Source organism: Pinus tabuliformis, chromosome 9 (assembly GCF_031772625.1).
Source record: "Pinus tabuliformis cultivar Carrire ecotype Pingquan chromosome 9, CPIR1, whole genome shotgun sequence".
Taxonomy (NCBI): domain Eukaryota; kingdom Viridiplantae; phylum Streptophyta; class Pinopsida; order Pinales; family Pinaceae; genus Pinus; species Pinus tabuliformis.
Window position 1 is genome coordinate 1,239,162,152 of NC_142307.1, and position 72,089 is coordinate 1,239,234,240.

At 35.0% G+C, this 72,089-nt stretch overlaps 2 protein-coding genes across 2 annotated transcripts; both read left to right on the top strand.

Moving 5' to 3' along the window:
* Nucleotides 1-33,031: 33,031 nt before the first annotated feature.
* Nucleotides 33,032-34,510, top strand: LOC149153047 (uncharacterized). Its single transcript, XM_089445515.1, has 4 exons — nucleotides 33,032-33,193; nucleotides 33,381-33,505; nucleotides 33,625-33,829; nucleotides 33,918-34,510. The coding sequence occupies exons 1-4, from the start codon at nucleotides 33,097-33,099 to the stop codon at nucleotides 34,118-34,120; spliced, it is 630 nt and encodes a 209-aa protein (XP_089301641.1). The 5' UTR covers nucleotides 33,032-33,096; the 3' UTR covers nucleotides 34,121-34,510.
* An 8,445-nt stretch (nucleotides 34,511-42,955) lies between these two features.
* LOC149153048 (uncharacterized) lies at nucleotides 42,956-43,887 on the top strand. Its single transcript, XM_089441116.1, has 4 exons — nucleotides 42,956-42,983; nucleotides 43,190-43,314; nucleotides 43,434-43,635; nucleotides 43,724-43,887. Exons 1-4 carry the CDS (start codon nucleotides 42,956-42,958, stop codon nucleotides 43,885-43,887), a joined length of 519 nt encoding a protein of 172 aa, XP_089297242.1.
* Nucleotides 43,888-72,089: the final 28,202 nt, after the last annotated feature.

A 72,089-nucleotide genomic window follows, 5' to 3' on the forward strand; every position in this document is an offset into this window, starting at 1 on the left:
CTGGAGGAGAATTTGCAGCAGTAGAGCCATCCATACACCCAGTTCGAATTGCAGGCTAGAGGGACTGCATCATCCCCACTCTGGACTATCTAGTCACTAGAGAATGACATCTTGGTTGGAGGTTTAGCAGGTGGATTTGGGAGCTAGGTTGTGGAGAGATTATTAAGAGTCTGATTTGGGATGGTTTGTAGTCTTATAGTAGCAAGTTACAGTAGTTTCAGTCGCAGGCAGTGAGCACTAGCGTTGGAGGAGGGCCAATTTCCAAGGGGTCAAAATTGGCAAGTCAAAAGTAGGCAAAACTCTTTCTGGGCTTTTCTAGGCTTTTGGAGAGGAGTACATCCCCAAAGTTAAAAAAAAATTATGGGTTGGTTTGAGGGGGTAAATCCAATGTTGGAGGAGGGCCAATACCCAAGGGGTCGAAATTGGCAAGTCAAAACCAAAACACTTTCTAGGTTTTTCTGGGTTTTTGAAGTGGAGTACATGCCAAAGTTATAGATATTTTTGGGTTGTTTTGATGGGTTAAATCAAATCCAGAAGTCAGCTAGAAGAGTAGTTTTCAGGGGACAACACAATATTTTGGAGGCAACAAAGATTACAGTATATATGCATTATTTTATCATCCACCTGAGACCTATAGATTTCCTCTTGCAAGCCCAGATGCACTCCTTCCACCTTATATTGTAATCCAACATTTATAATTAATAAAAATTGGCCAATTTGGTGTTTCGAGAAAATTTCTATTTACATGTGTGTTTACTGAGTAAATTTTTGTGTTGTAATTGTTTCATGTATTTGTTATCTTTGTAAATTTCTACTTTGGAACATTACACTTGGGAATACTAACCTACACATCAAAGGGAAAAGTTCACATCAAAGGGAAAAGTTGCCCCTTCCCCAAGGCATCATAATCTGTTGGTTGCCCCCTTTCTTTAGCTTTAGCATTTTTTATTAATAAAAAAAAATTACATGATATAATAGAGTTTGACATCATAACTTCAATTCTAGAACCCCAGTATTATATGTTCTTAATGACACTACAAAATTTGGGGTAATTAAAGGGGTGTCAAAAAATAAAATCTTATTGCAAGTTTTCCTCTATTGGTTCGTATGTTTCAATAGGGGCTTCCTTTTCTCCTTCCTCCATCCTTTCTAGTTCTTGTGGTCTAAATTTTTAATTTACCCCTCTTTATTTTGTTGTAGCAAGGGTTTCTTCTTCATCAACCTGTGTTGCAACAAATACCTCCTCTTCCATTGGTGATGTAGTAGGTACCTCTTCTACCCCTACTAGTTGAATCTTGCAGCAAGGGTTGCCACCTCCTCTAAATCTATCTTTTTTACAAAAAATATCTCTTATTTTTCTTCCATCCTTACTATTTCTTCCATTATAGTAGGGTTTATTGCTTCCTCTGTAGAAACGAATCATGACTCCTACTTCTTCTAGTACTTGTTCTCTTCTTTTTTGAAATGACCACATGTGTAGGTGTTTTGGTCCTTTGCCTCAATATCCTCATTGTAGTTCAAATTCTAGTGATCTCTAGATCACTGTTGTGGTCTCCCCTAACTTCTTCTTCTTGTTTCTTAAACTCAATAATTGGTCTTTCTTTGTGGATTATAGCAGTTTCCTCCTCAAGGGTTGGAGTAGCTATAGATTTGGTGGATTTGTAGCAACTACTAATTTGTTTCTACTTCTGATCTTGGTCCATTGATAGCCTCTTTCCAAGTGAAGACTTATATTTGGAGTGCATTTTCCACTAGTAGTTTGACTAGGGAGTGATGTGAAAGGGCTTCCTTTGGAAAACTAGACTTTTGAATATTGGTGATCATTTGTTGGAGTGTCTTCTAGAGCAAGAAAGGTATGTTGACCAATTTTTAATACCTTAGGTGGTCCAACAACCTGAAATGGTACCAATTCAATCTTGTGGCCTCCCTTACATGTCAAGTAATTTTGAATGATGAGAGCCACATCTACCCAAGGTGTTGATAGAGACTTCCTATTAAATCCACTTCAATCCTTCAACAAAAGCTCTCCTAGTTTGAGAAACTACTTCGCAAGTTTTTGCTTTGGATATTTTTTGAAATACTATTGTTCTTCAATTTGCAATAGCCTAAACACCATAAATACAGTCTCTTGATCAATTGGGACCATTACCCACTACCATAAACCTCTCATGGTACAAAATGATTAAAAATTCCAAGGAATTAGCATCATCATAACCCTATAATTGCTCGACATAATAAATTCATCGTGAAGCCTAAAACATTGTTTAAATATTATCATAAGCCTACAATAAGAGGGTCTCTATGGGATTTCTTCAATTCAATAATCCTCCCACCATTCTTACTCAAACTTTTAAAAATCGACTAGCTACAAGTTTGAATGAATAGTTCCTTGGGGACAACTTCTAATTAAGGTATGGTAATCATGGTTTCATGGTGCATATCAAATCATAGGCTTACGGTAGTGGTGGAGTGTTATGGAAAGTGATGCATGCAGTCTTATCGAGGTAAGTGGAAATTATGTCCATTAATGTCATTCATTATTCAAAACAAAGACTCACCTTGCACTACTTGCCATGAGTTATCATCCTTCTCTAAGTTTGCGGTAGTAGGTTGTTACATCCCATATCTCTTTATGATTTCATATTGTCTACAAAGTAGTTGTAGTCCTTGTTGGAAGGGGTGTAGCAACACTAATTCACACGAATGTCACAAAAACTACTCCAAGTTATATTATAGTAGCAATCATTCTGTCAGTATGGTTAAAAAGTTGGGAGTAGTGTTGCGACACAAAAGTGGGGTCCATTAATTTAGAAGGCGTTGCAACAAGCATGTTGTGGCAATCATGCTAGCTCTATCCTGCGGAAAATGTTTCAACAACCGTGTTGTAGCAACAAGGTTGTACCCTTCTTTGCATCTCAATAAATCTTGGAGAATAATTTATTAGTAGCTCAAAAAAAGAGTACAAGGATATTGCAAATAATGAGTGTGGGAGGGTATTGACATAACCATCATGAAATTGTGACGTTCCCTTTCCATTTCCATTCAAAAAAAGAAAAAGTAGAGTGTTGTTTCTCCTAAAAAGCTTTCTCTTATGATATTTTATGTTATTATGGTTTTGAGTGATTTTATTTTTCTATTTTCTCTATTTTCCGCATTCTACATATTGCATGCCTCAAAATAGTATCTTAATAAATCCAAAAATATAGAGAAAATAACCTTCATATAATAGATTTCAGATTTTAAACATAATATTATTAGATTTGTTATAACAAAATATCCAATAAAATATTCACTATATATATATATATATATATTAATTAATTAATTAATTTTATGAGCCATTACAAACAAAAAAAAATGAAAAATAACCCGATGTAATATCAATCCTTATTCTTAATCAACCTATAATATAATTGTGAATTGCATAATATATATAATATATAAAATAAGTGTACCATAAACATAGATATATTTTAAAACAATAATATTATAAACATAAAAAAATTTACAAGATTATTTTTATATCTTCGTCACATTTTTTTTATATTCATCACATAATATCTACAAGTTGATCTTTTTATATTCATCATATTTATGGTTAAAATACATGTTTACTAATATTCAATTTTAAAATATCATCTTATATTATAATAGAATTTTATTTATAAATAAAATGAATAAAACAATAAATATCAATAAATAAAAAAATATACAAACAAAATGGCTCATATTAAATGAAATGAATACATTATCACCGATTTTGACTAGTAGAGAAGGAATGTATTATCACCAATTTTGCTTTGAAAGTAGAGAAAGGGAATCGTGGATGAGAACTGGGAACGTATCATTCAAGAAACGAATGGAACTCCAAACGTGTTCGCGCATGAAGCCGTTGAGCCTGTCGCAGACGTGAGAACCATAGACCAACTAACTTCGCCATGATTTGTGATCCAAAGGGGATTCCTAAAACGAGTGCTTTCTTCTACACTTTGGACAAAAGGTTGCCAAAGCTAATTTTGATTTTCCCTTATTTTTGTTCATGTGTAGGGTGTCAAATGGAGAACTCAATCTATGATAATTCCATTAACAATAGTGTTGAAAAACTGTGTTGACATGTCCATCAATCTTTTTCCAATATTTGAAGTACGTGTAGAATATTTTTGACCTAACTCAATGATGTCATTAACATAACTCAATGATGTCATTATAGGAATGCTTTAAGACATTTCCTACACCCAGCATGTATATGAGCTAAATATAGTCATCCCATATTCCTTATAGTGCCAGAAACATAGTGTATGAGGAGCTAAGCTTTCTTATCTTGACATTGTAAATTATAGTTGAGTATTTCAATGTAGTGTTCAAGGCCTCTTCCTTCATATCGTGTCATCTTGAAGATTTCCTTTATCCTTTCCTCATCTTTAAAATAGTCTTGACACTTTGTCGAGAATTGATCTTTCATCTATGCCCAAGTGTGGATGTTATCTTTGCCAAGGCTCATGAACCAACATAGTGCAACATTCTTGAGTGTAGTAGGGAAAATTTTCAATTTGTAACCATTTGACAAATAGTCATAACTTCTACAAAGAACATCAAATTCAAAGTGGAAGGTGCTAGGATAGTATTTTAATAAACCATGGAAATTATGAAAGGCTAAGTGTAAAATATTCTTCATGTTGATCTCTTCATATGAATCTAGAATGGGGAATTTGGAGGTGGAGGTTTTATTCTTGACAATCTCGTATGCCATGTTTTCTGAAGAAATTTTCTCTTATTTTGTAGGTGATTTTGGAGAGTCAAGAAAAATTATCTCTCTAGAATGAGACTTCTCATTTACCATACCTTCAAGGAGAATGATTTATATTCATGTAGAAGATGGAGCTTGTACAATTTTAGGTTCTTGAATAAATGATTCCAGTTTCTTCTTGTCAAGGTAGCTTGTTGTGGGAGTTAAATAGTTCAACGAATTGTGCCATTTTTTCTCTTGAAAATGTATCACATTATTAGTATTATGGGGATTCTTAGTGAAGGAAATGAATCTATCTTGTTGGTCTCTAACTTTGTACATGGAGAATTAAAAAGGAATTATTTTTTAAGAAACTATTGTAAAGGAAAATTTGAATGAAACACATCACACCAATTACTTAAAGGAAATATATTGACTAATTTAAACAACAAAAACACAATTGCACCATTGGTAGGTCATCTGCAACAATGCCAAAAATAATGGGTTCTTCAATTACCTTCTAATTATTTAGACAATAAATGAGAAGTTGTGGAGAGGAAAAATGACTTTGAGGTCATGTGAGAGAGCGCAAGTAAGTGTGTTGTTAGGGTTCGGTTGGGGTTTAGTTTGTTTAAGAAACAGTCGAAGTTGCAAGTAGTGGCAGTGGATGGACCGAGGTAGATCTGTAGTTAAGAGGTGAAGGGAAAGCACGATACTTGAGAGGAGGCTTAGCCATTAGAAGATTCGATGTTGGAATATCAGCAGGCTTCATTTGCTTATATGCATGAAGAACTAGTATATTTTTCATCTCGCTCCCAAGATTTTGTGCCGACCTGAACAAAATATCCACCCCAACATTCTAGCATGGAGTTACTGGTGATCATTGGTCAACTGTAGCATCAGGTCGATTCCACTAGGAGTGTCCAAGAAGGATTAGAAGGCTTAGATGGCACATTCAAGACTATAGGTATTGATACTGTCTTGTTGGAATCCAACAATACATCCTTAGAGTTTTAAGATGATAATCAAAATATAGATTTGTTATTAGAAGACTACTAGAAACAACCGGCTTTGTCAGTACCTTCCCCATCTGAATTGCAGTTCTTAGAATAGTATATTGGCCCTAGTGTAGTCTCAGCGTTAGGGGGCTTTCCTTCTATCCAACTAGAAATTGTCGGTACCAGTGAACATTGTGCCAAAAGGGGCTCAACATGGGATCATATTATGGAGGCAGTTGGTTGGGTTTGAAGGTCGGAGGAAAACCCTTTATTGCAAGTAGACAAATCTTCAAATCTGGTGCAGACCTCCAGATCTTTTGAAGGGGCTCCCATTAATATACCTGTATGTGCTCAAGAGGATTTTAGGATTTCTAGAGTGGAAGAAAACTCGACACTAGAGGGGGAGGGAGGTATCTTTGCAAAGGGTCATCCAAAGAAGGTAGGTAAGAAATCAAAGAGTACAAAGGTAACATAGTGGGGAAAATTACTGGTGCTCAGAAAGGGTATACAATTGGACCAAGTGATGGATAAGGCGGGAAGTGTTCTGGTAGGAAGGGTTAGAGTAAGGAATTAATCCTCGACATGTTTTAAAAAATGGGAAGTGGATATTTGTGGTCAAATTATGGATATTTTTCCTTCAGTTGTGACCATGACCAGGGGATGGTTTTGAAATATTTGTAAGGGTTGAACATGGGACATGGATTTTCTCAAAGTCTTGCCTCATAAAGATGGTTCTGGTTAGATGAAGAGGTGGTATCCTCTTTTCGACCCCGATCGTGAACAATTGGGGGCATGGCCTATATGGGTTCAGATGGTGGGACTACCCTTACAATTTTGGACAGACGATGTTTTTGAATGAATTGGAGAAGACTTGAGAGTTTACTTGGATCACGATAAGTCCTATTTAGAAATAGGGAAGATGGAATATGCGCACATTCCGGTTCACCTAGATACCACAGAAGGTCTAGTAGAAAGCCTCAAAATCCAATGCAGAGGACAAACTCGATTGGAAATATTAGATTATGAAGGGGTTCTATTCAGGTGCAGGAGATTCCATGAGGTCGGCCATCTCTTTAAAGAATGCCCCTTGATTGAAAAACAAAAATTGGTTGGTGAATTGAAGAATGGGAAGGTCAGAGAGGATGTAAAGGAAGTGGATGGACCGGGGTCAGTGCAGAAATCACATAAGCCTATGAACATGTATAAGCTTTAGATGGACATGGACAAAGGCTTGCATCCTTAGCCGAATCGTCCTCCATCCACAAGGGTCACACACTCTCAAACATCAGGGTCCGATGCTCAATCCAATACTGATTTTTCTATCCTTTCTTTGGAACCTTTCCTTTCTCGAGTTCCTTCTACATGTTTCTTGTCATTATGTTCATTATCAACTACTGGAATGGAATTTTATCTGTGTGATTTGAATACTATTACATGTCCCTTGGTCTTGGCCCTGACATGTTTCCCTACTCCCTCTCTGTCTACACTAGCCAGAACCCTTCTTCCCGTAACTAATAATGTGGATGAATCTAATAGTAGTTCCAGCCACAAATAGAACCTAATATCCCTTGCTAAATAGGCCTCCTTGTCGGGATGTGGCTTGGGCTCATTATGACCCCCAAAGGGTCCCAAGTTGGGACAGGGGAGGCAATCATATATATACAAATCCAAACACATTTTTTCCCAGCATATATCATAGAATACATCAAATTCAATTTTGATCTTTCAAAAGCATATGATAGATCTAGTTCATTATACATTAGAATGTTGTTGACCATTTAGGATTCCCTCATTCTTTCATCAATTGGATTATGTGGTGCATCACATCAGTTTCATATAGTATTATGATTAATGGTTCGACATCAAATTTATTTCATGCTCAGAGGGGTCTCCAACAGGGCTGTCCTTTATCACCTTTATTATTCTTGTTGATCATGGAAGGTTTTAGCAGGCTTATTACTCATGATAAGAAATCTAGCAAACTCAAAGGTATCAAATTGGAAGACAATATTACCTTGTCACATCTCCTTTTTGTAGATGATGTGCTTATCTTCTTAAATGGATCCTTTATTGATTCAACTATATTTCATAACATATTATTCTTATTTTGCAAGGAAACTAGGATGGAAACTAATCAAAGAAAATCCACCTTATCTTCCTCAAGTTGTACACAACATGAGCTTGTATATGCTCATAAAAAATTATCATGTAGGCATATGACACTAGAAGAAGGCCTCAAGTACCTGGGTTTTTTACTTAAACCCAAAAAATATTTTATTGCAGATTGGTTGTGGCTGGTGGCGAAGAATGAAGCTAGGATTAACATATGGCATCACCGTTGGTTATCTATAGTTAAACGACTAGTTCTCAACAAATCAATTTTGGAGGCTATTCCTATATACTAGATGTCTTTCTCATGGATTCCCAAAGGTATCATCAGCAAAATCTGGAGGGGAGGGAAGGGAGGGAGGGTATTTGCATGGGTAAGATGGGACTTGATTACTATACCAAAAAAATTGGGCGGTTGGGGTCTGAAATATTTGGGATGTTTTTCTAAGGCCCTTGCTACCAAATAAGGATGGCAGCTTCTCACTTCCAACAGTTTATGGACTGATGTAGTTTATTTTGAATATATTTCCCCGATATTGATTCTTGTATGGATGTAGAGACCTATTAGAAGCGGGATGAGTGTATCTACCATTTGGATGGAGGTACTTAGTTCTATTGGTATAATTAGATTTGGATTGGCCTAAAGAAATGGGGCTGGTACACATGTTCGAATTGATATGGATGCTTGATTAGGGTGTGGAAATGCTCATATTCTGCTTCACGGTCTTATTCAATATTTCAAGGAGGGAGGTATGAGTCACCTTCAACAGGTTTTAGATCCTGATAACTCGACCATCTATGGCAAAAAGTGGAGAACTGCTCAGGAATTCTTAATCATTGCGCATTGGGGACAGGAATGGACCAATTACATCAATGCCATGTTGGAATCACATGTTAGGATAAGCGATCAGGATGATGTACTTATATGGGCCATAGAATCTCAACGTAAATATACTCCAAAGGAAGGCTACCTATACATCTATGAAAACAATGAACCTAAACAAAAAGAATTGTGGTGGTGATCGCTATGTAAGTTAAAAGGCCCTACAAACGCAAAACTTTTTATGTGATGTGTCTTGCGCAATAAGGTTTTGGATGAGGACCTTCAACATAGATGCTTCCAGAGCCCTACTTGGTGCATTTTATGTAAAAATAGCACTGAATCTATTGACAATATTTTCTTGTGGTGTCTGTCGGCTGAACTAATCTAGAACCAGATTTATCACTCTTTATTAGTCAACATTAGGTGGCAAGTGGAATCTTTTCAATCCACATGGGTATCTTGGTGGAATAATGCCCAACCAGTTATGCTTCACAATATTCCCATATTGGTGTGCTGGGGCATTTGGATATCTAGGAATTTGTACATATTTGATGATAAGAGGTTTGATTAGACATCTACATGTTCTCATATTGAGGCTTTATTCTCCTTGATCCCGTAAGAAGAATAAAACCTTCATCATCATATCATCCAACCCGAAACTATTGAGAAATCAAAGTCATGGCAATATTTTGACGGATCTTCTCAAGACAAAGGATGTGGAGGAGTCGTTATCCTGTAGTTAGTAGAAGAACATTTTTTCAAAATGAAAATGGGCTTAGGTAGAGGCACCAACAATTACTCAGAATTAAATTCCCTCAAGCTTCTTCTCATATACTCCCTTGAGAAAGGATGTCGGCAACTTCAGATATTTGTAGATTCCAAATGTTTTATTAATTAGTTCAATGTACAGGCTCAATGTCACATGCACACACTCATAAGTTGTTTGGATGAAATTATGAATCTTAAAGCACATTTTGACTTTATTTCATGTCCTGATATATATAGGGAAGGAAACCATATTTCTGATAGCCTGTCCAAGGAGGTAGCACAGAAACCTCGTGGTCATTGGATAATTTAGGAACAACAGGGATAGACATATTATCTGTGCCACATTTTCATGTATAGAACAAGAATAGTTAGCGGATGAAGCTACATGATTTATATGCTTTCCATTGACTGAATTTATTTTTCCTTAGTCTTTGGATAGGTGATCTATTTATGTATATATTTATGTTATAGTGCTTTAAAGCACTCCTCTATGTGACATGATATATCTGTATTTTTTTTGTATAGTGGCCTATAGGCCACAATTTTGGCATATGATATATATGCAGAAACTACAACATGTAATTTTCATTATTTCTATATAATAAAAATTACAATTTTTTCCTGGGAAAAATAAATAAATGAGAAGTTGTGCATTTAATTATCAATTTGGATTTTGTATGGAACTTGTGAATTGCCATGCACTGTATATGATGATACAACTATATTAAGTGCCAATGAGGTTATTGTATTTAGTTTAATGTTTTAGAAATATATGACTATTCTTTATGAGTCATCAAGCAAAAAAAATCACACTTGAATGAATTTAAAGGTCACACTTGTAGAATTGAAATAACACCCTTCTACCTAGTGGGCTCGGGAAGCTTAATATTGTAATAATTAGCATAGGTAGAATAAGTAATCTACTTTTTTAGTATGTAAGTGGAACACTTCTACCTAGTGTGGTTAAGAAGCTTAATGCTATGACCCCCAACATAGGTAGAATAATCCACAAAGGAAGGAAATAGATCACATTAATATAAATAAACCACATAAATAGTAAAGTGGTGACTTTCTTTAGGTTTTTTGATGATATTGATCCCTTGAAAACATATGTATATGGTATGGTAGATTGATGATAATCTACAATACATAGAATCCAATCCCGTAGGGTATATTAAAGATAATTCTAGAAATCTAAGAAAATAGAGTGGGTGAAATATAATCTTTAGAAATAGAGTAAATTACTTTTCTAGATTTATGAGTTACAACACTATCAAGAAACTAATCTACTTTTATGTAATGAATCCATATAGGTGGGGAGAAGATTTTTGGATAAGAGAGGAATAACATATTAATGAAGTTTAATTAACCCAACATTTCAGACTTCCAAGTGAGTCCATCTTCAAGGGATACACTAATAGCGTAAGAGAAGATTAATGATGTATTGTAGAGCTAAAACTTATGTATGTATATAGATTTTGGAATGAGACAATGAGAAAATATTAAATCAGCCTTATTTATTTATTTTCTTAATAGATGATTTAATTTGGAATTAATTTGATTTTTCTATGAAAAATAGGGTTTGATTAGTTTTTAGGATGTCTTAGAGAATTATTAATGTTTAACTTATTTGGCATATTAACTTTTAATTTAATGTTTGACCTAATTAATGTATTTAATTATAATATTACCATATTTATTTAATGGATTTAAATGTATAGTTTTTAAATTATTTTAAAATTCTGAAAGTATCTATTTAGAATGTAGATTAATGAGCTTTAGTTTATGGATGAATTATGTTTATCTATTTTTTTTTATAATTATTTTATTGATATTAAATAAACACCTTGGGATTGTTTCTCTAAATTTTTTATTAAGGTTTTTCATTTAACACTAAATTAATTTATAATCTTGTTTTAATGATCTAAGATTAGGGTTTGAGAATATGAAATATGATTTATTTAATATGATGATCCTTAATTTAATTATTAATATGACTAATTTTTTATGTTAATTTTTTAAGACCCTCTTTTACTATTATTCTAATGGATTACATGTGAAATGTCTAATATGATTATTAATGTTGTTAAATGAATTTCATAAAATTTAGAATATTTTTTTTTATTATGATATTATTATGACTATTGATTAAGAGCAAATAGATTTATAGGAAATGAATGCGTTATGAAATAGTAACTCATTCATTATTAGGGTTTGATTAGTTTATTAGTTATTATGTGGAAAAGTTATAAAATTACTTATATTGTTGTTAAATGAATCTTATAATTTTTTGGAATAAAATTTTATTATTATGGTATTATTATGTATATTGATTAAGAGCGAATATTAAAGGAAATAAATGAGTTAAGAATTAGTAATTATTTAATGGCTTACAATAATGGTTTCCATGCATTTCTAAGTTTTAATACATCATCTCGATTTAGGTTGTTTTCCATTTTTCTATTTCAATGGTTTCTTTGACCGACCTTTTACTATAATGGTCTTCTTTTTTAATTAACTTGGCTTCTTCCATACAAATGTAGTGTTGGTAAGAGTGAACATGATCCACTAAGGAAGATTTTGAGGTTCTTTCTCTTCATAAGTCAGTGGTGTGCTGTTTGATTCAAATGTTAAAAGATCTTCTTGTTTCTCCTATATATTCTTTCTCGCATGAACATAGTATAATATAAACACATTTTTTATGGTTAGGGTTTATGGAGTCTTTGACAGATTCAAAAAATTGTCTGATGTTATTGGGGTGGTGAAGGATACATTAATATTATGTTTGTTCAGAATTTTAGGAATTTTTTCCACTTTGTCTTTTATATAAGTAAGGGAGATTCTGGGGTTTTCATATTTATGTTATTTATCTTTGTTGTTTTGATTATTTTTGGTTAGGGATTGGTGCATGGCCTTGTTAATGGTGTTTTTATTATAACCATTTTGTTCAAAAACTTTGTGAAGATGGTTAAGTTCGAGATTTAGATGGTCATGGTCTGATATTCTAGTGGCCCTGGTGGTTAAGGTTTTAATGATACCAATTTTTGAGTAGGTTGGTCATGGGCATTAACATGCAAATATCTCTCCATGTCAGTTTTCTTCCTAAAGACTTGGAAACCAAGTTTCCCTTATTTTTTAGATAGAAGGATATCTAGAAAGGGAAGTTTATTGTCTGTTTCCATTTCGATGGTGAATTTTATATGTTCAGAGAGACTATTTATGTGATTTAGGAATAGGTTAAGCTTCTCTTTCCCATGACTCCATTTGGCGAATATATCATCTACATACCTTTTCCATTCCTCAGGGGTGTAGGGAAAGGAGTTGAGAGCTTTCCGCTCAAAGTTTTCCATATAGATGTTAGCAATTATGGGGGATAGAGGGGAACCCATAGCTACACCATGGGTTTGCTCATATATTTTACCTTTAAAACTGAAATAGGAGGATTTTAAGCAAAGTTTTAAAAGATCCACCATTTCCTTATCAGTGATTTCCCTCATAATATTAATGGCCTCATCAATAGGGATCATTGTGTACAATGATACAATGTCAAAGCTTACCATGAGGTCATCATCCTTCATTTCAAGGTTTTTAACCCATTGGACAAAGGAAGATGAGTCTTTAATGTAAGAGGAAGTGTTTCCTGACAAGGGTCTGAGCTTTTTGGCAAGGTATTTAGCAAGAAGATAGGTAGGGGAACCTATGGTGTTTACTATAGGTCTAAGGGGAATGTTAGATTTATGAACCTTGGGAATGTCATAAATTCTTGGCATGATTAAGCTGTTAGGGGTGATTTTATTTTTAGTGATGTCATCAAGAGAGGATTCCTTAATTTTCTTGGTTACTTCTAGTAGAAATTTCTCACTGGCATCTTTATTGATAATTTTATAACAACTACTTCCATTTAGGTGTTCTTCCATCTTGTTGTCATAAACAGTCCTATTCATGATTATTGTTGTGTTTCCTTTATCAGATTTTAGTGTGACTATGCCTTTGTTTTTCCTAAGTTTGTTTAAAGCTCTTTTTTCTTCTTTAGTTATGTTTGAGTGGGGGGTTTAGAAATTTTGAGAATTTTAGCAATGTCATGTCTAATTTCTTCACTTTTAATTATATCCAGTTCTTTGATAGCAACTTCAATATTGATGATGATCTCATTCACTGGATTTTCTTGGGGGTTATGGCAAAGTTTAAACCTTTTTTCAGAATGGATTCAGTAGCATGGTCTAATTGTATGTTAGTTAAGTTACTTATCACATCAATCAACAACATAAAGAACTATTATTACTTATCAGTTTAATGAGTTGAAGTAGCATAAAGAAATATAGTGATTACTAAATTATGAAAAATATAAATAAACTAAAAGCTAATATATATGATTACTAGTAGTGTCTGAGTAAGGAGGGTGCCCAAGGCTCCTTAGCAAATTTATTGTTTATGAAAGAAGTAGAATGTACCTAATTTAAGAGGACATCGTTAACACAGAATTGTTGACGGTGCTGGATCCACCAACATTCAGGGGATCTCCCTGGTATCAAGTCCCAAATAGACCTCACATCATTGGTGTAGGAGTCCCATCTGGTACAATGGCTCAGTTACCATTTTCTTAAAGATATGTGTTAGCTCTTGCTTGTCAGCACGTGAGAGTGGTATACTTAGTATTCAAACAGTAAGGTTTGTGTGCCTAGTGAGTGCTTAGTGTCGCTTGTGTCAAAGTTCTTTCCCTACAGAGGGAGGATGAGAGTGAGTCTCAAGTCGAAATGGAATAGTCCCAACAATATTAGAGACACACAACATAGCAGGATCTACGTAGCTTCCATTGGAGTAGTCCAAATGGATGCAGCAGTCACAAACACAAAGGTGAACAGATAGCACATATAACACCAAACAAAGTCATCCAAATGAGTGAGACAGTCGTTATAACAAGTTTACAAGAATTAGTTTGTCGAGTGTCTGACAGAGTAGTCCACATGGGCGAGACTTCATTAACAATTGATACAACACATTTCCAACAACATATGCACTAAAACAATCGAAATAGTTCAACTATATTAGTATAGGTTAAAACAACATGCATTACAAGTGTTCAAAGAATAGTCTTGCAAATGAATACAATACATGTCTAAAATCATGTTGGCCTATTAACAAGCTTCTGAATTAAGCGAAATTTCCAAGACACATCCATACACCATACATCACTAACCCTGATAATGTGGTGTTGGAGCCACTGCTCGCTCCTGAAAGAAAATATTACAGGCTCTCAAGGCTATGTGGGAGGAGCCAAGGTGAAAATTTAGTTGCATGTACAAATGAGGGGTGTATATAGCCAAGGGTGAGCGTGACCCTTATGACTCTTCGACTTCCCTCATGACTTTTTGACTTACATGACTCTTCGAATGACATGACTCTTCAACTTCATATGTTGGTATATTGGACTTCCACGTTACATTACATTGATTACAATAGTATCACCCATATTAGTGATGTGGACGAAACAAATAATGACATGACTCGACATGACAATGCTAGTATGTTCATACGATGGTGGTGTCCATGTCGAGTTGCTGAGTGATGAGTGTTCTCCTGGTGTATCATAGCTTCACCTCCACATGACAAGGTGTGCGGAGTCTTCGATGGTCTTGGTGTTCACTTGGTGTTGCATGTACATGTATCCCCTTCGCTAGTACTTGGCATGCTTCATGTGTTCATCCGTTCATAAACAAGTCTCCTAGCATGTACTCCTTGTTCATCCTGTTCATCATTGCACCATGTATCATCCATGTACCTGTATCTAAAATCAATCATGACGAGATGACATCAAATTTAGAAATCTCCTAGTTTACCATGATGCATCATCTTTCGCTTTCGGGTGTAGGTGACCAGGAGAGAGGACAAGGCTCTGAAACTATGCAAAGCACATTTCAAGTTGGGATGCAAGGCTCTGAGACAATGTCAGAAAAAATTACGTAGAGGTCACTAAGAGGCTCTGTTGAGTAGTTTGACACAAAAATGACATCTACAGTATCTGGCTCAGATGGGAGGCATAACTGCGCAATTTTTCTGGGGAAGGCAATGTAGGCAGGAGGAGGTAGTGGCAGTGAAAACTATGCAGATTTCGAGAGGAGGCTGGGAGCAAATTGCAGGAGCTTGCTGGCAAAAAATGCACAGATATGGGATCTAGTCATGCTGTACATGTCTGCGTAGTTTCTAGGCTGAGTAGGGTGTTGAGAAGCTGGTGGACAGTCCAAGAAAACTACACAATTTTTAGGAGGAGCAGCGGGCCAGCTGACCGGGGGACTCACTGAAAAAGCTGTGCAATTTTCAGAGACAATGTAGTCACATGCAGTGGGTGCCTTCCCCTCTTATCTATGCAATTTCTTCAATCAGTCCAGGTATGCATGCTAACAATTTCTATGCAATTTCTCGGAGGAGTGATTCCCGGGATGATTGCCCAGTCAAATTCTGTAGTTGACCAACGAGAAGCTCGATGGACAAGTTTGCAAGAATAGAAAATTGAGATGGCTTCTTGTGAAAATTCTGCGTTGTTCTAAGTGATTGTTAGCCAAGTTGATTCTAGAATTGCATAGTGCAGACTGCCGAGGAGGCAGCCTACAACTCTACGCAATTTTGGGCAATAGTGCTTGGTCACTTAGGGCTAATACTGCGCAATGCAACTTAGTGGAGGCCCGACTAATAGAGGGTGGTCTGGTTGTAAGATATTTGAAAAAATGGTTAAGTGTGTGAGCGAATGAACTCATGTATACATGACCTTACGAACACACACTCAACATGACTCAGTGACAAGACACCTCAAACCAATAAGACAACATATGCTCAGTGTGACTGACCAAAGTGTGCGAGCGACAAGTGCGATACTTGAGATAAATCGTTGAATGACTATGATAACACTTGCATGACATTGCATACAACTTCGTGTGAGAGTGTGATTGATGTTTAATAGCGAACACAACTTGAACACATGAAGACGGAGCTTGAAAACATCCAGAACAAGACTAAAAGCATGACATTGTAACCAACATGCTAAAAGAAGGCTAGTGAACAGTCAAGCAAAGAAGGCACAAAGACTTGACACGAGCTCACGGGATGAGCTCGAGTGTTTGCAAACACCAGGGAAAAAACTAAGGAAGGCTCTGAAATTTGATGCAGGTCAAAATTTTGGAGGCTGTTGCACCCGCTACAACAAGAGAAAAATAAAAATGGAACAAAACCATGAAATTATTATTAACAAAAGCTAATACTTAAAGTTACAATTAATTTATCCTCCCAGAGATCAAGAATGGAAGGGTACTTTTATACATATTATTGTAGTCTTAATTTTATTAATATATCTAAGTACAACAATGAGAATCTTCATATTCTCAGGCTATTCCTTATAGGTTACAACAATTTCACTAAAAAGTAAAAAAATTAGGCACATGATGACTTATTCAGCAATTGTGATAGTGACAGCCAAGTCAATATAATGTTACTATTATATTTTTCTTGATGGGCATCAAACTACCTCTCAATGTCACTTATTTCATTGGGTGGTAAAAGGTTAAACCTACAAAATGTTGATGACAACTGTGTCACTAGAGGTTGGTTGATCATGCACTATACCATCTATCCTCAAGTTGCAACAACCTTCCTTAAAGGTCAACTTCTAGGGTCTTGGAGATGGGAGTTAGGTGTGTTGCTACATCATTTTTACAACATTGGCCTTGTCATGTTGTAGCAATGAAATTGTAACATTATGTTCTATCATATTGCTAAATTGTGCTTTGTCATATTGTAGTGCCATGTTGCAAAATTGTACTATATTCATGTTGCAGTGGCTAGAGTTACAACACCATATCTTTAGTCATGTTGCAGTAGCAGGAGCTGCAACACTTGGATCTTGGCAATGTTGCAACAATGAGGTACCTAGGGTGTTGCAATCATATATGGGAGTTGTTAAAACCTCAAAGTGTTGCAACAACACAAAAGGGTGTTGAAGAAACTCTCATTTAATACAGCTTCAAGTGTATCTCCCCGAACCTACGTGAAGTGATTCTCATGGATTCTCACGGGTTAGCATAAAAAAGGAAAATTCCTTCCTAAATACATAATAATGAACACAGGGTTGCAACAACAAAAAAGGGCATTGCAACAATTATCCTGTACTACTACTTCAAGAATATTTGCATGAACTTGCTTCAAGTGATTCTCATGGATTCTCATAGGTGAGCATAAAAATCAAATTTCCTTCATAAATACACAAGAATGAACACTTCATGGATATATCTTGTTCATGTTGTTACGAAAGTGAGACAATATGGTTCAGTGACATGTGCACACTTAACGAGTTCAAAGCACAAAAATGAAAAATGTGGGCTTTCTTCAAGAGAACAAATATTTTTAATCAAAATATCTCATCCACACTGAGAAACAAATGTGGTAGCAGATCCTATTTTACAACTAAAATGAGGAAATAAAACTATGAATGACACCATAATGCAACAAAAAATTGAAACCTTTCATAAATGATGAGTAACAAACAAGGAGTAAGAAAGGGATTTTTTTTTAGGAAAGAGTGGAAGGAATGAAAATTCAAGCATTAGAATGAAAAAAGTATTCATGTATCCTTTTCAGATCTAGACTCAATATATAGTAACAAATCTAAATATGATTGGAACTAGCTTGTATTAGAATTGAATTTCAATTCTAATTGCTTGAATTCTTCCAACAAAACTTAGTTTTTTTAATTCTAAGAAGCTATGGATTGAACATTTTTTCCTTTTCTTCTTCTTTTTCATATTTTCTATATTCCTACACTATCCTTAGCAGTGTGGAATCTGTGCACATTATTTGACTCTCCAGGTCCTATAAATTAATCCAAATCAAAAAAATGCTCACATTATAACTAGCTAAATCATAACATGTGGTGTCCATTGGACACTAGTACATGCACAAGAAAACCATTTTTCCAATAGAAAGACAAATATTGTGTGATATGAAAGAGAAATTTGGAAAAGCTTTGGAGAATTTCTAAGAATAAAACTAGCTTTTAAGTAAGGGAAAATATCAATGTGCACCTTAAGAATCCTATTGAGTTCAAATGGAAATAATAGAAAGCAAAGTTCATGAGAAAGTTTGAAGCAAAGAAAATTTGTACACTATAATTTCATAAGGCCTTGGAAATCCCCAAAATAAAGAGGGTTCCCATGTTATTTTTACTTCATTAGATGATGAAATTTAAAATAGTATATGGTGGTACCTCATTGTGATTACTTCCTCCATTCAAATTTTAGGGAGAGGGCTAGGGAGTAAGGCATATTTGTTCTCCACCACTATTTTCTAGCTCCCTTATCATTGATCCAATAAAAAATACAAGACTTGTTGGTTTAGTAGCCATTGATATTGTGGTTTTTATTTAATGTGGAAAAGGAATAGCCAGCATGTTAGACAAACAACTCGATTTAGAAACTATGGGATCTGCATCTTTATCTTCATCTCAATCTCCAACTATCCATGTAAATATAATATCAAGGCTTGTGGGATATTCTTACCCATTCTCAAAATAGTGTTGGATGGTTTCATTTTCATTAAGAAACCGAATATCCAATGGCCTAATGGGTAAAAGCATGTTAATGTGTATCACTTTTTCCCTTTTTGTGGCAAAGAAGTTCTATAAAAATAAATGGAGTTGGAATGTTTACTCTTAAATTTACAAAATCATCAAGAATTAGGTGGTGGTAAAATAAGACAAAACATGTCAATTTAAATTCAATTTCATGTCATATTTTTTCTAAAATTTAATATATATATTTTTATCTAATTTATTCATTTTCTTTAAAAGATATTCATTAATATTTTACATAAATTTTTTAGTGACAAAACTGCGACCCCCATTTCTCTATTGATTTATGCTTTTTAATTCCAATTTCTTTAAGAGATGTGTTGTAAACATTCTAAAGATTGCTAAACAAATTTAAAAATAAAAAGTAAGCATATTTTTTAATTATTATTAAAATACTAGTAAAAATGATAATCGTTTTGTATATATAAAACCACGACCCAAGAAACTATCCTTTCAAGTTTATAAAATCAATTTTTTTTAATAGAAATTTGAAAATAACATATAACAAAATGTTAAAATTATTTTTTGAAATTTTTTAAAATATATTTTAAATTTTTTATAATAACATATTTTATATTATTCAAAATATAATATATAAAATTATTTGTTTAGAAATTCTAATTCTATTTTTATATATATTTTTAAAGAGTTTTAGCATTTCATTTAACTTTACATATTTAAACCTGCATATTTAAAAGAGCTATTTATATTTTGTGAGTGACTAACCATAGCTTTTACCAATATTTACTATGAGTTGACTTATTTACAAATTTAGTATTTGCTTTTTATAACATTATTTATATTTTCTGAACCCATTAAATAGGTTCACTATAGCTTTTACCAAAATTTATTTTCAGTTAGCTTTGTTACAAATTTAGCATTTATTTTTTATAATTAACAAGTATGAAACTCAACTCATTTAATTAATATTTTTATATTCATTTTTTAATCTTTTTTCATTTGAATACTTTTTTTCTTTTGCCATATAATGAGACACATTAACATGCTTTTACCCTAATGCTCTAGCTACTCAAATGGACTCAAATTACTATAAGTTTTTATACTCAACAAAAGGTCAATATAGTTATAGATATTCTAGCCTTTGGCTAATGACCTCTTTGAAATATATTGACTTTTTATTTTTCTCTAATTCCTTGTAGCACCACAATTTCTCCTTAAATGTAGACGTGATAGTGTTTGTAATGGTATCAATATTGTTTAGAGTGAACTTCATTCTTCAATAATTTAGCCAAGCCTTAACATATTTTATACCATCCCCCTCTTAAGCCACAGCTGGTTTTGGCTAGAGTTTAGAGCAATATTTAAAAGTCTCAAGTCTCTTGCCTTTCATGTTAGTTTCCTTGTGCTTGTACAATATATGCCTATTCATAACCATACTCTTAATGGGGGAGGGTCTAAATATATGAAAAGGATAAGATAAGGAATATTGATTTTAATTTCAATATTATAGATTGTAAAATATTTCTAGATTTGTTCAAATTTCCCCATGATTCTCTACAGATGCTTAACCCCAAATCCAAAATCCATATAAAATAATAAGAGATAAAAATCTCATAGGATTTTTTTTCCTCCCACAACCAAAAGCTAATGACCAAAATAGAATTTCCTAATTATAAATAATAGAATTATAATTTCACTAATAGAAGCAAACAGAGTTGATGTTAGTGTATATCCACCTTAGATATGTTATATAAAATCAACAATCGTAATGAACAATATAATGTGAGTAAAATTTTAATGTTTTACTGCAGAGGCCTAGTATGAGGGAAATGTTGTAGTGGTGTAAATGTTGGTTTGTAAACATTTACATGTAGGCTCAATTAGCATAAATAAAAAAAATATTATGGAGGACATGTTGTAGTGTCATAAATGAGTGCAACCATTTTAATTTCGGCTCAATAAAAAATTAGGATAGGGAAGATGTTGTAGTGTCTATAAATGAGCGTAAACATTTTAATGTCGACTTAATAAAAATTTAGGATATGGGAGATGTTGTAGTGTTCGTAAATAAGAGTAAGCATTTAAATCTAAACTAAATACAAAATTATTTCAAGGATTGTATATAAGTCCATAATAGGTTTAAAATTCCATATGACAATTCTTTATATCACATAGATTAATATAAACAAATAAATACATATTCATGTAGATAAATATATTTACCTAGTTTTATTGCCTACCATAACTTAAACAAGTCTCTTTATATCACATAGATTAATATAAACAAATAAATATATAATTATGTAAATAAATATATTTACCTAGAGTTATTGTCTATCATAATTTAAGCAATTCTTATAGCAAAATAGGTAGCAGTTGCATATAATTAAGCATACTTACGAGGAGTTACTGCCTACAATTGTTTATCCATTTCTTAAAACAAAAATAGATAGAAGTGAAAATTTGATTGTTGCTTCACTTAACATTTATTTTAACAATAAAAATTTAATATATACTAATTTTGATTTCATAGACAAAGTTTTATTATTATTTACTAATTTATATAATTAAATACAAATAAATGATGATTCACACTTAACAATATATATATTATATTTTATTCTCGTTAAAACTAATCTATTATATACAGGAGCAAGAAAACAGTTACATCATTTCAAGACAAAAAGAACCAGAGGCCTGTTGTGGCACTTTGGAACAGCTGAGACCAAAAATGAACAACCCTCGCAGGGGCGCCAGACCAGAGATAAACAACCCTCGCAGGGGCGCCAGACCAAAAATAAACAGCCCTCGCAGGGGCACCAGACCAAAGCATTACATCCCCCGCAGGGGCGCCAGCAGAACTTCAGCATAATCCCGCGCGGGGAAGACAGACCCATCCCTGAACCAACATACCATAAACAGACTATGTGCCAACATAACATGAACAATAAGACCAAAACAAAACCTGAGCAGCGAGGGAGGCCGAGAGTCCAAACAGATGTGCAGCTATTCGTCCGGCTCCTCCTCGACCACCCGACACCATCCATAATTCTCCACCTCCGCTGCAGTGGGAGCAGTGTCCATGTTGACGTCGTCCCCTTTGCTGGTCGTCGCCTCCTGAGCCAGAGGGCGATTAGAGACATTCTCTGGAACATCCGCAGGCTTCTTCATGACATTCTCTGAGCCGCCAGCAGGATGCTTCCCCCTACTGTCTTGAGAGTCGCCACCATCCGGAGAGTCTTCGAGGAAGAGAACCGACACATGGGCACTGATTCGGGGTCTATTCAGAGAACTGCTAAAATTGAAAATGGCGGAACCGAAGGCAGGCGTGGAAGCCGAATCAGAATCAGGAGCGCTTGAGTCCAAAAATTGGCTAGACTGAAGGGGGTTAGCTTCAGAGGTTTGATGGCAATAGCAGTGGCAACAATGGGGATAAGGAGCATCTACTGGAGGGCGCGAAGACCCACCACGGGAGGAACCTCGATGGCTGAGCATTCGCTGTCGAGGCCTAACCATATTTGCAGGGTCACCAAGAATATAGTGCAGCTCGAAATTGAGTAACCGACCAGGCTTAGGACTACCCAAAACAGTCAGCGAATTGGCCCTGACGGCAAGAACCATAGACTGAGCATGAACCGGCACACTGAGAACCATAGACTGAGCATGAACCGGCACACAGAGAACCATGGACTGAGCATGAACCGGCGCATAGAGAGCCAACCCACCGCGGCTTTTAACACCCCTGCCGCCACCTCGAAACCCGTCCGCCATTACTGCACTCTCCATTCGAACCAAAGAGCCGGACAGAGCATTGAATTGCCTCTGAAAATACCAATCCATTTATTCCTTAGTGGCCGAAGACAGGTCTTCTCGCATGCGTTACCCTTGTGATAGTGCATGGCCGGCATGTGGCCTCCATTAAACGCGTGTCCCGTCCACATTATCACCCCCATTTGGGGAACAATATATATATATATATTAATGATTACATTGTATAATGATTATTTTGTAACTATTATCATGTTATAATTATTTATTAAAATACAAATAAATTATCATTCACACTTATCAATATATATTAATGATTATTTTATAACTATGATCATATTATAATTATTTATGATATTATCTTCCATGATATTAAGTTAGATATCTTACATCTTATTATGTTATTTAACTAAGATAAAATTGTTGTATGTCTTGGAGATGATGGTGATCCCTCCCTCAAGGAATTCACAAACAATTCGTTGAGAATAAAATTCAAAATGATAGAAAAAGAAGTGAAGGCTCCCATCGAGGACCTTTTTCTATCCAATTTATTCTTATTGTGACATGAGAGATCTTATTGTAACTCGAGAGATGACTACAAGTTTAGGTATTTGAATAATATAAAGAGTTTTAATATAATATTGGGTTTAATATTAATATTAAATGTAAAATATTAACATATTATTATGTTTAATATATTATAATATATACCAACCTAGATCCATCTTAACCCCAGATCTACCAAGCGCAGTGAGGGATCAAATATCTTGAGGTGCAAATATTTCATCAAGTTTTGCAATTGAAAAAAGGTTTGCACCTAGAGATATTTTATCCCTTTCAAGGCGTGATAGATCCAGGGTTAAGATGGACACACACACACACACACACATATGAATATATATGAAGAAAAAACTTATATTTTCTGGGTGAAAAGATACATTATGAAGACCTTTGTCCAAAAAAAACATATGTTCCAAGTATTCAATATCCAAAACTTTTTAGATTCTCTTTACATTGATCTAAATTTATTGGTCAAAAGTAACTTGTGTCCACCATCTGAGCTATGCATCTAATCATTCTACTTCTTTTTACCTGAAACTTTATGACTATATATTCGAGTGCTTGATCACCAAGAAATTCGATGATCTCAGGAGCTCACAATCAGACTTGTAATACCTCTTTGTAAAGTAAATCTACAATAATGTTCAATTCCATCCAAATGCATTTTACTTTGAACCACTCCATGTTGTTAGCCTCAATTTCAATTTCTCTTAAGATGTGATATAGATGGGGACCTCTTATCACAATCATCTTATTGATCCAGTGTATTGATATCTAGAAGTCACTAAAAATATGAAGTTTTAGTACATGAATATAGTTAGACACATATAGTAATACCCAAAGTGCATAAAACGTTTCCTTCGTATTTGAACCCCTTCCTGGGCAATAACGAATATTTTTAAAAGAATATGGAACTTTATATAAATAATATAACCTCAGCCACATAATGTAGGATCACGTTGGCTAGCTCCATCAAAGTATCTCCACAAAATATCTTCCTTTAGTGGAGTCATGGAAGGAGTTTAACGTTTTTTGATTTTTTTTAATCTGTGTACATTTACTTGTGACTCAATCACAAACATAACTACCTCAATTGGGATATTTTTTTCTTGGAATATTTCATGTTCCTTCCTCACCAAATTGAGTGAACCCATAATACCAACAAGGCAGGGTAATTCTGGATTGATACATCCTAAGAGAATTCCTTGAGAGAATCAACAAGTGAAGTTTTTTTCCATGATGTAGTGCATGATGATTATTTAGTTAATAACATAATATAAATTAAAATTGCATACAGGCAACTGACAAACAAGTGTGAAACTATTTATTTATTGTTTCAACACAACAAACAATGATTGGGACCTCTCCATCCCCTCTGCAATATGTTTTCCCACATTAGTAGTTTATTTGATAGAGCTAACCATAAAGATAGTTTACTCTTCAATGAGCTTTTGTGTTTCTAGAGAATTTGCACCACGAAATAGCTTCCCCTCCAGCCATTGCCTCAAACTCGACTTGATATCCTAGTTTAGTTATATATTAAACCAAGGTTGGGTTATTTGACCGTGCCAATCTATCGCATCTTCATCATTGATTCTAATCATAGTTGAGGCAAGTAAGTTGACATAATTTTTCTGCTCCTGCACTTCAATATTATTTAAAGACAAATCCTCTGCCAACTTCCAACAATGGACTCCTCATGCTTGAACATTCTTTTTCCTAGCATCAACCAATAAGAAAACACCCATTAAATGTAAAGAGGTGATTATAATGTCTAAAAGTGTATATTGGTCGCCTATGCCAATCCATGGATTTGTCTTGATACAAATATTTCTTCCATTTCCCACACACCATGCAACCCAAATACTTATAATAGTGAAGGAATCACATATAGAACAATCAAGACTCAAAACCAAATCAAATCTTTATTAATGAATCTCAATCAATGATGTACAATGTGTACATATTAATACATACAGGAAACCATTGAATTAGTTCTCAGGAGTTCTTGGAATCCAATAACTATCGAAATGGACCTAAGGTTAATCTCGAGGATTAGCTATTTAACATCCCTCCTTAATCTCAAGGGATGTACTAATGTCCAAGAGTGAGAGCTCAAAATGCAAAAATGCATCTCAGCCAAGAGCTGAATGTCTCTCAGAAAATGGTTTTTAAGGATGACCCCAAACCAATTTGGGAAAGCTCTAAGTCTCAACCAACACCAACTCTAGAACCTTCATAGTGGTTCTTAGAACAACCAAACATGTGGTTTTAAAGTGAACACAAACTCTGGAACTATCACAACAATTCCTAGAACAATTCCAGCACATGGAAGTGCTCAATCATCTCAACTTTGACTCAAGATCGCTTGACATCTTGAACTCGAACCTATAACAGACCCTCAACAATCACTCCTTCTCGGATACAACGTGAGAAGTACTCTTCATCACTGTAAGGCTAGTCATCACTCTCGAACATGTTCTTCGGTATGCCCTCTAAATCTTCTTAGATGTTTTCATCCAATCCCAAGAAGCGATCCATCCAAAATTTACCTTCTCTCTTGTAGTAGTATTCTTTTTGGAACATCTATTTGTATGATGATTTCGATTTTCACAATGTTCACATGGGTGAAGATCAAAACATTGATCTTTCACATGTCCAACTCTATTAAATTGTTGGCATCTATCAACTTCTTTTGGAACAACACTGTCCAAAAATCCAACACTTCGGAATTGTATAGGTTTAGCAAAATCTAGAATGTGAAAAGATACTTCCAGAATATCCTCATTGTAACCCAAACCAATTATGTGTTTATTGAGTGTAGTTTCTTCCCACATCCTTATACAAGTTTTGGTAATTATAGGCTCAAACAAACTGTTACTATGAACAAGAACATGTTCCGAATTATTCTTTTATAATTCATGTAGTTCATCTCACTGAAACTTGGACTCTAGCTCAAAGAAATTCAATTGTTATTTTGGAATTTTGAAAACATGATTCGATGTCAGAGAGCATGCCCTTGCTGACTTAGAAAATGTTATGAATAGTAGATGAAATTAAATTGTTTAATAATTGTAAAAAATTATTGAGTTTCATCATTTTCTCTAGCAATCAACTTTAAAAAGGGCTGTCGACTACCACTGGAAATGCACCCAATAAAAAAAATAACTTTGTGTCGTGTTCAACTGAAAATGTACCCTCATTTACAATGCAAAACTCAACAAGTGAAAAATGGATAGTCACCAATACAATGCTAATGGAAAATAAGAAAATATGAGAGACAAACATTCAAGTAAAACAAAAGAACCCTTGATGCAACACTACTTGTTTCCTCATAATTTTTTTATCAAATATTTACACTCCAAAGTATCCCTGCAAACCTTAAGGGAAAACCTCAACATCCAATTAACTCTGAGAAACATTTTCCTTTGTTTACATTCTGTCTCCTTTATAAAATAAACTTATCTCAATTATCTCTCCAATAAACGTATCTCTCCTATAATGTTCGGATAATGTCAAAATTGCTCCATGGGTTTCAAAATATTTATCATAAAAAATTAAGTTTTATAAATAAAACTTAATTAATTTACCTTCAAACTCCAAAAGCTACCACGCCTTTTAAAAATTTGTTCCAAAAATTTCAAATTATGTTCCAAATCTTTGCTTCTCATAAATGTAAAACTAACCTTTCAAAACTTATTTGGACAAGTCCAACACATTATTAAAACTGGCACTTATCTGCTGTAACTTTCTGTACAACTCAGCATGGTCTTCCAGAAACTGAAATTTGTCCAGAGTCATCTACTCTTCGACATCAAAGAGGATTCTGCGTTTGATCATGCATCTCATCGTTGTTTCCTTAATTGGATGTGGCAGTCTCCTATGCCTCCAATCTTGAAGTTATTAATTATTAAAACATGATTTTGAAAGTAATATTTGTTTTTAACAAAAATTCAACTAATGCTAGTATCCATAATGACAGAAAGTCATAGAAAATATTCGACTTTCGAGAATGGATCAGACTACCCACATCTCAGTCCCTCTCCCTACAAAGAAAAGCAACTCTCTATTTTTGCAGTTTTCTAGTATATGCTTTTACATAATTTTGTGACTAACTCAAGCTAAATGTTTCTGCACATTCTCATTACACTTACAATTCTTGTTGTAAGTCTTCCACACAAACAGAGAAAAAATTCGTCATAAGCATACATGTTCTTTGCATTCAAGGAAGAGCAGGTACTGGAGATTTTGTTGTTGCACTGTGGTGTTGTTAGAAGACTTTCGAAATTAATTCATGGAACCTGCACCCTCTCCTATAAGTCATTCTAATTTCAAAATCTCTCTTCCAACGCAGATAGCTTTGATTTATCTCTCCTTCTATTATTTAAGTGATATCTGATCATTTTGAAAGAACTTGACGAGCGAAAGGCAAATAGACAATACCCAAATCACAACCCGAGCAATGAAAAAATTAGGATTCAAAATAGCCAGGTAATTATTGGCAGGTCAAACTCTCACTAAGAGTTAGGATCCAAAATAGCCATGTAATTACTCGCAGGTCAAACTCTCACTAAGAGACACAAAGGAGGTGACTCATTTTGGCAATTATTTATAGAATTATTTTTGTATGCAGTGATGTTGTCCCTCACAATAGTAGATACAAAGGAAATTGATGAATTTTGTAGACAAGCTATAATTATAATTAAAACAATCATGAACTTAATACCAAGGCTCACACCACACTACTCATGAGAAATTTCTGCAGGACGCACAACCATTACTTTCTAGATTGATTAAGTGATGGAGTTTTCCAGTTTTGGAATGCATTGGCTATGTTTCAGAGACCTGAGTTTATGCTGAGAAGAATCCAAATTCAATCCATACTAATTTGGCTTGTGAATGATGTACAAAGGGTGTGCACAATGAAGGGAAAATATGAGTTTTTGTTTGGGAGCGGGGATATGATTCCCTTTAGCCAATTGCTATTGTAAGCCAATTATAAAATCATTTATTTGGACAACATATATTTAATCAATGTTTATTACCAGGACGAGGTCATCATACCTTCAGTATGCGCTTAGAATCCATTCGACCAATTGTAGAAACAATCCCCAAAATAGACTTAATCGAACACAATACTCACACAGAAAAACCTCCCTGAATTTCTGGCAAAAGATTCGATTTTCTAGCAGATGATGGTGGAATTGATTTTATGCCAAGATGATGGCACCACAATCTACATTAAAAATGAGTGATAACATTTTTCATCATAGATACACAAGTGCAGATGGTCATTGAACCAGATCGAGCCTCTCACTCTACTGCTGCTTCGAGACCACTATCTGCAACTGCCACAAGAACTTCTACCACTGTGCTTTCTGGGTAGATTATTGCTACAAGGCTCAACACTAAAATTGCAGTCACATTAATCTGAAGAATACATTCACAATGATGTTCAACAACAAACATCTTTTCTTTCAGGCAACACTGGTAGTCATGAAAGACCATAAAAGAAGTCACCCACGCATTCAATAGAGCAGATCAACAGTGCTTTGATACCACTGTAGAAAAATTGAGACTCGGAACCAAATCAAATGTATATTAATCAATCTCAATCAATGATGTATAATGTGTACATATTAATACATACAAGAAATAGTTGAATTAGTTACGGGGAGTTTTTGAACTCCAATAACTACCCAAACTAGACTTCAATAACTGCCCAAACTGACCCAAGGTTAATCCTTAGGATTAGTTATCTAACATCACAAAGAGATTTCCAAATGATGGAAGAGGGATGGAATTTGTTGGGTGAATGGATCCATTCTAACTCTGATTTCCCTTAGAAATATTTTCTCTTCATAGTCTGTCCCCATAGGGATCTTTTATTTAGAAGCATCCAAAGGCTCTTAGCTTCTAACAATTTGCATAAATGGTTTCTATTTTATTCGCAAACCCCATCATTTTCGGTTGTGCAATCATCTTTTAGTTAACTAGTGAGTTAACTAGCGGGATACCATTTGACTACTTTTCTTGCCCACGAAATTTTGATGCACATTTTCTTGATTCTATTTATAATCCATTTTGGAATGGATCTAATCAATTCTCAATACACAAAAATGCTTTCCAGTAATGACTTTATCAGTATCTATGTCCCTGATCTCAAGAGAAGTCAGTTTACCCATACATATATCCTGGTTTCAACCTTTCGAATCAATATAACCAATGTTCTCTTTTATAAGCATTTGGCTTAAGATATAATCCTTAGTACTTGAAACCATCTTGTAGTTTTGATATGTAAAAAGAAAAACAATCAACCAAATGTTCTTTAACAATAAGAGAGATATTATTACGAAGGATTGGCTTCTTCACGTTTAATTTCATTCTTGTGATTAGCTCAAATTTTTCTAGGATACATTTTAGAACACCAATATATGGAATCGAGCCATACATAAAAGGAAAATTATGTCAATAAAAATAAGGTAAGAGATTTGAACTTGTGATAACGTTTTCACCCCCTTTGTATCTCCAACAACTATGGCCTATTGAATTAACTTGCTGAGTGCTTCTATGACCAATAAGAATGGCAGGGGAGATAGTGGGAAACCCTACCTTAAACCACATGAAGCCTTGAAAAATGTTGATAAATGATAATTTATTAATATTGCAAAGTTGATAGTAGAGATGCAAGCCATCATCCAATTGAATAAGTGTAGATTGAACCCCAACTGAATCAGACACAAAAAAAAGTATGTCCAATTCACCCTGTCATATGCTTTGACTTGCTTAACTTCTTAGCTATTGTAAGGATCTTTTTTTTATGATGGAGTGCATGGAATATTGTGCTATAGCCACTGTGTCATTAATTTGACAGTTCTAGACGAATCTAAATTGCTCCTCTAAAATGATATCACTTAGTATTTCTTTAATTCTTAAAGAAATAACCTTTGTAATCAACTTGTAGATTACATTATAGTAGGAAATAAGTCTATAATCATTGAAAGATCAACTCCTGGCTTTTAGGAATATAAAAGTCAAATTAAGAGCCCTGTGCATACATCCTTCCTTGTGTGATACCCTTACTACTTTAAGAATGCCTTCTTGAAATTGTAAAAGCCCAAATAAAAAAACCATCCAAACTCAAATTATTACTCTTTTATATTCTGGTAAAAATACCTAAAACCCACATGAATATATATATATATATATATATATATATATATATATATATATATATAATTAAAAAAAAAATTAAAAATATCTCTACCTAAACTCAATAATTGTGAATTGCATAAACAAAAATCATTTTAATCCAATAATCCTACAAATATAAAATCATCTACAACTTCATCTAATTCCTATCAACATAGAAAAAATTACAACATTATTTTTTATTTTCACTAAATTTCTAATTAAAAAAATATTACTCATATTAAATTTTAAAATAACATCTTATATTATAAAACTTTTTTATCTATAAATAAAACGTCATACAATTAAAATAATTAATATCTCAAAAAACTAATTATATGATTAAAATAATAAGAAATCAATGACTCCATATTGCATTTTTAATTTTTATATTTCAATTTTATTTATAAATAAAACGTAATACAATTAAAATAATTAATATCATTAAAAAATTAATTATATGATTAAAATAATAAGAAATCAATGACTCCATATTGGATTTTTTAATTATTATATTTCACTCTTGATTGAGATATTTTGTAAACATTTCCTCCCCTTCTGCTTTACGCAATCCACTCTTATGCATAAGGCTTCCTTATGCGTTACGCAGTCCACTCTTGTGCATAATGCTTCCTTGTGACGTAATAAACTTAGCCCCCAACCTATTGTTATTTATGCGTAGTGTCAGAACATCTCTTCCCTGCTTTATATTAATTATTTCATAATTTATTATATTATCACTTTCAAAATGATAATTACACGACACTAATTAGTAACAGCCGACTTCCAGAGATGGCTGTCCTCACTGTTGGTTTGACAAACTGAGTTTGATAAGTTTTTCCACCTTTTGAAAAAAAAAAAAAACAGCCAACTTCAATCACTCACATTTTGAAATTTAAATGTTTCTTGTTATTAACACACGACTTAAATAATAACAGTATGTTGTGATGTCCCATCAACGTCACTTACCTACCTACCTTGGATGGACTGTCTTCTTCCATTTTGACCACACGAATGAATATGTCATCAACTATTTCAGTAGAGAAATAGAATCGTAAAGGAATATATGATGAACCATTTTGAAATTAAGAGTAGAGAAAAGGAATCGTGGATGGGAACGTGTCATGCAAGAAACAGCTAGGACTCCAAACTTGTAGGCGCATATAGTCGTTGAGCCTGTCGCAGACCTGAGAACGAACGCCAATTAAATTAGCCGTGATTTGTGGAGGAAGAGGGCATGCGTGTTCCATAAGTCAAATATACTCATAGTTATCAAGTTCGAATTCGAATTCGAATTCGTATTCGAATTCGATACGATATACATCTTTTATATATATATATACATCATTTCTATATATATATAACTTAAATACTTTTCTTTTATTTTCTTTCTATTTATTTTGAAATTTAAATAAATTTAATCAATATAATATACAAAATTAAAAAATATATCGGTATTTAGTTTCTGATTTTATTTTAAAATTCTTTTTATAGTTAAGACATTTAAAAATTAAATATTTAAAACTTATTTTTTTTTAAATTCCTTTTAACAAAAATATATATTGAAAAATCAATTCTTAACATAAATATATATAAAAAAATCAATTAGTTTTTAGTCAACTTCAAAATTTTCTTTCCTACTTATCTCAGCTTTTTAAACCATTAAAGGAAACATTAAAATTTTGAAATCTGAAAATTTCAGGTTGCCATTAGTTTCCATTTTACCTCTTATCTTGTTTCCATTGACATATATTTTGTCTAAATTTTAAAATCTTGGTAAATTTCCGTCACCATTAGTTTCCATTTTATCTGCTATCCTGCCTTTATTGGCATCAGTTTCCATTTTACATTAGTTTCTATTTTACTGCTCTCTTGCCTCCATTAACATCTATTTTCAGTTTAAAAATAATTACATTTACCATTGGAGACACTTGAGATTTTTTTGTTTATCTAATTAAAAAAATTAGGCTTGCATTTTATGTAAGCCGCAAGTAATACTAATCTGCAAAAAATACTCCCAAATATAATAAGAATAGTCTAATTAAGAATGCACGCTCTCACATTATGCAGCGATTAGTAAGTAATAATAATATGCAAAAACAATAGTAGGATTAGGATTATGCATATTAGTAAGTAATAATATTAGTAGGATTAGGATTATGCATATTAGTAAGTAATAATAATATGCAAGAAATAATAAGATGAGTCTGATTAAGAATGCACACTCTCACAGCGTGAAGCGAATATGAACCGGATCGAATTTTTATCGAACTATTTGAAATACGAATCGAACCCACGAATTTCCGTATTTTTTCCACCGATTCGGACGTATTTGGTAACTATGAAAATACTCTGTCGCTCATTTTCGCTCATTGCCAACTTTGAAACACTCTTCCCCGCTACTACATACTTTCAGTTATTCCTTCTAGGGGGCACCACGGGCTCACGCTATAATAAATACATCATTTCATTCTCACACTCAGCCACACCTACAACCTCACTGACGATAAAGAGCTCAGCTGATTGGTTTGTTTTTTCACAACAGAGCTCAGAGGCAGTGCATTGTTTCTGAGTAGAGATGGCCGCCATCAAGCCAATACATGCTGCACGCTCATCCTCCCGCATATTTGCCCTCTTCATCATATTAATGGCGATTACCGTACATGGAGTACAGAGTGCGTTCTTTGATCTATCTATATCATTTCCTTACTCCTTGTTATAGCATTTCCTTACAGTTTGTAATAGTCATTGGATTAATCATAGAGGTCTTACCGGCGTTACTTAGTTTGTTAATAGTCAGTGGATTAATCATAGAGGCGTCTCATAGTTAATGTATTGGGATGATGTACTGTATTTGTTCAGGCGCCATTATCAAGTGCGAGGAGCTTCCCGTGGAACTCTGCGCCTTCTCTGTTTCCTCGTCTGGTAATAGATGTGTGCTCGAGAAGGATGTAATGATGAACGACACCTCGCAATTTGAATGCCAGGTAACTTTTAGTTATTAATCATAAAAACCTCACATTACTTACACAACTAGCGATTTTAATAGACACTTCATTGGCGAAAATCATAATTTTGACTAACAATATTGGTTATACATCATTAGTCATCACTTGTGATGGTGGAAAAAATGGTGGGATGGATAGAAAGCGAACAGTGCATAAATGCGTGCGGCTTGGAACGGATGGCTGTGGGAATGTCCACTGATTCTATACACGAACCGGAATTTAGTACCAAGTTTTGTTCCTCCGAGTGCCGCAGCAATTGCCCCAACATCGTCGATCTGCATGTCAATCTCGCTGCGGGAGAAGGTTGGTCCCTCAGATGCCCTTTGTTCTGATGTCAACAATTCATTTAAAGTTTTTACGTAATAATAAATTTGAGGCATGGTTTTGACAGGAATATCTATAGCGAGCATGTGCGAATCACTGAAAAGCAGATCCGGCAATGTGATCAAGAAATCGGAGACCGATTTGTCCAAGTCAAAGTCAAGCATCCGTTCCAAATCGTCTGAATCCCTGGATCGAAAGGCAACCATAAAATTGAGTCGGAAGTTGCTATACTTGGACTCCCTTGTAACAGCAGACCATTATCATTGGTAATTGCACGGAGAAGAATGCAGAATTAAACATAGTTACAAAATTTGGTCGAATAGACCGATTTTTTTTAATATTCGGCGGTTCGATTCAGTTCTTGGATTAATACGCCAATTCAAGTTCGTTATAGGATATTGTGTTCACGGATCAATACAGGAGGAAGCAGAGCAGATTTCCAATCAGAACTATTAATCTCTTGTGGCCAGTGTACTTTTCAGAGACTTTTCCGGATCTAGGAGATGGCATAATGTTACCCATTAATGAATGTTAACGCTGGTTGAGATTTTGCAAAGCAAATTCCTGGTTGTTAATGAAATCTGTAATAATTTATAGCATATGATGTATAGCAGAAGCTATAGATTAAACTATTTAGAAAAAGGGTCTTGTAAAGTATAGTATGAGCATATGTGTGATATGTAATTGAAAAGACACACATATTAACATGACGAGCAACTACATTAACATGGATTTTTTCATCTCTATATCATTATGTTTAACTCTGTCGCTTAGAAAATACTATTGTCATTTATCCTTTGTATGTCCTCGATCTATTCATTTATCCTCGTGTGATATGTAACCTATAAATTTATAATTTGAAAATATGCTTCGTATATTTCTCAAATCTTAGAAATTTCGAGGAAAATTTGTAATTAGTAAATGACGTAAATGATGTAAGAGTGTAAAAACACCCATAAATCAAAGTGTAGGATTTAAAAGTTTTTTACGTTGTATTTTGTCAGGGTAAATGAGTAATTAGTAAGTGAGGGGGTAAATGAGTAATTAGTAAGTGAGGGTAAATGAGTAATCAGTAAGTGATGTAAGAGTGTAAAAACACTCATATATTAAAGTGTAGGATTTAAAAGTTTTTTACTTAGTATTTTGCTAAGGCTTGAAACGAGACACACTGTGATTTATATTGACTTTTGGAATTATGAGCCACCAAAATTCGATTTAAAGAGTTAGAGAGAAAATCTAGCTGCTTTTGAGCATATATTCTTCTCTTATGGGAGGATGAAAAAATGTCTCAAAGCTAGGCATTTGAATGAATCACCAAGGACATCCTTTTTGCATAGAAGATAGATGAGAAAACTTGTGAAAGACCTTTTAGTTTTGAAAAGATAAAATTGAAAAAAAAAAAAAAAAAAAACCATTTTGCTTCATTTTTCTCCTTGGTGCATGCCTTTAATTGGGACAACAATGCCCTAAATTCCTCAATAGGGGCATGCTCATCAGCTACTGAGGTTGACAATTGGAATTCATTGACAGTGCTAAATACAAAAGGCAACTTATCCCAACTTTATTTGGGAGTGGTACATAAGTTGTTTTGAATATGCAACCCAATCAACCCCATTGCTTGATCTTGTTTATTTCTATCGGGAAACTTTTCAACTTTTTTTTAGAAACTTGGTGGTTTTCACTAAACATTTTCCAATCCATTGCGTTGTACCATCTACTGCATTTCCCCTTTCGAGGTATGATAATTATAGGGAATAAGCAACTCTATCCCAATTAATTGCAACACACTTAAATTAAAAAAAAAAAATCCCAAATATATATATATATATATATATATATATATATATAAACTTTCCTTAAAACAAAAACCTATTTAAAAAATAAAAAACAATATTTTTCCAATAAACGTTCTCAGGAAAAAAAATATTTTCATTTGTAAATTTTTATTTTTTTTCTCATTCTCCTATAAATAAAAAAATTGACTTTGAATAAATTAAAAATTGGCCAAACCTGGTCAACATTTGGTTCACACCTATGAAACTCCAGACAATCCAATCGATAAGATATCTATTTCGATGCGGCTAAACATGCTACTCCCATCTTTCGTTCCATCACATTATAGCATTTTTTGATATGGTAACTTAGGATTGATCAATGGAGAGCCTCATAGAAAAATACTACACCAAAATTTAGCAACCTGTATAAGGAGAACGCAAGGTTTCCGAAAAACTATAGGTAGACTACATCGGAAAGGGCACTCTTTTTGTCAAAGCAACCACTAACTATTGTCCATCGACTAAAAATGCTACCATGCCTTCGCACCACACACAACAAATGATACCTCCTCTGCCACTTGCACATCAACGGGTCACACCTGCCAATGCTTTGTCACCAACACATACTCTCACAACTTTGATTTTCTATGGATATTGACTCACACGAGAACCCTAGTAGTTTCACTTTGTAGATTACTATTACTATGTCAAATCTATTGGAATTCCTCGTAAGTAATGATAACTACATATGTATGGATCTAAGAAGTCAAAGAATTTGAAGAACAAAGAAAAATAATTCACTGTTGGAGGAAAATATGTTGCACAATAGTTTAATTTATAGGAGCAATGTAAGCTTCGAGTTATGGTTAGAATATATATATATATGTATATATATATATATATATATATATATATATATATATATATATATATATATATATATTTTGTGTCTTTTTTTTCAGAAGAAAAAAGATCATCTTTTCATTGAAAAAGAGATTACATCAGCTTGTTTCAATATAAACATTCACATCAACTATTGAAATTTACCATTAAACAATTATCTGTTCAACTACGGGAAAGGAAAAACAAAAACTATCTAGAATTACATAAGATTACAGAGTAATCTCTCAACCACAAGATGTTGAAATCTTACTCAAGTCGACTATTTACAGAAATAATACCTAGTCAAATGTTGGAATCTTACACAACCCGATTGTTTACAAAAATAGTACCTAGTCCAACACCCCCTAGACAATCATCACAACATCAAAATTCCAACAACTTTATGTCATGTATCGGTTAAAACTACAAGATATCAATGTTCCCTATATTAATAAATCTACAATGTTCAAAAGAAGTAAAGTGTATCATACTTGCATCAACCTGCACTCCTCTCTTTGATAGGGAATTTGCAACCCAATTTTTCTTCTTGTATATATGCATATAGGAGATATGTTCAAATGTCTGCTTTAGGGTACAGATGTGTGTTGTCCAAGAATATATGATAAAAAGATTGAAATTTGTTGACCCCTTTGCATAGTCTATGATTCATTTTGTGTCCCCAAAAACATGAATTGCCTCGATGCCCATCCATTTGGCACATAGCAAAGTCCACCATAGGGTAATTAGTTCAGCTCGACTATTTGTACCCGTCACCCCCTCCCACCTGAAATGATAGAATGTACTGGGATGAATGATAATATATGCCCCACATCCACACATTCTTTGTACACATGGCCCATCGAAAAGTCCAACATGAAACTCCCTTGAAATGTCTCTCAATTGAATGTTTTTGTTACCATCTTTCATTTTTTTTGGCCCAATCTCCCCAAAATAAGTAGTAATTTTAATGACAGTATCCCATCCATGTAGATATTTCTACTCAAATATATTTTGGTTTTGACACCTCCAGATACTCCAAAATATGTAAAGGGGTAGGGTTGCATACTCCTTTTGTCAGTCAAACCAAGAAGTAAGGCTTTTCTCAATCAAGCCCTTCATCCAGTTGCAGTCAATGTTTATGAGACTCAATACCCCTTCTAAAACTAAATATGCAAATGGACATAGCAAAAAAAGGTTCAATATTAATTAGCCAAACAAATCCCTACACTACTGGCCCTTTCGGTATTAGCCCGCGAAGCGCGGACCGAAGTCTCACCTGTAGAAGATTGGGGGGATGTTGGAACCAAGTTTCCACACTCTGAGATGGTTGTGATGTTGTATGAATTCTTCTATCCCTGCCTTCGCGCAAGCTGCTTCTTTCTAGGGCTTGCAAGACAAACCCTCTATTCTGGCCTTCACTACCTCTGCAAAAGTATATGATCAACCTTCGCGCAGCCCTATCCTGTTGCTCAGGTACTTTCACTAGAGCAGTGTGGCGTACAAGTTCCCCAATTAACCTAAGTGACTTACTTATATTATCAAACACTTATAGTTAACACCGCGTAAATAAATATTTGTAATTGCATTCACTTATTCAATGTATTTACATTCATTCGTGCATCATATAAGCATAATAAAGGAATTTCATACATAAAATATCCAGATGCATCAACAAAACGAAGACACAAAAATTGCCGAATAATTCCCTTTACTGATAACTTTCAAGTGATCACAGACTCTGTCCACCTTGCGCACACAACTATAGGGGTCTGCGCACTCAGTTGCGGACTTCTAACCTAGGCCTTTGCACACTCAGCCGTAGAGCCTCTACCTACGCTACAACCCAAGACTTAGACTTCTTGCTCTAAGTTATGACTCTCTTACATTTTCTGTCTCTTAAACTACTTAGAGCTTAGCTCTTTTTATACAATGCCATGGTCCGCGGACCACGGGTAGATCTCTTACAACCGACTTTTCTTTACAAAACTAAGGGTGGACTACCCTTTATGACACATAATACCTTCGTGCTTCGTGACCACAAAATGCGGAGTTTTTACAATAATATTACAAAAATTGACTTAAACATGGGCTTTTAGCCTCAAAAATGCCCTTGGGGGAGCCCACTCTCAACAGGCCCTCAACACAAACATCGTGACTCACCCTCAAGTCACTCCGTAGGCTCGAAGATCTTTGCGTGAAGCCCGTCTAGCTCGACCCTGATGACCGCAATTTCGGTCGTGCACTGAGCTGCTGCTGGTTTGCATCTTCAAATGTTTTCTTGGTTACCGCCCCTGCGCTATTACGCTGAAGTTGTTGTTGCATCGCTTGCAAAGTCGCAAGATTGGCTTCAATGTTTCCTATGACTGCATAAGCTTCCTCCAGCTAGGGATTTAGTCGCGCCTTCAACACTACTTGCTTGTGCAGCGCTGCGTCCACATGTTCCTTCAGCTGCTTGGCTTCTTTCAGCTTGGCTAACCTTTGTGTCAGCGCGATGGTTCGTGCTGTGCCCTTAACTTTGTCATAGCATTGTTGGAGTTTTCACACTTCTGTCTCTAGCCTCTAGATGTTTGGTTCCTCCTGCAAGCTGGTCAGGACCTCAAATGATTGTTCGAACAACTATGTGTAGTCTGTTATTGCACTCTCCACCGTCGCGACTGTTTCTATGACAATAGTCGCCCGCTATTCCTTTACCTCTAGCGGTGTTAATGGTTGGGCCCTCAATTGGAGCTCTATAATTTGAAGGTTCAGCTCCAACTGAACCTGCGCCATCTCTATCTGAGTGTCGCACACCCCTGTGGCCAGTTTGTTGATGCGGACCTCAAACTAGCTCCTCCTCCGGAATGGCCAACTCTAGGACCATTTTGCATGCCTCCTCCACGGCCTATATGATCTTCTTGCTTTGGCTCGTCGCCTCGGCCTCAGTAGTGATGCCAATGTTCCTTTGCAAGGCCATCTACTTGTTGTTTATCTTCTGTTCACTGATCGCCTAGAGGGCGCGGTGCTCACGGTCCCTCAACTCTACAATTACTCCACCCTGCAAGAGGTGTAGTGCTTCCCGTGGGAGCGCTGCCAGGTTCAGTCCAACTCCCTTCAAGGCACTGACAGTGGGCCTGTCAGCCTAATTTTCTGTTGTCAGTGCTCCATCTCGTAGCACTAATGAACTGGAAGCCTTCGTGTGTAGCATATCGGCAGCCTCTAATGTGCCGATAGCCAAGCTAGTGGACAACATACTAGCTTGCGATGTGCAGGTCTGCAACTCCTGCAACCTGGTCTAGATAGCCCCTAGGATGATCTGCTGCTACTTTTCAAATTGTTGTAGGGCCTCCGCGGTGACATCTCTGGCTGTGTCCCTGATGTCATATAAGTCGCTCTCCGTCAATGTGATAGGGTCCAACGAGGTCTTGATTGCCTTGGATTTCTTTCTGGACCCTCCCTTCTCCAACTTTCTTGGGCACTTAATGCGAGCAGATGTCTCCTGAGGGTCTGTGCCATGCTACCCTATGTCCTCCTCTTCAGTGGTAGGTGAAGGTGACCATGCGCCTTTGTTAGAGCCCCGCTTTGTGCCACCTATCTGTTTTCCTACCTCCTTTCCTTCCTGTTCTACCTGGACCTTCTCAGTGACCTCCTTCTTCCTCTTTTCGACTAGTTGTGCCATCTTCAGCTTGGCCTCTTCCTTATTCTTCTATGTGGTGGACTTGCTTCTACCCACCTCCAAGTACGTGGTAGTGCGCCACTCTGCTGGTGATTTATCGAGCACTGCATCGATGGCATCATCTGTGGCTAGGTACGACAAATCGTACCACTTTTGCACAGGGTCCTTTCGTGCCCTGATTGAAATCCAATGGAAGTCAGCCTTAAACCTCGGCATAGCTCTGTAGGGTAGCATATACTGTGGGTGACAATTGTGGCTTGTGATTGATAACCATCCTGATATTCATTTCCATTAGGATCCAGAATATCTTGTTGTCCCAAATGTACTCCGCATCCTTGGTCGCTCACAGCGAAGCGTACTTCGCTGCTTCAGGAAGGTCTGGTGTGACCAAGGGGAATTGGCTCTCCTCTAGTAGCTCCCATGCTATGAGCATGATTGATAGCAAGAGCCACGCGTAGTGCAAGGTCTTTTTTTCTCTTGTGCTTCGCAGTAGTTCGCCAAGAAATCTGCGTGAAGGTAGTCTGACCAGTTAAACTGGACTCATTCCACGCACTGCGTGCAAGCGCGACAACAGGCGCTGGTACTTCATCAGCATGATGCTTCTGCATCACCTTTCCTGCAAGGATCTCCGTTGCCACTTCCACAACGGGGTTGTAGATGCTGGAGATAGCATACTTGCGCGGATTCTTCACTAGTTTGAACTTCTCTTTCATTGATTTTGTGACTGCCTGCTCACCACCCTTGCCACCAAATATCATAGCTGTATTTTCGCCTGTATATGGCAGACACTTTATTCTGTGAATCAACATATCAGTGATGGGTATCAGCTCCTCCAGCTGCAGACACCCATCATGCATCAAGCACAATAGTTGCTTGATGACCAAGACTATCATGGACGTGCGGTTATAGTGCAGCACCCAGAGCAAGTTGTGTAATCCTGCCTTCTCTACTCCTCTGAGCCACTTTCGTGGCTCCAATGCAGTCATCCCCGTATTTGTGTCTATGATGCGGAGCATCAATTGTTCGGTTTCTAGGTGTGGGAACTTCTCATGGTCCACCAAGTCCTAGTCTTTGAGCTTTAATAGCGGCACCATGCCAAACATGGACCATCAAAAGTGATTTCATCTGGTAGTAGAGGGGTTTGCACAGGGGTCTTACTTTCATCGATGTACTTTGGCACCTTGGACTTAGGCTTGTGCGGAGGGACATACTCTGGCAACCGTGTAACAGGGTCCGCACCCTGAGCTTCAACCTCCTCTATTTCCAGTCCCACATTCTCATCGTCCATGGGGATGTATTCAATATCCTCCTCTTCTGCTTCTAGGTTTATAGCCTTGCCTTTCTCCTGGGCAATGGACTTTGGTGGGTTTCGTCTCGATGACGTGTGCACCAGTATGGCAGCTGCTTGCCCTTCTTGTCTTTCATGGTCATCTTGGTTGGGGTTGCCTTCGGTCTCGGCATTCTCGGGGATTTAGGGACCTCTGCCTATACTTCAACCACTTCCACTACTTCGGCCTCCCTCTCCATTTCTAGTGCCGACTCATCTACTACTTGTTGTCTATTGATAATTTCTGGGGGCGCTAACATGATCTTCCGCAAGAATTCGTATGTGTCTGCCGACAAAGTCACAAATACCTCAGAAACTATCAAAAGCTCGTATTACTCGCGATTCATAGGCGCTTCAGAGCTCAATCGCTGAATACTCAAAATGCCAAGTGTTTTTCGCTGGACAACCACTTGTAATTTATAGGGAATTTTTAATTCAAATCTGACCATTCCCCCCAAAACCAGTTCATTAATTCCGGATTGGTAGCAGATTTTCAAGGATCTAAGTCATAAATTCTGTCTTAAATACCGGTCGTCCACTCCATTTGGCCTCACTTCTGTCGTCTTTTCATGAACAGTGACTTTAATGGTCATTTTACGGCCGACCTATGTGATTTCTCCCTGGGTAGAGCAGCTCCCTCTTTGTTGCCATGGACCCAGTGACACGTTTTTACTTTGAACCATTTTCCAATCACGCAGCTCCCCAACTCGGGCAGTGTAGTTTATAATCCTGTGCCTCCTTTCAGCTGCCTAGAGCGTTAAGACTATGCTACTTTCGTTTAGTCACATGGACGGATCGTCGGTGTATGGTTTCAAGCGACTGCCATTCACCTTTTCTGGGAAGGGTTCTCTATTTAATTTGACCAGCTGTACCACTCCTCCATCGGTAATCTCCTTAATAACATAAGGCCCTAACTAGTGCATCCTGAATTTCCCTGGGAATTTATCAAATTTAGTATCATATAACAAAACCAGGCCATTTACTTTTAATCTGTGAAGCTTGATGTGTCGATCATGCCATGCCTTTTCGTGTTGCTTTTGGACCTCCTGGTGAAATCCAACCAAAAATCTTTCTTCTTCAAGCTCATCCAACTACGCGAGGCTCTCTTGCAGGGCTCCGCGATCAGTCATACCTATGAGCGCTTCTATGCACAAACTAGGTATGATGTATTCCATAGGCATTACTGCTTCCACACCATAGATGAGCCTAAAAGGGGTTTGTCCAGTCAACTTCTTTCATGTCGTTCAATAAGCCCACAACACTCCAGATATATGTAGGTCCCAATCACTTCATTGAGCATTGCAAACCTTGCTCAGTGGGTTTTTGAGCACTTTTTTGAATGCCTCCACTCTCTCATTAGCCTGTGGGTGATAAGGTGTGTTCTTTTGTTGGTATAACTGAAATTCCTTCATCACTCATCGTCTCATTCAGGAAGTACGTACCGCATATTTTCCCTCTTCATCATATTAATGGCGATTACCGTACATGGAGTACAGAGTGCATTCTTTGATCTATCTATGTCTTGTCTTGTTCTTGATCCGTTACTCTTTGTTATATCTATATCATTCCCTTACAGTTTGTAATAGTCATTGGATTAATCATAGAGGTCTTGCCAGCATTACTTAGTTTGTTAATAGTGAGTGGATTAAGCATAGAGGCGTCACATAGTTAATGTGTTGGTATGATGTACTGTATTTGTTCAGGCGCCATTATTAAGTGCGAGGAACTTCCAGTGGAACTCTGCATCTTCTCTGTTTCCTCGTTTGGTAATAGATGTGTGCTCGAGAAGGATGTAATGATTAACGACACCTTGCAATTTGAATGCCAAGTAACTTTTAATTATTAATCATAAAAACCTCACATTACTTACACAATTAGCGATTTTAATAGACACTTCATTGGCGACGATCATAATTTTGACTAACAATATTGGTAATACATCATTAGTCATGGCTTGTGATGGTGGAAAAAATGGTGGGATGGACAGAAAGCGAACAGTGCATAAATGCGTGCGGCTTGGAACGGATGGCTGTGGGAATGTCCGATTCTATACACGAACCAAAATTTAGTACCAAGTTTTGTTCTTCCGAGTGCCATAGCAATTGCCCCGACATCGTCAATCTGCATGTCAATCTCGCTGCGGGAGAAGGTTGGTCCCTCAGATGCCCTTTGTTCTGATGTCAACAATTCATTTAAAGTATTTACGTAATAATAGATTTGAGGCATGGTTTTGACAGGAATATCTATAGCGAGCATGTGCGAATCACAGAAAAGCAGGTCCGGTAATGTGATCAAGAAATCGGAGACCGATTTGTCCAAGTCAAAGTCAAGCATCCGTTCCAAATCGTCTGAATCCCCGGATCGAAAGGCAACCATAAAATTGAGTCGGAAGTTGCTGTAATTGGACTCCCTTGTTACGCAGACCATTATCATTGTTAATTGCACGGAGAAAAATGCAGAATTAAACATAGTTACAAAATTTGGTCGAATTGATCAATTTTTTTTAGTATTCGGCAGTTCGATTCAGTTCTTGGATTAATACGCTAATTCAAGTTCATTATAGGATATTGTGTTCATGGATCAATACAGGAGGTCGCAGACCAGATTTCCAATCAGAACTATTAATTTCTTGTGGCCAGTGTATTTTTTAGAGACTTTTCCGGATCTAGGAGATGGCATAATGTTACCCATTAATGAATGTGAACGCTGGTTAATTTTTTATAATATGAGATTTTGCAAAGTAAATTCCTGGTTTTTAATGAAATCTGTAATAATTTATAGCTTGTGATGTATAGCAGAAGCTATAGATTAAACTATTTATAAAAAGGGGTTTGTAAAGTAAACTATTTAGAAAAAGGGGTTTGTAAGGTAGAGTATGAGCCTATTCTTGGAAAGGCGGAGGAGACAAAACATGAATTCACACATAAAAGGCACTAGCTGCAACTCTTCTATTGATCACGTAAAACATGATGCATACAATGAACCCAGTGAAGGGTATTTATCCTTTTCCAACTAGATACTTGCATAAAATATCTTGACATGCAACCACGTGCTTAACTCACTTAACTCAAACTCTAAATTTGGACTACACTTAACTCTTCAATTATCACTCGACTTGACTCACTTAACTCAAACTCTAAATTTGGACTACACTTATCTCTTCAATTATCACTCGACTTGACTCAACGCTCAACGCTCAACATTCAATCACCCATTTAACTCACTCTCTATGTTTAGCCAACTCCACTTGCAGGAGTAATTACAACTTCTAACACTCCCCCTTAATTACGACTATATGACTCAACATGAGTCAACTATCACAAAAACATGAGTGCTGGTCTATGTCTCTGCTAGGCTTACAATGACTCAAGAATTTTACAATTGTGCATTTTCTTTTTCTCTGCTTCCAAATTCTATATCCTCGAAATTGCTTCATTCTCTATTGAAATTTCTTGTTGTAGGTTTTATTCACTTGTTGCTACTGCAATTTTTCTTTGACTTGTCTTGAACTTGTTCTGAAAAACAATTGGATCATGTCTTCTACAACTTCCTCTTCAAATATTCATTCAACTATGGACTGATGCCAAAACATTGCATATTCAAACTGTCTTCTTTGCTCTTCTTCTTGCGCTTTATATTCCCGACTTTCTTTTTTCCATATTTCTTGATAGCAAAATCTTATCTCTTCTTGACACCATTGCGGAAAAATGGTTTCAATGCATTCATCTTTGTCTTCAGAAACATCGATATCATTATTTTCACTTTCATCATCAGGTGCTACTGCTTTTTTCCTGTAATATGCATCAAATTTATTAACAACTTTTCTTTCAACTTTTGCTCCCATGCTATTTTGAACACCTGCATATTCAAAACCAGTGTTAAAAAAATCTTTCATATGAATCTCTTCAGTGAGAGCCTCCTATTCTACATCTGCCTTCTTTTCAACTGCATGGAGGTTGTCTTCCACTGTTATTCTGTTAGTGGATATTTTCATCAAAAACTCTTCAATCACTTTACCCTGTTCTTGATCATCAACTGCTGCTAGATAACATACTGCTTCATGAGTAGTTCCAACTACTTCCTATCTTGCTGCTACAGTGACAACATCACTCTTCAATGCTTCATCAAACATTGTGCTTACCATATTGTCACAACCAATCCCTGTTTCAAAAAAGTATCCACACATATTATCAAGATAATGTTCATCTACACTATGGTGGGATATCCGAGCATGCATGTGCTCATTGTCAATTTCATTGACAATTTCAACTCCACCAAATCCATCAGCTGCGGCTAGATTCACCACTTCACATATAATTTTGTAGTTATCACCCACGTGTCTCATCATAGTGGGATTCACCATCATCTTCATCATCTATGTTACAGTGGAGTCCTTAAACATTCATATGCTCTTGCTCCGCTTCACACACAGAGGCTCCTACTTCTATCTCTACAATCTTTATTGCCTCTTCTTCATCCATATGCATGCTTGCATAATGGGTTTCAATTTTATGGCCTTGACAACCATCATCCAATTTTGAGTGGGGTTCTCCAAGTTCTGTTTTTATGTTAGAGCCTTGATCATCTACTTTCAGATCTGCGACTGACTTCTTTGCTTGTGATATAACCTCTTGTTGCATGCCACTCCCCCTTGTGCAAAATTCTTCTTCTAGGAACTTCCATGCTTCCTTGGAAGTTGTAGCTTTTGCTACTTTGCACAAACACTTCTCATCCAATGCCTCGTTTGTAAAATTCAATGCTAAAACATCACATACTTTATCATATGGGTTATTAGAATCATACTCAATTAACTCTTTAGCTCGAAAAAAAGTTAACATCTTGATAACCCAATGATCAAAATATTTACCTGTAAGCAATGGAGGCGGTAGCAAATCAAAGCTACACCAATCACCCTCGATTTCTTCTTTGTCTTATGCTAGACTTCTTAGTTCCATGGCTACTTCCTGAACCTCTCTAACCATTGTAATGATCTTTGCCTCTTCTTTTCGATTTTTTTCCTCATATGCTTTAGTCGCACTTTGCAACCCATGACAGTGGTGTTCCCTTTGTTTTATAGATTCTTTCCTAATTGTATGAGGTTATCTTCCATATCGCCCTCGAAAAAGAATATAATTTTCAATATGCGCCCCCGTAAGGCACAATCTTGATCCAAAACGCTATCATGCTTGACAAAAAACCAAATAATTTGTAGCACAACAGACTTTACAAAACCCTAAATTATTTTTCGATAAAAATTACTTTAAAGTCTTCCAACTAGCTACTTGCCTAAAATATCTTGACATGCAACCACATGCTTAACTCAGTTAACTCACACTCTAAATATGGACTGTACTTAACTCTTCAATCATCACTCGACTTGACTCAATGCTCAACACTCAACACTCAATCACTCAGTTAACTGACTCTCTATGTTTAGCCAACTCTGCATGCGGGAGTAATTACAACTTCTAACACCTATGTTTGATATGTAATTAATAAAAAAAAAACACACACATTAATATGAAAATTAATTACATTAACATGGATTTTTTCATCTCTTTATCATTATGTTAACTCTGTCGCATAGAAAATACTATTGTCATTTATACTTTGTATGTTCTCATCTATTCATTTATCCTTATTGTGTGATATGTAACTCATAAATTTATAATTTGAAATATATGTATTATATTTATCAAATTTTAAAAATATCTCGCAAAATTTTTGTGATTCTTTTTGGGTGGATTTGTTCATTGAAATTTAGGATGAGTACTAAATTGCTGAATTGAGGCTTCTGTGATCCATATCGATTTTATGAGAAATTTTTCGGCGTAAATCACATGAAATTTCATTTTTTGATGTGTTTCGGACCAACAAGTGTGGTTCATCGTCAGGACAAGTTGAAGAAACAGATCTAGCTTTGCCTATTAAATAGTTTGAGCAAGACAACCAATGGCTATATTTCCTGCTCAAACTATTTAATAGGCAAAGCAAGTACTAAATTGTTATTTAATATTTTGTGTTATAAAATAGAAATTCGTTTGATTGGGTAAATGAGTAATTAGTAGGTGATGTAAGAGTGCAGAAACACCCATAAATCAAAGTGTAGGATTTAAATGTCTTTTACTTTGTATTTTGCTAAAGCTTGAAAGGAGACTCACAAGCTTGAGTAGAAAATTGTTTTTTTTTACACTAGGTTTTATATTGACCTTTGGAGTTATGAACCACCAAAACCCGATTTAAGGAGCTAGAGAGAAAATCTAGCTACTTGAGCATAGATTCTTCTCTCATGAGACGATGAAAAAATGTCTCAAAGCTAGGCATTTGAATGAATCACCAAGGACATCCCTTTTGCATAGAAGGTAGATGAGAAAACTTGAGAAAGACCCTTTAGTTTTGAAAAGATAAAGAAAAGCCATTTTGCTTCATTTTTCTCCTTACCACATGCCTTTAATTGGGACAACAATGCACCAAATTCCTTAATAGGGGCATGCTCATCACGTACAAAGGTTGACAATTGGAATTCATTGACAATGCAAAATACAAAAGCCAACTTATTCCAACTTCGTTTGGGAGTGGTACATAAGTTGTTTTGAATATGCAACCGAATCAACCTAAATGCTTGATCTTGTTTATTTCTATCGGAAATATTTTCAACTATTTTTGTAGAAACTTGGTGGTTTTCACTTAACATTTTCCAGTCCCTTGGGTTTTAGCATCTATTGCATTTCCCTTTTCCACGTATGATAACTATAGGGAGTAAGAAACTCTATCACATTTAGCTACACAATACTTAAATTAAAAAAAAAATACCAAGTATTTTATAACCTCTCTCTCTCTCTCTCTCTCTCTCTCTCTCTCTCTCTATATATATATATATATATATATATATATATAATTTCCTTAAAACAAAAAACTATTTAAAATATAAAAAAAAATTGCCAATAAACTTTCTCAAAAAAAAAAATCATTTGTAATTGTTTTTTTTTTCTATAAATAAAAAATTTACTTCACTAAATTAAAAATTGGCCAAACCTGGTCAACTCTCTGGTTTACACCTATGAAAATCCAGACAATCCAATTGATAAGATATCTATTTCATTGTCACTAAACATGATACTCCCATCTTTCGTTCCAATCACATTATAACATATTTTAATATGGTCACTTAGGATTGATCAATGGAGAGCCTCATAGAGAAATACTACATCAAAATTCAACGACCTGTATAAGGAGAACCCAAGGTCGCTAGAAAACTGCAGGTAAACTAAATGGGAAAGAGCACTCTCTTTGTCGAAACAGTCACTAACTATTCTCCATCGACCAAAAATGCTACCATGCCTTCACACCACACACAAAAAACGATACCTCCTCTTCCACTTGCAGATCAATGGGTCACACATTCTAATGCTCCGTCACCAACACATACTCCCACAACCTTGATTTTCTCTGGATATTGAATCACACAAGAACCTTAGTAGCTTCACTTTGCAAATTACTGTTACTACTTTCAAATCCATTGGAATGCCTAGTAAGTAACAATAACTACATATGTATGGATCTAATAAATCAAAGAATTTGAAGAACAAAGGAAAATAATTCATTGTTGGAGGAAAATATGTTGTACAATAGTTTAATTTATAAGAGTAATGTAAGCTTCAAGCTATGGTTAGCATATATATATATATATATATATATATATATTTTAAGAAAATAAATTTCCAGAAGAAAAAAAGATCATCTTTTCATTGGAAAAGAGATTACATCAGCTTGATTTCAATATAAACTTTCACGTCAACTGTTGAAATTGACCATTAAACAACTGTCCATTTAGCCATGGGAAAAGAAAAACAAGAAACATCTAGAATTATATAAAACTACACAGTAACCTCTGGACCACAAGATGTTGGAATCTTACTCATCTTGACTATTTACAAAAATAGTACCTAGTCCATTGTTGGAATCTTGCTCATCCCGACTGTTTACAAAAATAGTACCTAGTCCATGACCTCCTAGACAGTCATCACAACATCAAAAGTCCAGCAACTTTATGTCATTGATTGGTTAAAACTACAAGATATCAATGTGACCTATATTAATAAATGTACCCTGTTCAAAAGAACTAAAGTGTATCATACTTGCATTGACCTACACTCCTCTCTTTGATAGTGAATTTACAACCCAATTTTTCTCCTTGTATATATGCATATAGGAGATATGTTGAAATGTCTACTCTAAGGTACGATACATGTCATCCAAGAAGATATGATAAAAGGATTGAAATTGGTTGACCCCTTTGTCGAGTCTATGATTCATTTTGAGTCCCCAAAAGCATGAATTTCCGTGATGCCCATCCGTTTGGCACATAGCAAAGTCCACCATAGAGAAATTAGTTCAGTTCAACTATTTGTACCCCTCACCCCCTCTCACCAAAAATGACGGAATGTACCAAGATGAATGATAATATATGCCCCACATCCACACATTCTTTGCACACACATCCCATCGAAAAATCCAACATGAAACTCCCTCCAAATGTCTTTCCATTGAATGCTTTTGTTACCTTCTTTCATTTTTTTTGCCCGGTCTCCCCAAAATAAGTATTAATTTTAGTGACAGTATCCTAGACATTTGTATCTTTCTAATAAAATATATTTTGGTTCTGACACACCCAAATACCCCAAAATATGTAAAAGGGTAGGGTTGCATAGTCCTTTTGTGAATCAAACCAAGAAGTAAGACATTGCTCAACCGAGCCCTTCATCTAGTGGTAGTGAATGTTTATGAGACTCAGTGCCCCTTCCAAAATTAAATATGCAAATGGAAAAAGAAAAAAAAGGTGGTGTAGGTACACTAGATACTCCATATAGCGAATGCATATGCCAGGCCCATAAAATACCCTATGGGTTAAATTTTCCTGAGTACTTTGTTGCTGAGAACCAACTAATTAAAAAATTCAAGTTTTAGTGGAGCTTCCTAGTACAAAATATTTTGATACCATGAGAACTTTAATACTTTTGGTTCCATCAATATTTTGAGATATATGTCCTTGAATACATTTTACCCCTTTTTATATAATCCCTCCCAACACATTTTATCCTCACTCTCTGATAGAAATGCACCAAATTGGTTTAACGTGCATGTATATTCCCTCCATTCAATCACACATCTTCCTGTAAATCCCAACTTTGTCAATGTCAGCCACGATCAAGTACCAGTATGGAGATTAAGTCCAACAATAGTCTGACTTCCATAATATATATATCCATCCTATATAAATGTTGTTGTAGAGGAGCAGTCAATGTATGAAAGACATCCATGCCCTTAATGGCATCCAAACCCACCTTAATTTTCTTCTCATAGTCAACTTCCCATTGAAAACCACCAAAAATCCAGTGCTTATTCCTCATCATACTGCACTAGATGTATGATGCCCCCTTCTTCTCCATCACCCCTCCTCTTATCCATTTTTTAGTTTTGTTGTAATGTAGACACTTCCCAAATATGATTTGTTGCCATATACAACTCCCAAATAGTGCTCTCCAAAGTTATTTTATAATAAGTGAGAAGTTGAATCTTTCATTATCTAATATACCCCAACCACCATCCTCTATTGGACAAGCTATAGTAAATGATCAAACTAAATGAATTTTCCTCCCCGGGTTGTTACCAAACCAAAGAAAATGAGCCATAATTTCATCAATTTTGTGTATAATGTCCATAGGAAGCATGTACAAATGCATCCAATATACAAACATATTTTATAGGATAGATTTGATTAATAGCACCAAGGAATAGCCATCTGAATTGTCAAACTGCTAGTTTCTTCTCGAATTTGAGTAGCAATCATTCCTAGTCATGATTAACCAGGGCAAATTTTAAGAACCACCTCAAATTTATATGTATAATAAATGGGCGAATCCCCATGATACATAGGAAAAATGGGAGGCGATTTTATCAATAATATAATATGTATATATAATTTTTTTGGTGAATCTCTCACCGGATTATATTATCTTGTAAAGTCATGGCGAATCTATCACTGGATTATAAAATCTTGTAAGATCTTGGAAAATCTTTCACTGAGTAATAAAAAGTGAAGTCTTGGCGAATGTTTTGTTAAAGTATGAAACCATATATGATAATAAGAAAACATATTCATTAAATTGTAATATACTAATATACATGTTTGGAAAAAAGAAACATAATTTTCTCTTCCTACAAACAATGTTGCAAGTTTCAGTGGCCATGTTTGTCAAGGTTCTCACTGAACACTCTTTCATATCCTTCTATTAGTTTTGATAATATTCCACAACAAAGTTCTTCTAGGTGTTGATCTTGATCACCAGTTCTGTCAAGGTAGGAGAGATTAATCTTTTCTCTACCACTTTTGTCAAGCTATCAAATTTATTTCTTATTCCATAGAGTCCAACTACGATATAAAAAAAAGAAAACATATTTTGTACCACTTTTGTCAAGCTATCAAATTTCTGTCTTATTCCATAGACTCGAACTGCGAGATAAAAAAAACACATTTTGTTTACCCCAACACGCCAACAAGTAGCAAGCCCCAACTATATAATATAAAGAAGTAGTAGGTATCCCAAAGGCCTGAAGGGGATGTAATGGAAAGAAGTGATCATTGCCAAAAGCCTTCCAATCAATATATTAATATATACATATAGATTTATTATTATTTTAATTGGAAATCTTCAATTAAATAATAAAATTTAATTATGTCTCTCCCAATCTAAATTGCTTATTAGCATAATTCACTACCTTCAAACGTCTTGCATTTTTTAACAACATTATAACATGTGGATTAATTTCTTTTTTGGTGCACAATCTCCGCCTTTTAGGAAAATATGGTGCACTGGCCCAACCCGTGCATATCATTATGACAAATTAAGAAAAATAGAGAAGATGAAAGGTTGTACACACCAACATATTTTTCAAGCACTGGCCCAACCCCTACAGACCATTACGACAAATTAAGAATAACAGAGAAGATGAAAGGTTGTACAAATCAACATATTTTTCAAACAACTAATCCAACATCAGTACCTTAACTTTTGCATGAAGATATCATATTGAGAACGTTTGAAAATTGGTGGGAAATCTGGGCATTGACTATGCGGAAAGAGTGATAAGATTTCACTGTTTTGATTTTTTTTTTTTTTTTTTTTTTTTTTAAATCAGAAAAACCAATATTAATGGAGATATTGGTATTTTTACTAAATTTTGTGAAGTAAGTAAATGTAACTTTAACCATTCACCTTAAGATGTTTTCTATAATATAATTTCCTAAGTCTATTTAATATCTTCATTATCATAAAAACCAACCTATATCCATCTTAACTCCACTTTTACCACTCTTGGAGGGATGAAAACTATGAAAACTATTTATCCCTCTCAGTACTTGGTAGACCCGGAATTAAGATGGATCTAAGCTAATAGAATTTCCCCTCTAAATAGTCTAGGCTCACATGAATACTATGATATTACCATGGGTCAATACCATGGGTTATCATAAACCTGTAGTTTAAAAACTACTATTAGTAATTTATAAAAATTAATAAAATTAATAATTGATTTTTATTTTATTTTTTTATTTTAACCAAATTAAAATGTTTAAGTGACATTAAATTACAAGATCCATTTTTACCCTTGATCTACCAAGCCTGAGGATCAAATATTTTTCACTCTATGCTAGTTTTCATATCACGATATTTGATCCCTCCTGGGGCTTAGTAGATCAGAGTAAAGATGGATCTATGCTAGTTTAATTGCCCCTTTAAATAGCCTACATTCCATGTGAATACCATGGGTCAATACAATGTGCCATCCTTTTTTTTATTAATACTAATATTAGGGTTAATAATGTTTTTTTGCATGGTATTAATAATAATTTGGCCCATGGTATTTGGCCCATAGGCTTCACCTAAATATAACACATTTTTTTAGTGTTCTTAAATATAATGTGACTTCTGGAGTAAATATGAAAAAATGTTTTATTTATTTACCATACCTCTCGTTTATTTGTATTTTTATTAATTTACCATACCTCTTTTATAAATATGGTATTTGGCCCATAGGATTCACTTAAGTAAAACCTTTTTTTGAGCCTTCTTAAATAGAAAGAGGGTTATGGACTAAATATAAAAAGAGGTTTTATTTATTTACCATACCTCTAGTTTATTTATATTTATATTTATTTATCATACTCCACTTTATTTATATATTTATTTATTTACACGTAAATATAAGGTGACTTGTGGAGTAAATATAAAAAAATATTTTCCATTACTCTTTATATGATTATGACTAAACAGATGCAAACTTGGAATATGGCAAGAACATTATTCAATCTTTAAATAAACATGAAAATAAGAGACTTGAATTTTTAAATAAAATGAATTATTCTTTTCTGACCATTTATTCCAAAAAAATAAGGTCATTTTCTCGAAATTAACCCCAATACCATGAAATATGGGAAAATGAAAGAAAAAAACCTTTTTCACACCGAATGTGGAGGGTGAAATAACTATCATAAATACCTATTCTTGAAAATTAGGGTGAATGGAAGGTTGTAACTCCTAATTTCAAGGGCTAAATTTACTTTTTTTACTCTCTCCCTTAAAATAAGGTGGGCTAACCTCCATACCTAATTTTTTTATAAAATAATTTGAGGCGATTTGTAACAATGTACTGTGATACAAAATATTCGCCCAACAAAAATATAAAACCACTTAATTTCGCCCAAGGGAAAAAATTCGCCCATAAAATTTTCCATGTAATTAACATACTTGTTCGGTTTGAGAATGAATCTAAGGTAGCTAAAACCAATATCTATATGAATTGATTCAATCTCATAAATGTATCAAATCTCTATACTCGCCAAATATTCCTTGGTGTTCACTATAAGTGAAAATTTTCTTTTGTTCATTTTTAGGCCTATATCCTCCTTAAATGTTGAAAGGATCGAATGCATATGTCACCATTCCTCAATATTACTCTCACTTCTTAGAAGTTGGTCATCCACAAACCAAGTGGGAGATGTGAATATTACCTATAAGGTGGATCCCAGTAAATGTTCACCTGTTCCTTACATCTGTGATGTTCCAGCTCAACCCATCGATAAATAGAATAAAAAACAAAGCGGGTAGTGCACACCCCTGGCAGAGCCCCCTCGAAGACTTAAAAAAGGATGTTGGGAGGCCATTGATATTTATGGAAAAAAATTGCAGTTTGAACATATGTCATTGTCCATTGTATGTTTTGTGCTATGAACCCAATCTTGTAAAGAGCCATACACAAATATTCCCAACCTATACAAGCATAAGCCTTAATTAAATCAATCTTCATAAGACCTATTTTTCTTTTACATACCTTAATGGAGTGCAAGAATTCATGCATGATAGAAACCACATCCTGTATAAATATTGATCAAGAAAGCCTAATTTCTCTAGAGATATATGTTTAGACAATATCAATTTCATTTTGTTGGTGATGAATTTCAAAATCATTTTGGAAACAGAATTACAGAGTGAGATCGGCTTGTATTCAAAAAAGGAGGTAGGGTGTTCCCTCTTGGGAATCAATGTGATGAAAGTGGCATTGACCATGCCCGGGATATATCCTTTGACTCTATATTCCTCTGTAGCCACTAGAAAGTTAGGCCCCATTAAATCCATTGAATGTATGAATAACTCTACCTCCCAAACATTAGGGTCAGGGATTTTATCCTTGGCGCTAGAACATAGGACCCCATGTTGTTCTTGATGCAAGAGCATCTAACCAAGGGTTGAATGTTTACTAAAGGAGTTAGTTTCCTAAGTTAGGATTTAATTATTTAATGTATTTTTCCTATAGTTTTATGAGAAAATGAGAATTATTGTAAATAGGAGAAGGTTCGAGAGTATTTTGGAAGAGTTGAGAGATTTGTGGGTTAGTTATATCTTATCTAGAGATAAGCGATTAGGTGAGAGTTTTATGGATCATAGAGATATTTTTGGAGTATGTTAAGGATCTAGAACCTACTTTGGGTTCAGATCCACTTGTATAAATCTAGGTGAGCCCATGAGGCATGTAAGTAGGAGTGAGAGTGAGGAATGGGAGGTCAATGATTAGGACAAGAGTTCTCCTGTAAATATTTTATTTATTATTGAATTATTTCTAAGATTTTATATGCATACATATTGTGTGGAGCTTAGAATTATTTTGTGTGGTAATTTTTAAGTTGCAGACCCTATGGTTAGTTTTCTGCATCATTTTTGGTATCAGAGCCTCATGTTAATGTTGCTCTAATTATTGTGAAGCATTTGATGTAAATAAATCCTGTTGTGATGTAGATTGGTCGAGTGATGCCTATGTATGGGTGTAATATGAATTGTTGGGCATGTTCTTGGTGAAGAGGATGCCAAGGCGCAGTGTAGCAACATTTGTTAAAATATGAAAATATCTTAGTAGAGCATAGGGTAAGTCGTAAGTTGGATTGGGAGGAACCTAGATTGAGAATGTGATTATACTGTCGATTGGGTGAGCATTGTTTAAGCACGTCATTTCATTATGTATGGGTTAATGGATTCTATTATGGGTGACCTTTTGATCACACTTTAGAATTGCTATATTGGTTCCCAGATAAAAAATTCTTTGGTGCAAGATTTGACTCGGATTTTGAAACCTAGTTATGAAGGGTTAAAGTGCTGTCTAAAGTGAGATCGTGAAACTATCTTAAGCGTAGCGGAAGCATGGTGAGAAGTATGATAAATGTCCAGTAACTTGCTGCCATTGTGAATAAAGCCAAGTTGTAAAGTGGTCAAACCTGATAATTGCTTCAAGCACAGAACATCATCAAGCATATGCAACATAAGTCAAGGACGAGGTTGCGTAGAGAAAGGAGTTGTATTTGCACATTATTCTTGCTAAAAGAGGAGTCTCCTATTGCTGTTGTAGATAATAATGACCTATTGCGTCATAATTCATCTTGCTAGAAATTGACTAGGAGAGGTGAAAATCTCTCATGTGAAAGGTAGAAAAAGTCGTTGTTGAATAGTCAACAAGTGATGAAAATGAATTGTTGTGTCATAATTCTTCTTGCTAGAAATTTACTAGGAGAGTTGAAAAGCTCTGATGTGAAAGGCAGAAAAAGTAGTTGTTAAATAGTCGACACATGAGATAAAAAAGAGGGCTATTTTTGAAATTAACTAAGGTATCACTTGTTGTGTCATAATTCTTCTCGCTAGAAATTTACTAGGAGAGTTGAAAAGCTCTGATGTGAAAGGCAGAAAAAGTAGTTGTTAAATAGTCGACACATGAGAAAAAAAAAAGAAGGGCTATTTTTGAAATTAACTAAGGTACCTTGCTCGTGGCTCAATAAATCCAAGCACGTGATTTATATAAAATTCGATAATTGAAAATTTCTATAAGTGAGCCTGCAGATTTGTATTGTACTATTTTTTCCCAACCAACTTTGGTATTCAACGTTACATTAGGTGAATATATTAATACTAAATATAAATTTTTTGAAAGTAAATAGTAAAGGTAAATGTGAAAGTAAATGGTAAAGGTAAATTGGTGTTGTGTCAAAGGGTTATAAAGCATGGTGGCTTTTATGAAGATAGCGGATAAGTGGTCAAGGAATGAGAAAATCGTATGCCTAACAAATTTATGTATGAGTCAGTATAAGTATTATTTTATTTGCTATATCTAATTAGTAATTAGAAATGCTTAGTAATTATTTTCATATGGGTGGAGAGAAACCATATGGTTAGAATAAATGTTGAATGATAAATTGTGAGTTGTGTTGCACACGGGTTTGAGTGGGTGATATATTCTTTCATAAAACCATGTGTGGGTTTGAGAATCCATAGCTTTCTTTATTCACATATTGTAATGATGGTAATGTATAAAATGGTATATGCACATGGTTTATACAAAAATCATGAATGGTATATATATACCATCAACAAATTTTCAAGGTACCTAAATTTGCATATGGGTTGAAATCTCTCTTTAATTAAATGAAGAGTGTATGTGATTGTGGACATGATAAAGGAGATGAAGATGACTATGGATAGTTATTTGCAGAATTCAGAGAAAAACCACAGTGATGCTATAACAATTGGTGTACATGATGAAGAGTTCGAGAAAGAGATTGTTGAGTTAAAGGCACGACTTGACGTGTTGATGGAGTTGTTACAAAGTCAAAAACATGGATGGGTAATGAAGAAGATATTTAGATGGCCAATCAAGAAGTTGATTGCAAGGAGACAAAAACATAAGCTAAAATTTTTGTTAAAGGAAGCACAAAAAATCCAGTTAACCGAGATGAATGCATGCATTTGTGAACTAGAACAAGGACCAATGGTTGGTGAGGATGATGATGATATTGAAATAAAATCTGTTGATATGAACGTGGGTTCGATTCCCACAAATGGCCCCACAAATTTTTTATAAGATCAATATAAAGACTTGAGGACATAATCATCTGACAAGACTATAAAGCCTTATGTTTTTAAATCTGACAGTTGGTCTGTGGATGCAGGATATGTTGTAGAGGATGGGAGGGACACTAAATCTATTTCATACAGGGATGAAGACCAGTCCCTTGAAATGATTTCTGAAAGAGACCATAAAATGCTTATGAAATGTGAAGAAGAATTACAATTGCTAGAGAAGATGTTGATGGAACCTGAATCCAATCAAGTTGTAGATAGAGAAGAGAAATGTTCAATCAGTAAGGATGTGGAACCTAAATGTAATTTACAATTTAATAATGATGAATTGATATTCAAAACGAGTAACAGTAAATTTCAGCTAGAAACTAGATTGGATACCGAAATTGAAGAATTAAGGAAACTGATGGAAAAAGTATACAAACCAAGATATTGTGAGATGAAGCAAAAAGAAAAAAACTTGCTACATTTGATTTCTCGAGTATACAACAAAAAAGAAGGAGGAAAATTGCAGCATAAAATCTGGAAGCCTAGAAGACGAGAGAAGACAACCATAAAACAACAAGAACATGACACAACAACATATTTAATGTACATGAAAATTTTGGATCCAAGAGGAGTTTTATCAACTTATAAAGACATATGGTCGAGAGACCATGATTTTATTTTACCTGGGTAGTCCGATGTTGGAGAATCTAACCTAGGGTTGAATGTTTAGTAAAGGAATTATTTTCCTAAGTTAGGATTTAATTATTTAATGTATTTTTCCTATAATTTTAGGAGAAAATGAGAATTATTGTAAATAGGACAAGGTTCGAGAGTATTTTGGAAGAGATGAGAGATTTGTGGGTTAGTTATATCTTATCTAGAGATAAGGGATTAGGTGAGAGTTTTTATGGATCATGAGAGATATTTTGGGATTTTGTTAAGGATATAGAACTTACTTTGGGTTTAGATCCACTTGTAAATCTAGATGAGCCCATGAGGCATGTAAGTAGGAGTGAGAGTGAGGAACGAGAGGTCAATGAGTAAGCCAAGAGTTCTCTTGTAAATATTTTATTTATTAATAAATTATTTATGAAATTTTATGCACATACATATTGTGTGGAGCCCAGAATTTTTTTTTGTGTTAATTTTTAAGGTACAGGCCCTATGGTTAGTTTGTTGCATCAGTTCCTCTTTCGAGATCGACTTCCCCAATAATACATTGTCCCCGTCAGAAAACATATATGGTCGATGATTAATACAATCCATTTGAGCCATGCAAGATGAGTCCTTCCCTTGAAATTGTTTCCTCAAAAAGTTGATAACAAAGTGTTGTAATTCGGACTAGGTAGTGATATACTCTCCAACCTCGTTCCGCAAACCCCATATGCCATTTTGTTTCCTTCTACTCGACACATGTAAGAATAAACAAGATGTAGAAGATAAGAATGATGCGTAAGTTTACGATTTCCAAGGATTCTCTATTACAACTTAACAGTTGAAAATAATAAATGTTACTGCTAATTGTTACGGAGTAAACCTTAATTTGGTCTAATGAACAAGTATCTAATAATTGAAGAAATTTGTAGAGAATATTTTCACAGGCTTAATACATGATTCCATTCTAAACAATAACTTGGTTGGTAATGTGGAATATATATAGTCCACAATAATTCTAAATCTATATGAAATTCAATTTATACCGGGCTTGATATAATCTACAATTTCGTTGAGTATATGGTTGAATAGATAAGTCCTCACAATGTGCAATTAAATTAAAATGTGAAACCATGCACTATGTTCCAATATATAAGTCTATTAACAATATTTATGAATGAAAATAAATTTTGGTGCACAATATAATTTTATTTTTAACATTTATAAATGAAAAATAAAATTAAAAGGCTTTGAGATTTTCAATATTAATATTTTACATTTAAATATTTTTTTTAAAGTATTGGAAAAATGATGTATTTAAGTATTTGAAAGATGTACAACTCTGTATTAAGTTTTAAATAGATGAATTTTTTTGTTACTAATTAAATTCTTTATCTAACTCAAACTTGACAACCATGAAATTAAACTGCATTTACAAAATAGTTAGTTAAAAGTATTGGAAAAAATTGTAGGCTCTCCATCTATTTCTTACTATAATATAATATATTATAAAAAACTAAAATAGAGTATTATATCAAATTAAAAAAATATATAATATTTTAAATTGTTAAAAATACAATAATTATAAATATGTAATGATAATTATATTATAATTATTTTCAATAATCATATATATATATATATATAATTTTAAGCTCACGACCAAGCCACACACCAAATTGGTGTATGCGACTCCCTTGTTTGTGGGACAAGGGATCCACCTATGTGTAACGATTTGACTGCTAAGTCTACGAAGGCATACATACTCTACCACCCTCTGGTTTTGAACCTGTGATTTTTTTCGAGAAAACACATGCTTTTAACCTTTAGGCCCACTCAAACTCTATATATATGAATTATTCACAAATTATATAAATAATATTTTATAAAATAAATCAGAGCAATTAATAAAAAAGAAGTGAGAAGGAATTTAAAATAATTATATTTAGTGTTTAAAAAAGTTATAATATTAAAAATAAATTGCATGATGATAATAATAATAATATTTTTATTTATAGGACAAGGGACCCACTTTTAATAATACTCTATCCTTTTAGATTTAAAATGTAACCTATTTTAAAGAAGGACATATTTAAACCATTAGACTCCTTCAAGATATAAATTATATCTAGATATAAAACACACATAAACACAAATTGATTTTTGAAATGTTTTTAAATATTAAAACAATTTTATTTTGTTTTTTATTAATTCTTCTTAATACTTGTTTTTAAATATTAATATATTTTCATTTTACATGTTTTTTTCTTTTTTGTATTTCTCTTAATACCTAATATATTTTGTTCGCTTGGGATAGCTCAATTGGAAATGGTTGTGGAAATGAAGTCTCACTGAATTAGAAGTATTGGGTTCAAATCTTGTGTTTTCCCCCCTATCGGGGTGAGAAGTTGGACATGATGAAGATGTAGTCTTATCAAGCTTACAAAACAAATACCTAATATATTTCAAATGAAGATAAATTAGATTGATAAGACATTGAGTATTAGATATTTTTTAAATTTAGATAAATTCGCATTACAACATTAAGTAGTGTATTGGATATAGTATGATAAAGCTACTTACATTGAATAATGCTACAAACCTTCTAAAATGTTGTAAAGAATTAATGCAGTTTTAGTTGATGTTGAAACGCTTAAGGGATTAATGCATCTTATGTTGATGTTATTATTGGTAGGATCATTATTTTAATAGCTCTCTTTTGGTTAATGCTAGTTTTAGTTTGGTGTAGAGAAAACACAATTAAGTCTGTTTGAATGGAAGCTTGAATGTTCGTTTAGGTGGATAGTCATCCTTAGATCAAATTATAAGCATATATCTATTATTTGCATCCCAAGTATTTAATTGTAGACTATCAACTTTCTACATGAAAATTTACTATATATAAATGATGAACATTATATCACGGCAAATTAGAAGATTTATGCTACATAAGTTCCTATGTATATATGATGTACCAAACTTGATGAAGTAGAGCTAGATGTAGTTCCACCTAATGCATGCGGAAATATATTTTGGAGCCCCTATATATACTTGAGGGATGTGGTCTTCATGTGGAGAGACAACCAATATCACCTCATGAAAGATAAAAATCCTTAAATGTCAATGCACATAAGGGAAAGTCAAAGATCTCACTAGTAAGTGCCAACCAAGCCATAAATGTGAGTAGTTTTAACAATAAGCATGTTTCGTTGTTTTCAAGAGAAAATAAGATTGTAGAAGATTCCATGAGATTTAAGTCATCCCTTGAGGGGTGCACTAAATAACATAAAAGACAACTAGAAGATTTTTTATAAGTGTACTAGGGTGTGTTCTAGGAACCTAAAGGGCTACCACCCAAGATAGAAGTGGAGCAAGAGATTTCATTCTTTCTAGAATATCCATCGCCAAACATTAGATTATATAGGTAGTCCATTATTGATGAAAATAAGGTGAAAAATTCATTGCAACAACTGCTAGAACATGTAGTCATTCGTCTAAGTACCTTACAATGTGGATCATCCATCATCATTGTGCTGAACAAATATGGGACTTAGAGTATGTGCATTGATTACATGGTGTTAAACAAAATTATGCTAAAGAACAAGTACTCTCTTCCCAAGAGAGATGATTTTCTTGATCAGTTGCAACAAGATAAATACTTCACCAAGTTGGATTTAATGTTAGGATATCACTAGGTTTGGGTCAAACAAGAGGATGCTTGGAAAATTGCCTTCAAAATTAGAAATTTTTTTATAAGTGGCTAGTTATGTCATTTGGCCTACGTAATGCACCAAATATGTTCATGAGGTTAATGAATGATATACTACACCCTTTTATAGATTCATTTGTTATTTTTTATTTCAATGATATACTAGTATATAATGATATTTGAGAGGAACAAATCTCACATTTGATGTCGGTGCTAAAGACATTAAAGAAGCACCAACTATTGGAAAATTTCTAGAAGTGTGAGCTTGCATAATAATCTTTGGTGTATCTAAGGTATGTGATATTCGGAAAAGAGTTGAAGTTAGATCGCACCAAGATGGAGACCATATTAAAGTGGTCGGTGCCTACTAATGTTTCTAAGGTCAGTATTATTAATAGGGAAGCCCAACACTTAAAGAAATTTAAAGCCTCATTTTTAGAATTAGCAACACCACACCATATCATAATAGTAAGTTGCAAGAGTTTATAGTGTGGGAAGGGTCAGCAGAGGGACTTTAAGGAGTTGAAGAAGAAGATCAATCAAGCATTAGTTGTGTCATTACCCAAATTACAATAGCCCCTTAAAGTGGAGATAGAAGAAAGTGTGTATGCTGTGAGAGTGGTATTGATGCAAAGAGGAAAGCTTATATGCTACCATTCTAAAGTATTTCATGAGGAATTTTTTAACTACCCTACTTATGAAAAGGAGCTTTATGCCTTGGTATAGGTTGTTGAGAAGTGGAATTACTACATGATGAGAAAGGAGACAATGATCCCCACTTATCACCAACCACTATAGTATGTTCAATTCTAGAGTAAGCTACAAACAAACTTGCATTACAAGGGATGGGTGTAACATCCGTCAACATGCCACGTACAAAAATGAATGAGATTATTCTTTTTAACAAATTTATCGACATGTAGCATCCATAAATGACTTATCACATACTCCTAATCTAATAATCTAATGATATAATCACAATAATTAAGTGAAATAACCATAGGAATGGACCAACAAATTATGTAAAGGAATAATCCTTAGTGGAACTTGTTTTCATAATGAAATATGCTACAAATTTTCATCATTAACATAACTCAATTAATGATGAATTCTTAAAAAAAGGATGAATGATATAATTTCCAACTTTATTAAAGGTGGTAATATCATTAGGATAACCAATTGGGAAAACACATAAATGGACACCGATATTATCCTAGAGACCCCAAAGGAAAAACTAGCAAACACTTATTTTTATTAAATGTTTCATGAGGGAGTTCATCCCTCACTCGATAACAACAAGGGAGCCTATTTCTTGTCCAGCGTTGGTATTTTACAAAAGAAAAATAATCTTTCATTCAAGCATCATTAACTAGATGTCCAAACATTAAACATGTCATATTTCTCAATCGCATTACCCAATAGTTCCTAAAGCATAATATCCTCATAGAATGACTATTTACCATATTAACCATATTCCCCATCATGCATCACTGTTATCAAACCATAACAAGTTAGTAATATATTTTAGTAAACCAAGTTTCCCATTGTAAAATTGCATCCAACGATCTTTCTCTTTACATGTACAATAGTTGTATATAGTCATTTCATCATTTGTAATAGTATTAGCGGTATTCCATCATTTGATCATTGCAAAAGATATTATTTTAGAATCTATCACTCAATTCTTCACGAAAGTCATGATTCTCCCCTACAAATACTATTCTTAGTAAACATTCTAATGTGAGTATTATTTGTAATTCTTGAAATATCAAATATTCCAAACCCAAAACATTAATGTTAAGTTTCTATAATACTAGTGATTCCCCCATTACTATTTTCATTGTAGCCCTTTATTGTTATTGGTGTGCCCCTGTTGTCCCCACATTTTTATTATTGTGCCCCATAGAAGCCCACTATTGTTATTGTTGTTCCCTTATGTTATTGTTGTTATGTCAGCTTTGATACATTGTGACCCCTTAGACGCCTATATATAGATAAGAGGTTTCGTCATTTGTATCATCCAAGAATTGTTCATTTGTGTAATGTAAAGGAGGTTTCCCCCTCAAAGAGGCTTATTTTGAAGTAGTTGATCTATTTGCTCTTCTATTTTGTGAGCTGGTTGCATGACATTTGGTATCAGAGCTTTGGATTCTAAGGTTTCGCTGATCCAAACAGGTCATCATGGCATTTTCGCTATAAATTTTTTATAAGACGTTTTAGAAGCTAAAAAAACTCATTTGAGCCGAAATCATGATGACCCTTGGATCAGAATTTCAGAGCTTCGCTCGCTATATTTTTGGAGATATGATAGAAGGAAGTTATGGTTTTTGCAGGATCCTGAATTACATCCCAAACAGGTGACCGTGGGAAAATCATCATAAGATGATAGCTTGTAGGTTTTATGTGCATCGTTTTCAGGTCTGAAGGTTGAAACAGTGACAGACTGCACTTCGTACACGTTTGTTGTACTTAAAAGCTGTATAGTCAGGTCATGTTTGGATATTCAACCTACCTATTTTTTGGAGAATCCAATTTTGATCAGACTGGTGGCGTTTGAAAGAAAACTAAGAGTGATACCATAGTTAGAAATTTTAGACCTTGGAGGTCTGAAATTTTAGAGATACATCCGATTCAATATCAAGCTCCTACAATTAAAAAAAAAGTGTGTAGTCTTTTTAAAAATTTGCATAAGTTTTGTTTGAAAAATTAGTTTGAAGTGATTAAAAGGGAATAGTGAAGAAAAGTATCATTAGTTGAATCTCCGAAGAAAGAAAATGGAAACACCTAGTAAGAAATTGCAAATCTCTACTATGACACATGAAGAAGACGAAGAAATTCAACATGATATATCAAAATTATCATACCAAGTGCAAAAAATTTCTTTATCATTAAAAGTAGCAGAAGCTAAGACAAATGGTTTGAAGAATGGCATCAATGGTATGAAAGATAACATTGAAGATTGGAAGAAATACATGGAAGTGTGGAAGGAAGGTTTGACAAAGTTGCTATAAGTAAGGCTTTCTAATGGCGAAAAGGTAGTAGAGCAAACTCATAATGACAACAAAAGAAACATTAATCATGATTAGAATAATGACAACATTGAATTTTTGAAGAAATACGTGGAAGGTTTGAAGGAAAGTTTGACAAAGTTGCTACAAGAAAGGATTCCTAATGGCGAAAAGATAGTAGAGGAAACTCATGATGAGAACAAAATAAATGTTAATCATCATTTCATAGACTCTAATGTTGGAATAAAGACCCACCATGTTCCAAATATCGATATGATGAAGTTTGATGGAAAGGATCTTGTAACATGGATACTACAGATGGAATAATATTTCGATCTCTATAATGTGAAAAACACACAAAAGGTACGCATTGCAACTTTATATTTGGAACCCAATTAGTTTGTATGGTATCGATGGCTTTTATCTCGTAAACAAATTGTCACTTGGTAAATTTTTACAAATGAAATGATAGCCATTATGAGGATACAAAGAGCAACACCTTCTTTAGCCAATTGATAAATCTCAAACAAAAGGGTTCAATGGTGGATCACATTGAGGACTTCCAAAACTTGAATATAAGGGTAAATGATATTCCAAAGGATCATAGGATTGATGTTTTCATAGGGAATTTCAAGGATAACATCCAACATAAGGTTCGCCTTTGGGAACCTGATTCATTGGATAAGGCATTTAGGTTAGCAAGAAAAATTGAACACAAAATTATGGCGACGAGGAAGCCTACCACTCACAACTATAAATATGGAAGCGTTGCTTCCCCTAGCCTTCCACAACCTACAAGGTTGACACCACAACAATTCGAAGAAAAAAGATCAAAGGGGCTTTGTTACAGTTGTGATAGAAAATACACTAAAGGCCATAAGTGTGCTAAGAAGAAATTATTTTGCATAGATTGTGAAGTGGAGGAAAAAAACGAACAAGAAACGTCAAAAGAAGAGGATGTACATCAGGAATCAACCCTAGAGAAAGAAGAAATGAATCCAACGATATCTTGTAATTCATTGGTAGGAATTACTACTCCTAAACTCTCAAGATGGAAGGAAATATCAAGGAGAAAAAGGTAATTGTGTTGATTGATTCAGGTAGTACCCATAATTTTATTTAATGTAAGATAGGCAAGGAATTGAATTGCTTCCTATATCCAGCACCAGAGTATCAAGTGATGGTTACAAATGGAGGTACCATAAATTTCTCTGGAAAATTTCATAATATCAGGTTATCCATGGGAGAATATGTATTGAATAGTCCTTTGATTTCTATTCCAATGGGTGGTGTTGATGTTGTACTAGGTGTCCAATGGCCACAATCTTTCACTACGATAGTTTTCAATTTTTAAGAATTTTTCATGAAATTTTGTTGGGAAGGAAAGGAAGTTGAATTAAGGGTATTGCAGGGAAACTGAGAAAGATAATCAGCTCTAACGACATGACAAAGATTCTGAAGAAAGAACAACAGGGCATAATTGCACAATTATGTTCACTAGAATTTCGCACATTGAAATAATCTATTTCTCTAGATCTTCAAAAGGTCTTGGACGATCATTCCAAGGTGTTTGAGGCTCCAAAAGGCCTCCCACCTATTCCTGATCATGATCATGGTATTCATTTGATTCCAGTAAGTGTTTCTTTAAACATCAGGCCTTAAAGATATCCTATGCCCAAAAGAGTGAAATTAAATGTATGGTTGAAGAAATGCTAGAGTATGGGATAATTCAACCTAGTCAAAGTTATTTCTTTGCACTAGTAGTATTGGTGCACAAGAAGGATGGATCATGGTGCATGTGTCCCGATTATAGGGAGCTCAACAAGCTCACTATTAAAGATAAATTTCCCTTTCCTGTCATTGATGAATTATTGGATGAATTACATGTAGCAATTTACTTCACCAAGTTGGATCTTCGTTTAGGATATCATCAAATCAAAATGAAGCCTAAATACATTTCGAAAACAACATTTAGAACTCATGAGAGACATTATGAATTTTTGATCATGCCTTTTGGCCTTACTAATGCACCTTCTACATTTCAAGGTTTGATGAATTCCATTTTCAAACCCTTAGAAAATTTGTGTTAGTATTTTCTGATGATATACTAATCTACAACAAGTCTTGGAAGGATCATGTTCAACATGTTGACAGGGTGCTCAAACTATTGGAGGAGAAACAATTATATGAAAAAACCTCCAAATGTTTATTTGGAGTATAGGAGGTAGAATATCTAGGTCATATTGTATCTCATGAAGGTTTTAAGGTAGACCATAGCAAAATTAAAGCCATTAAGGAATGGGAAATCCCCACATCCATAAAGCATCTGTGAGGACTTCTCGAGTTGACAAGGTATTATTGCAAGTTTGTTAAGAATTATGGGAAAATAGAAACACCTGTAATAACATTACTAAAGAAGGATGCATTTTCTTGGACTCCAAAAGATCCGAAGGCCTTTGAATATCTTAAATATGTAATGTGCCAAGCACTAGCCTTAGCTACGCCAGACTTCATAAAAATTTATTGTGGAATGTGATGCCTCAGGAAATGGAATTGGTGTTGTATTAATGTAAGAAGGAAGACCCATTGCTTTTGAAAGTCGTCCAATCAAAGGAAAGTATTTACACAAAGCTATTTATGAGAAGGAAATGTTGGAAATACTAAAAGCACTTAAGAAATGCAACCTTACCTAATGGAAAGACCCTTCATGGTAAAAACGAATCATGGAGGCTTTCAAACGCGCAATTCAATTTGTTAGGGGAGAACCGACGGAGCAATGGCTGGTGTATGGCATAGGGTTTCAGCAGGTCAGTTAGCCGTCGTTGCCGCCCCCACGGTTACGCATGATGTAGGATCGGCTTGGAGTCGGGACGCAGCATCAACAGAGTCCAAGGATGGCCACAGGACTTGGCCCACGAATCAAAACAAACAGGTATTGGGCCTCTTAACCCCTTTTTTGGCACGGTGCGTTTTCATGAGGGCGCCGCTGGGCACCCATCTCCACTGTTCGGGGTTTTATGTTAAAAATCTTTCGACCCTCACTGCGTCTGAGGTTGAAACGGCCTCCCACGTGAGCGATGTTCCCTGGATAGATTGCTCTGTCTGCGTTAATGGGAAACAGATCCGGCTGCGTATTCATATGTCTATTTTTGGTATACTGCGGATCCGATCTACCACACTGCTGACGCCTTTAACATGGATCCGAGCTGCCGATCTAGGGCCGATCTCAGATCAAGTATGGGTAGGGAATATGGACCTGGCCCCCCAGGGTTTTGGTTTTCATCCGCCGTCTGCAGAGCAGATCAGGGCTCCGCATGGTAGGTTAGGGATGGATCTACCAGGTCTGGACAGAGATAGGCAGAATCAAAATGATACCTCGTCAGATCCATATTACAAATCTGAAAAATGGGATTTGAGCAAGGCAGATACAGCAGATCTGAAACAAATCTTAATCAAAACCACAGAAGGCAAACACATTTGCATACAGATCTGGGAACAGATGAGTATTTGGGAGCTAAAAAACGAGATTCAGGACAGATTGGGGATTCCAGGGGCGCTCCAAATCCTAATATTTTCTGGGGTATGCTTGCAGGAACAATACACAGTCCAGCATTACAAGATTGCTAAAGATTCAACAATCATCCTCACTCACCGATTGCGAGGTGGATCTAAGGGATCTACATCGAAACCCACAGGATCCTACCACGATGCAGCAAAAGGGAAAGAACCAACAAAGGGGAAAGAAAATGCAACTGTTAATATACCTCCAGGGCAATATATCGTGGATGAAGTACCAGAGAGCCCCTCCATTCCGCTGGATATCCCAGAGGTAGAGTGCATATTCTCAGATCTACAAAAAAAAGCCGTTATATGTAGATTTAACGGCTTCTGGCCTAGAACAGATACCTTGTATCAATGGATCCATACGGCTTGGACAACAAACTGCCAGATCCACCTATGTTCGAAGGGTTTCTTCATAGTAATTTTTCGAGCTAAAGAATATAGGGAAAAAGTACTCACTGAAGGACCATGGTTCTGGGGCAGTGCGAGATTATTTGTTACCCCTTGGTTCCCGGAATTTGATCCAAATACCATGGTGGTATCAAGGATGCCGGTGTGGGTAAGGCTGCACAACCTTCCGATACATTTCTGGCATTTCAAGACCTTATCAGTTATAGGGAATACTCTTGGAAAAATGTTAAAGATCGATACAGTAAGACACTTAAAAGGAATTTTTACCTTTGCTAGAATATGTGTCGAGGTAGATCTCAGCCAAGGGTTACCGGAAAGCATCATCCTGAATTTCAACAATACATAGTGGAAACAACCTCTGGACTATGAGAATACAACATTCAGATGTAGGGGATGTCAACAAACAGGTCATCTGTTCAATGCATGCAAAAGTCTAAACAAGAGCAAGCCACAACAAAGGAAGCACAAAGGATGGCAGAACATAGACTCTATCATGAAGAAGAGAACCGCGGGAAAGAAAGCCCCCTTAGTATCAGAAGACGAAGAAACAAAAGCAGAGGAGGATGATACCACCATTGAGGAGGCAGAAACAGAGAACCAGAAGGAAAATATAGCAGTCAACAAGGAATCACAATCACACTCAAATCAGGCAGAGACCCAGCAAAATCAGGCAGAGATGACAAGTGTGGATCAAGGCACGGGAGGTAACAAACGGCAGCATCACTCAGATACTTCAGATTCAGACAAAGAAACAAGGTATCCAAATGTATCAACCCAGTTAGTCATTGCCTCGACCGAGCCCATTGTGGGAGAGTGGCGCAAGGTCGAAAAGAAAAAGGGGAGGAAAACCTGAAGTCCCTCCCCCCTCCCTCCTCTCTATTCTATTTTTCTTATTCTTTGTGCACGTTAGGCCTCTAATGATGCGTGGGGTGCGAAAGCACTCGAGCCCCCGTGGCAGCTTACGAAAGCTTTTATGCTTCTGGAAATGCTCAGCATATGCAATGTAACTTCTTATTTTTTCTTTAGTAGAGCATCAAAAATGGGTCACAAAGATGTTTGGTTATGACTTTGAAATCATTTATGAAAAAGGGAGGAAAAATATTGTTGTAGATGCACTCTCAAGAAAGGGTGAGGATGTGAAAGCATTTCTTTGTGCCATCTCTGTCATCCAACTAGAGTGGAGAAACGAAGAAAGGGATGATTGGATGAATGGCAGAGACGTGTGGGCACTCATTCAAAAGTTGTAGCAAGATCCTAGTACATCTGATACGTTTAGCTGGAAATATGATTCGTTATGGTACAAAGATTGTGTATACCTCTGTAATAATTCCCAACTCAAACAAAAGATTCTTCTGGAACTCCAGACCTCTCCCTTAGGAGAGCACTCATGATTTTTAACAACTTACCATAGGGTTAAGAAGGATTTTTTTTGGGATGACCTTAAATCTGATATTCAAAGGTTTGTGGTGGAATGTTTGGTTTTCCAACAAAATAAAGTTGAGACAATTAAGACCCCAGGTCTGTTACAACCTTTATCCATTCCAAGTCAACATTGGGAGGAGGTTTCAATGGATTTTATCACAGGTTTACTCAAGTCCAAAGGAAAGAGTTTCATCATGTTGGTAGTTGACAAACTTACCAAGTATGCACACTTTTGTGCATTATCTCGTCCATTTAAATCCGATACAGTTACTACTTCATGTATGGAAAAAATTCAAAATCTACATGGAAACCCAAAGATTGTTGTAAGCGATAGAGATCCCATTTTCACTGGAAATTTTTGGACTAAATTATTTTCTTGTCTAGGTACTGAGTTAGCTCATAGTTCATCTTATCATCCTCAATCTGATGGGAAAACTGAGATAGTGAAAAAATTCTTGGAGGGATATCTTTGTTGCTTTGCATCTGATAAACAAGCACAATGGGTCAAGTGGTTGGATTTGGATGAATGATGGTATAACACTTCCTTCCATACTACAAAAAATATGACCCCATTTATGGAACTTTATGGATATCATCCACCGTCCATCACAACATCTTTAAGAGAAAATTCTAAGGTTCAAGTAGTGGAAGATCACATTGAGAATTAACAACAGCTTCTCCAACTGTTAAAGGATAACCTCAGTTTGGTGCAAAATATAATGAAACAACAACGAGATCAACGTCTCAACGAAAGAAGTTTTTATATAGGTGACTGGGTATTTTTATGGCTATAACCATACAAACAAATGTCCCTCAAGCAAGATAAGAAGGATAATAAATTATCACCAAAGTATTATGGTCCATACGAAGTGTTGCAGAAGATTGGTACTATGGAATATAAATTGGAACTTCCTGCATCTTCCTGAGTGCACCCAGTTTTCCATGTTCCATGCTTAAAGAAGGTCATAGGTGACAAGCTTCTAGTTCAAACAATATTTCCAGAACTTGACGAGGAAGGCAAAATCATATTGGAACCTGAAGAAATCATAGAAACAAGAACTCGACAGCTATGAAATCGATTAGTTTCAGAGTATCTAATCAAGTGGAAGAAATTACCCACTGAAGATTCCACATGGGAGATTCCCCCATTACTATTGTCATTGTAGCCCCTTATTGTTATTCTTTTGCCCCTTTTGTCGAGACATTGTTATTATTGTGCACCATAGAAGCCCACTATTGTTATTGTTGTGCCCTTATGTTATTATTGTTATGTATGCTTTGATTACATTGTGACCCCTTAGACTCCTATATATAGAAATGAGGCTTTGTCATTTGTATCATCCAAGAATTGTTCATTTGTGTAATGTAAAGGAGGTTTCCCCCTCGAAGAGGC

Bases quoted from the DNA above. Each gene is read 5' to 3' on its own strand.
- LOC149153048 (XM_089441116.1), top strand. From the start codon at position 42,956: ATGGCGATTACCGTACATGGAGTACAGA. The intron at 42,984-43,189 runs GTGCATTCTTTG...GTATTTGTTCAG, and splicing joins TACCGTACATGGAGTACAGA to GCGCCATTATTAAGTGCGAG. The intron at 43,636-43,723 runs GTTGGTCCCTCA...TGGTTTTGACAG, and splicing joins CAATCTCGCTGCGGGAGAAG to GAATATCTATAGCGAGCATG.
- LOC149153047 (XM_089445515.1), top strand. From the start codon at position 33,097: ATGGCCGCCATCAAGCCAATACATGCTGCACGCTCATCCTCCCGCATA. The intron at 33,506-33,624 runs GTAACTTTTAGT...ATACATCATTAG, and splicing joins CCTCGCAATTTGAATGCCAG to TCATCACTTGTGATGGTGGA. The intron at 33,830-33,917 runs GTTGGTCCCTCA...TGGTTTTGACAG, and splicing joins CAATCTCGCTGCGGGAGAAG to GAATATCTATAGCGAGCATG.